The 72,089-nt window shown below is 34.6% G+C and overlaps 3 protein-coding genes and 1 long non-coding RNA gene across 7 annotated transcripts in view; 2 read left to right on the forward strand and 2 right to left on the reverse strand.

The window, feature by feature from the left end:
• LOC145792542 (uncharacterized) overlaps nucleotides 1-3,389 on the reverse strand; it is a 3,961-nt gene extending 572 nt beyond the window's left edge. Inside the window, exons 1-3 of the mRNA XM_082873209.1 lie at nucleotides 3,107-3,389; nucleotides 2,980-3,009; nucleotides 2,640-2,890 (exon numbers count right to left, since the gene is read on the reverse strand). Coding sequence (XP_082729335.1) covers nucleotides 2,640-2,890; nucleotides 2,980-3,009; nucleotides 3,107-3,389 — 564 coding nt within the window. The remainder of the gene's footprint in view (nucleotides 1-2,639; nucleotides 2,891-2,979; nucleotides 3,010-3,106) is intronic.
• Nucleotides 3,390-18,191: 14,802 nt separating this feature from the next.
• LOC114261774 (uncharacterized) lies at nucleotides 18,192-18,714 on the forward strand. The gene is made up of 2 exons (XR_003629103.2): nucleotides 18,192-18,257; nucleotides 18,340-18,714. It is a non-coding gene; the product is annotated as an uncharacterized LOC114261774 (long non-coding RNA).
• A 9,916-nt stretch (nucleotides 18,715-28,630) lies between these two features.
• Nucleotides 28,631-30,181, reverse strand: LOC114261812 (UPF0481 protein At3g47200-like). Its single transcript, XM_028202125.2, has one exon. The coding sequence runs from the start codon at nucleotides 30,158-30,160 to the stop codon at nucleotides 28,871-28,873; it is 1,290 nt and encodes a 429-aa protein (XP_028057926.2). The 5' UTR covers nucleotides 30,161-30,181; the 3' UTR covers nucleotides 28,631-28,870.
• Nucleotides 30,182-41,734: 11,553 nt separating this feature from the next.
• Nucleotides 41,735-47,651, forward strand: LOC114261773 (uncharacterized). 4 transcript variants are annotated; one of them, XM_082875144.1, is made up of 6 exons: nucleotides 41,736-41,953; nucleotides 43,860-44,000; nucleotides 44,925-45,008; nucleotides 45,883-45,970; nucleotides 46,230-46,536; nucleotides 47,222-47,651. In XM_082875144.1, exons 2-6 carry the CDS (start codon nucleotides 43,971-43,973, stop codon nucleotides 47,235-47,237), a joined length of 525 nt encoding a protein of 174 aa, XP_082731270.1. In that variant the 5' UTR covers nucleotides 41,736-41,953; nucleotides 43,860-43,970; the 3' UTR covers nucleotides 47,238-47,651. The 4 variants fall into 4 exon arrangements, with proteins under 4 accessions (XP_082731272.1, XP_082731270.1, XP_082731273.1 ...); XM_082875145.1 differs by lacking the exon at nucleotides 41,736-41,953 and adding an exon at nucleotides 42,365-42,671; XM_082875146.1 differs by lacking the exon at nucleotides 43,860-44,000 and having other exon boundaries at nucleotides 41,735-41,953.
• Nucleotides 47,652-72,089: the final 24,438 nt, after the last annotated feature.

The raw sequence follows: 72,089 nt of genomic DNA on the forward strand, positions 1-72,089 counted from the left end.
GGAAGTCGTGTGTGCCAAGTTTCGTCCTAAATCGACGCGGTTTGGTGATTTTGGGGCATTAACTCTTCGAATTCAAGTTTCTTAAGGAACTAGTTTGCCTAAAGTGAAATCCGGCTCTAACTACCAAACCGGGAACCCGATTCGAGCCCCGTCTTCTCCCACAAGTCTCTCGTGCCTAGGAAGTCGTGTGTGCCAAGTTTCATCCTAAACCGACGCGGTTTGGTGATTTTGGGACATTAACTCTTCGAATTCAAGTTGCTTAAGGAACTAGTTTGCCTAAAGTGAAATCCGGCTCTAACTACTAAACCGGGAACCCGATTCGAGCCCCGTCTTCTCCCACAAGTCTCTCGTGCCTAGGAGGTCGTGTGTGCCAAGTTTCGTGCTAAATTGACGCCGTTTGGTGAATTTGGGGCATTAACTCCTCGAATTCAAGTTTCTTAAGGAACTAGTTTGCCTAAAGTGAAATCCGCCTCTAACTCCCAAACCGGGAACCCGATTCGAGCCCCGTCTTCTCCCACAAGTCTCTCCTGCCTAGGAGGTCGTGTGTGCCAAGTTTCGTGCTAAACCGACGCGGTTTGGTGAATTTGGGGCATTAACTCCTCGAATTCAAGTTTCTTAAGGAACTAATTTACCTAAAGTGAAATCCGGCTCTAACTCCTAAACCGGGAACCTAATTCGAGCCCCGTCTTCTCCCACGAGTCTCTCGTGCCTAGGGGGTCGTGTGTGCCAAGTTTCGTGCTAAACCGACGCCGTTTGGTGAATTTGGGGCCTTAACTCCTCGAATTCAAGTTTCTTAAGGAACTAATTTGCCTAAAGTGAAATCCGGCTCTAACTCCCAAACCGAGATCCCGATTCGAGTCCCGTCTTCTCCCACAAGTCTCTCATGCCTAGGAGGTCGTGTGTGCCAAGTTTCATGCTAAACCGACGCCGTTTGGTGAATTTGGGGCATTAACTCCTCGAATTCAAGTTTCTTAAGGAACTAGTTTGCTTAAAGTGAAATCCGGCTCTAACTCCCAAACCGGGAACCCGATTCGAGCCCCGTCTTCTCCCACAAGTCTCTCGTGCCTAGGAGGTCGTGTGTGCCAAGTTTCGTCCTAAACCGACGTCGTTTGGTGATTTTGGGGCATTAACTCCTCGAATTCAAGTTTCTTAAGGAACTAGTTTGCCTAAAGTGAAATCTGGCTCTAACTCCCAAACCGGGAACCCGATTCGAGCCCCGTCTTCTCCCACAAGTCTCTCGTGCCTAGGTGGTCGTATGTGCCAAGTTTCGTGCTAAATCCGGCTCTAACTAGTCCCGTCTTCTCCCATAAGTCTCTTAACTTAGAATGTAAAGAATGCAAAGATACATTTTAGCTTAGAATGCAAAGATACATTTTATACCTGATCTTCTAGTGGTGGTATATGTAGATTCTTGTCTTCTGCAGATTCCCTAAATGCCCGATGGCCACTCGATGCATCAGGAACCTATGTTAGTCAATGCATAATGTGTTAATCATATTCGAATTTTATACATAATCTTGAGTGAAAATTGAACTATCAAACAATTTAATTTATATGGAACCTGTCTGTTGGGATCCACACTCGCCCCCTGTGACACAAGGGCCATCATCTCAGCTCTCATCTGCTGCAAATGTGTAGAGAACTCTGCTCGCAGCTCCTCCTTCAACTCATCCCTTAACTCTGCACGAACCTGCTGCGTGATCTGATCAATAGTCGATGGCTGGGGTGTTGACTGTGATGGCCCAGTACCATCTTTATACACCGCTCTCTGAGGCACAATTCTCCTGTATGTGCGACAATTTCCATGTCCGTCATGACCTATCAACTCATGGAAAATGGCATTCCTAGCGTCCAAAGTCTGACCATCCTCAGGTAGCATAGAGAGTTGACGATTAAACTCATCCTGTATTGAATAAGACATACAAGTATATGCCAAATTAAGATGGTTGACACACAAAAAATAAACTTTAAATACAATCAAAGGTGTTTGGAAACTATCAAGGTCTGGATAACCTCTAGGTCATCTACTCTACGTGTCATAAGCCAAACATTCATCTTATCAGTAGACTCCCCCTTACTGGTCATCTACATTTTTTTTAGAAATATGAAAATTAGAATCCAAATAATTTGCAAATATACAATGTTTATTTATATACAAAAATAAAACAATAAAATGTAAACCTCATGCCGTATCTGAGAGAAAGTAGTACGCCCTGTGGTATGAGCTATGCCGTGAGCTCGCCGATTTTTAGTGTTCCTACTTGCAATTTTCTATAACAGGTTCAACAAATGTAAGTATGTAAATATGATTTGTATGTTTACATATCATAAATATAACTTAATTGTATACCTCAGCATCGGAAGTACGCCAATACTCCACAAGTTGTTCCCACTGGCTTGGCACAATGTTCATAGGAACATCATCCTTCAGATTAGGATCAGAGCTTCTAGGCTTGAAATACTTAGCCTTAAGCTTGTTCTTGTGATCCTTCCATATGCTGTTGCAGTTTTTCATGCAGATTGGCTTGTACTCCTCTGGACATATATTCAAATTGTCCTATAAAACACAATTTCAAAGTTTAAGGCTAAGTATAACACAAATTTGGAATTCAAACTTGTGGACAAAAATATGCTTTTACCTTCACATCCTTCCAGATAGCGTCAACAATATCATCAGGCACATTGTTCCAGTCAAGAAAAGTAAGAGGAACAATGTTACCATTCCGCACAATAATGCCAAGTTGAGTAGTTAACTTGGCCACGTTATCCCCTATTGGGCAGTAATTTCCATCAAATTGTATGTCCAGCTTTTTACCAGTACCCCACTCTTTAATGCCCTTGGCACATCCTCTACCACGCCTAGTCGAGGTTGATGAAGAACTAACATGACCTGCGATATACAATAATAATAAACAATATGCAATGGTAATAAACAAATGCAAATTTAAATAATGTGAATACAAATCATATTAAGTAAACCTGAGGTGGGCTGTGAAGAAGTCGAAGGGTCTGCAAAATACAATGAGAATAAACAAGTTATATATAATGAGCATAAATAAATGTATGTGTAAATAATTTTCATACAAATCAAAGCAAATTTATATACCTGCGGATGGCTCATAAGCTGATGATGATAGCTGCTGTGGTGCCACTGATGGTGGACGCACCGATGGTAGGCGTGGAGGCTGAGTACATGGTAGCTGCTGTGGTGCCACTGATGGTGGTCGATACGGTGGTACTAATGGCCCCTCAGATGGTGGTGGCACTAATGGCCCCTCCGATGCTGGCCGATGTGATGCCTCCTTTGATGGTGGTGCTACTGATGTCCTGTTATGTAGCACATCAGACATCATGCGCCGGGGATGATCAGGCTTCCTCTTCCTTCTCATAATAATCTGCAAGCAATATAACATTAATTGACATTAGAAACATAGACAATGGTTTGTCATCAACTATAATATGACATTAATTGAACTAATACAATTACAAAGACAAAGTAAATTAAGAAATTGATGATTAACTACAACCTTGGCCTTAATTGAATTACTAATGTTGATTAAATATCAGCCTATTTGAACATCAACTGTTTCCCCTTCTGCGGCTTCCCTCACCCAACCAACTTCTTCATCACGAAGCATTATATTTTCTTCCAATTGTTGGCTCATATATGGCTCGATTTGTGGATCAGTCGAACTCATATCAAATAAACCTCTTTGAGACATCTTCACCACGACTTGCCAGTCTGGTTGTAACGGGTCTGCAACATACCAAACTTGCTCTGCTTGGGACGCCAAGATGAAAGGTTCATAGGTAATTCGATCATCTCGGTACAACAAATGATTGAAGTTCACCAACGTGAAATTGAAGACATCTTCTTTCTTTCCGTGAATGTTGTCAATCCAATCACACTTAAACAACACATGTTTCTTCTCATTGGAATATCGAATCTCAACAATATCTGTCAATTGTCCATAATAGTACACAGACCCTAGACGAGGATTCTTGTCTTTTCGACTAGCATAACTTATGGTGATGCCTTCAAAGCTACACCACAATTTTGTGTGGCTCGACGATCGTCCATGGCCTTTACTCGATACCGAAACCCATTCAGTATATACCCGTTGAACCTCCTTGCCAGGTTATGAGGACCATTTGCCAATAGAATAATCTCTTCAGAAAATATGACATCAGTAGTCCTTCGCAAAGTTTGGACCTATTTAAAACGAAAATGTAAAATTTAAAATGTAGATCGACTTAAGTAACTAGAATCTATAGAGTTAAATACATACATGTTCCTTGAACCAAATGTGAAAAGTTTCAAAATGTTCACGCCGAAGTTGATGATCGTCGACACGAGGCATTTTGAGCTTAAGTACTTCAAGGTGTTTGCTGTGTAGATTGAAATTTTAGCAATACAAAAAATTTTGTTGAAAATTCAATGAAACATAATAAAATATTGAGTGAGTGACTTAACCTACTTTATGAATAGTTGAACCGCGCTTGTATTGAATAAGATGTACCGATGAGCTTGTACCCAAGAAGTATTATCAAGATAAAAGCTTGTGTTTTCACCAATAGCATGACCCAAATTATCAGCACCACTACAGTTCCTCACGGGTCGACTAGATTTGGTTTCCACATCATTGAGATATTGTGCACAAAAATTCATGCATTCTTCCATAAGATATCCTTTAGCAATTGATCCTTCAGGATGAGCTCTATTACGCACGTATTGCTTCAAAGTAAGAAGATACCTCTCAATTGGATACATCTATCGAAACTGAATTGCTCCACCCAATAAGGCTTCATCAGCTAGATGTATAGGCAAGTGCTCCATTATATCAAAAAAACTCGGAGGAAATATTTTCTCTAGATGACAAAGTGTTATAGCGATACAATCTTGAATATATTGCAAATCCGTCGCACGATTCACTTTTGAACACAATTGTCTAAAGAAATTGCTCAATTCAATCAAGGGTTCAATTACATTCTTCGGTAACGATCTTCGAATAGCCAATGGAATAAGTTGTTGCATCAGAATATGACTATCGTGGCTCTTAAGACCCCCAATACTTCTATCATGTGAGCGCACACGACGTGATATATTGGATGAATACCTGTTGGGAACTTTTACTTCCTTCAACACTTTCAAGAACAAATCTTTCTCATCCTTGGTCATCGTGAATTGTGCTGGTGGTAAATAGGCTTTATTCGACCCTCTTAACTGCAAATGTAGGGTTTTTCTAATATTCATATCTTGTAAATCACGCCGAACATTAACACCATCCTTCGATTTTCCTGCAACCCCTAATATTGTCCACAACACATTGTCACAAACATTCTTCTCTATATGCATCACATCGAGGTTGTGTCTTATTAGATTGTGCCCCCAATATGGCAATTCATAAAAGATACTCTTTTTCTTCCAACTGTGGGTGCGATGTCCAGCTTTCTCCTTCAATACCTGTCTCCTATGCCTCTCCATAAGGTCATCCCTCTTGTATTGGGTTAAAATACCCTCAGATTCTAATTGTAGCAACATCTTAGTTCCAGACAGCAATTTTGGTTTGAGTCTGACTTCCCGACTACCATCAAATGATACTTTATCCTTCCGGAATTTATGGCCAGTAGGTAAAAATCTGCGATGACCCAAGTATGATTGTTTCCTACTATGCTTCAACCAACACGATGTAGTTTCCTTATTGCAACAAGGACATGAATATTCGCCTTTAGTGCTCCATCCTGACAAGTTTGTGTATGCAGGAAAATCACTAATTGTCCACAGTAAAGCTGCATGCATTTGAAAAATTTGATTTGTTGATGCATCAAATGTTGACACACCCTCATTCTATAGTTCTTTCAACTCCTCAATCAACGGTTGCATATACACATCAATCTTGTCACCAGGTCCTTTTGGGCCGTCAATAAGCACAGCTAAAATTAGAAATGGTTGCTTCATGCACATCCATGGCGGCAAGTTGTATGGAACGAGCACAACAGGCCAAGTGCTATGAACTATGTTCATCGTTCTGAATGGGTTAAAACCATCGGATGCTAAGCCAAGCCTTACACTTCGGCAATCATTACTAAAGTCAAGATTCCGACGGTCAAAATCTTTCCATGCAAGGGAGTCAGCAGGATGCCTGAAGACACCATCATCAGTTCGTTCCTCTGCATGCCATCTCATTAACTTGGCCGTCTTGGATGACATAAACAACCTCTGCAACCTTGGCTTTAAAGGAAAATACCTCATCTGTTTTGTAGCTATTCGTTTGCCACCTTTGTTAGGACCATTTGAACCACCATCACCATTTGATTTCCATCTAGAACTGTTGCATATGACACATTTATCAAGATTGGCGTTCTCGTTTCGAAACAACATGCAACTGTTGGGACATGCATCCCACGTCTCATACGTGAAGCCCAAATCTGTTGTGACCTTTTGAGCTTTCTAATATGAGTCCGGGAGTTTCACACCCAACAGGAACGCCTCATTCGATAACTCAAGCAACATGTCAACAGACTTGTCTGTCCACTGATTAAGCACCTTCAAATGTAAAAGTCGAACAATGAATGACATGATGTGAACTTCTGACAACCCGAATACAATTCACTTTGTGCATCTTGAAGAAGTTTGAAATACTTTGTAGTCTCTGCATTTGGACCGAGCTGGGGTTCAGATGCATAGGGATCAGGCCCCTGTGGTTCATTACCCTCAACACTTGTACCGGCATGTGGATTTCCCATAGCCCCTTGTATCATTCCAATCATATCATCCCCAATGTCTAAATTAGCTAATGTTTCATTCTCTCGATTACCATGCAGAGATACGTAAGATTCTCCATGATTAATCCAATGTTTGTATTTTTTAAAAAAACCATTCAAAATCAGATGCTCACGTACACCCTCTCGTACAAAATAGTATCGATTCTCGCACTTCCTACACGGACAACTGATCATCGATCCTTCAACCCTATTGGTGTAGGCAAACACAAGGAATTCATCAATCCCATTAATGTATTCGCTCGACATCCTATTTGGCAAATCAATCTAACTCTTATCCATCATCTGTACACATCCACAAAAATATCTCATCAAAGTAATTCTAAATATAATACCTTTAACTCAAACCTATTCAAAAAAAATACTCAAAACTCATCTATTTAAGTTTGTCTAAAAAATACTCAAAACTCATCTATGCTCTTTAACTCAAACCTATTCAAAATTAAATTCTACTCTTTTTTTTTATTACCCAAAATCAAGAGATCCTTTTAGCAAACTCAAAACTTATCTATGCTCCGTCACCCATTGGCAACCCCTCTAACCACCGTCACCAGTCACCACTTTCAACAACTAAGACGAACAAAATTTTCAAATTTTTTAGAAGAAAAACAAAAATGAAAACCAAAATACAATCTTTTTTTTTTTTTTTAAATTCAAATGAAGTAAAAAACAAACAGGTGCAGAGTTATAAAAGAAAACCAGAGGGCAGAGGCTTAAGCCCTCCTGGAGTTTGCAGATATCAAGTTTGAAAACCAAAATATAATCAAATACATATATAGGACTATATAAATTCTCAGAACGACTCATCCCTCTGCAATCAAGATTTCATGGTCAGGTTAACGTGCTTATTTTGCTATAAAAAAACAAACAGACACAGATATTTATTAAATGATATTAAAAAGAAGGTTTAATAAAGGTAAATGAATACAGATATGTTTGGTCTCAGTTTCGGTTTTTCACTATTGTTTGGTCTCAGTCTCGGTTCTTCACCAAGCCATTCAATATGAGACACCACCCAAAGAAACCACAGTGTGAGAGTTGAGATCAAACATAATTGAAAACACACAAAAATAATAAATAAATCAAGCACAAATATACAACAAGATTTATTTAATTTTCTCACATCACTAAAAATATAAGCAAGATTTACACCAAAATTAGTGTAGTTAATGGGGTCTGGAAGGAGTAAACTATAGTCTCAGAGGGGTGTGTTCAATGGAAATTAGGGGTAATATGATAAAAATAAATCATTAAATAACTTATTTGAGTGTTCCCAAACCATGCCTTAATACATATTGAATGCCTCTTTATCAAAATAATTTTAATTGTGAAAGTTGGAGATATTGTTATAAATTTTAAATAAAATTTACAGTATTAAAAAAATAAAATTAGATTATGAGTAATTATAAAGGGCCTCAACTAGATATTTCAAAGTCAATTTTTTATTAAAAAAATAATAATAGTAAATAAATAAATTTACAAATAGAAAAAAAATTTTATATTCATGTATATTTTTTTTATTTTTTTTTGAACAGGTAATACATACATATATATATATATATATATATATACACACAGAGAGAGAGAGAGAGAGAGCATACCTGAGTAGCTATCGTCGTCGAAGCACCACCGCACCACCGCTAGCCCTTCGCCGTTCGTCGCTCGTCGTCGCCGCACCACCGCACCACCGTTAGCCCTTCGCCGTTCGTCGCCCATAGCTCGTTTGGGGATTTTGGGGGAAAGAAATTTTGTTTCAAACAATTTTAGGGATTTCGATCCAACTGAGCGGCAAGATGAAAGGGAAGAGGGGGGGGGGAAAATTTTTTTTTACTTTTTGCGATGGGACGGTTTACACCGTCGCAAATGATACATAATTATTAATAAACCGACGTCGTTTGGTAATCCTTTTTTCGCGACGGTCATTTGCCATCGCAAATTGTCGAATATTTGCGACAACAATCTTATGCCGTCTCAAACATTTTTTTTTTGGCGACGGTTCAACACGCCGTCGCTAATACTTCCGCATTTTAATACTTGCCCGTGCAATTTTATTACCGACGGTTAAATGCCGTCGCTAAAACTATTTTTTGCGACGGTTAATTTTGCCGTCGCAAAAGACCATTTTTTGCGACGGGAAACGCACCGTCGCAAATGCTTCCGTGTTTTTTGCCCTTTTTTCTTGTAGTGTATCATGTTTGTTTGTATGCAGATTGGTGTCCATGATTGCAAGATTGATGATGATGATGGTGAAGGAATATTTCAAATACAAGAAGCTCAATCACCAATACCCCTTGGGTCGATGGCATCAATAGGCCCTTTCTTTTTCAGAATAACAAGACAGAGGACATCTGATGAAATGATTAAACTCTATGTAAGTTACATCTTTTCCCTTTTTGATAAATTACAAATACACCGTTTAAGATTTGCTTAAAATACAAAACACTCTCTATGATTTTAGAAATTATATTTCATCTCCTAAAATTTTTAATTTCATAACAAATGATCCATTTTATTAATAAAATATCAATTCAATTAATAATTTGTAATGATGTTACAAATATATTTTAATTATTAATTCATGTAATTTTATTATTGTATAGGAGGACAGTTATGAATTTTATTTTTTTAATTAATTCTGCTAAATAAAATTTTTTAATAAGGGAATATTTATAATTTTTCAAATTATAAGAAACAATCCGGATTTTAATTAAATCTCAGAATGTGTATTTATAATTTATCGTTTCCTTTTTAACATTATTCACACGGGTTAATTATATTTAACATTCTTTTACTTTTATTAAAATTTTATTTTGCTTTTTTGCTTTTTTTGGTTTAAAGTCGATCTCATTTAATCATTCACGCTGTATTTAATTTATATTTGGGTAGAGATTTGATACTAAAGACAACCTAAGGCACTTAGAAGTGTAGGTTGCACTTGGACTTTGTGGCAATCTCCATTGTAAACGCTTAATAAAGAAAACAAAAAAAGAAAAAAAAAATTAACAGGAAAAGGCACTATGCATGCTTGGTAAAAGGAAAAATATAGTAATATATTCATCTGCACATTTACTTTCATTAATAAATAAATAAATCATTGATAAAAAAAAAGAAAAATACAAAATAAGTTTTACTTTTTTGATAAAATTTTCTTTGAATTCTATTAACACATCACAACATAATGTTAATAGGTTTCGATGAAAATTTCAAAAGTATAATTTATTAAATATTTTTTAATGATAAAATTACTTATATACACACATATCTATATATTTATATATTAAGCAAACGTGAAGTTTTAAGAACAAAATATTCTTGGAGCTTTAAAACTTGAAACAAAATTTCTTAATTTTTATATTTTTTAAAACAATTAAAAAAATATTGATTGGCTAGCCTATTCATTAGTCAATGAAATTTAAAATTTAAACCTAGATTTTATGGTTTGTAAAAAGAGAGTATCACCGCTTTTATTTATCTATATTTATATGAGAGACAGCTTTTTGGTTGGGAATGTTTTTTAAGGTTGCATTGTGCTCAATCATATGCACACCCAGTACAGTTTTTCAAAGAAAGAAGTCCTCTTCATCATCAGCCATGATTGCGAACACAACAACCAGGGAAGAGAAGGCGAAGGAGCAATCGGAGGAGTCTATGAGAAAAGTCATGTACTTGCACTGTTGGGTTCCCAGCTAATCAATCATCAACCCAACAACTTGACTTGGGCAAAAAAAAACAAAAACAACTTTGAATGTACCAAAACAGACATTGAAATGTAAATGTGGAATATAAATTGTGATCTATATTATGTCTGAGAAGTATTGTCTCTTCTTTAGCAATTAGTTTGGCATATTATTGCTGTTATTGTAGGAAAATATTTTCGGAAAATCAATTTAATACAAATAAATAATAAAAATAAAACACAAGAAATTCTTTATTGAAATTCTATATATTTAATATAGATTGTGACCGAGGTCAGCATATGCATTGAATTGATTTTTCAAAAATATTTTCCTACATTTATGGTAAATGATTGTTACGGTTGATCACCTCTTATGTTTTTATTTATTTATTTATCAAGTCAAAGACCAAAAAAAAAAAAAAAGAAGAAGAAGAAAATGAGAGTAAATGATAGAAGCAATGAAGCTAAATTTTACTTTTCCTTTAATGGCTCTTACCCCTCTTTCTCAATTCAGATGGGTTTAACCAAATTAAGGGTTGTCTATACCCATTCCAAATTAAACGAATTGCCCAAGTCCAACCTTTAATTCAAATTTGTTTGCGCAAGCATGACCTGACCTTAATAAATTAAATTTGGATTTTCAATAATTGAAGTTAAAGCTTTTTTTTGAATAATTTTTTAACATTAGCCTAGTTAACATATTTTTGACAAAATTATAACAAGTATCAAAATAAATAATATCTATTTTTTTTTAATAAGTCTTTCAAAATAAGTTTATTTTTTGTGATTCGTGACTTCAAGAGTTTTCAAAACTTTCAAATCTCAAATTTCATCTACCAGGTCAAGCTCTTATATCGAGCAGTGTTATTGTAATAATATACAGAATAACAAGATATACATGTACACATGTCAATCTAATGGTACAGATAATTTTGACATAAAAAATATTATAAAATGATTTAAAAGTACATTTTAATATATATATATATATATATACTGTGATTGAGAGGAGGCCCTAAGGCCAAAACAGTACATTTTAAGAGTGCGAAGGGTGTTACTTTATTGAAATGACATTTATAAATTAGCCATAATGAAAGACAAAATAACATAATTAAATGTGCATATAATAAGAAATGTGTATTATAAAATTTTATTTTAAGACAATTTTTATTAGAGTATTGTTATTTAAAACAAAATATTAGATTTAATTTTTAAGTATAATGATATAATGATTAATAATAATACTATTTGTATCAATTAATATACTAATTAATATATTAACAGATGATATGACATAATTTTAGAAGTTTTGAATATTTGTAATTTGTATAATAGGTGTGGTCAGTAGTAATGGCATAATAGTAGTTGGTACACTAGTATGTACATTAATTAATACATGTAGCACCACCGAATAATTAATTAGAATATTAAAAGTAACATTCTTTTTTATATATATAATTTAATAATTAACTAATCATATTACTCACATATCATTAAATTAAAAAAAATGCGAGATATTGGGGTGATTTAGGAAGTTGGTTAAAAGCTGACTTTTTAATTTTTTTAAAATTTATTTATCTTTTTGTGTGTAAAAAATATAAAATGTGATATAACTAAAAATAAGTTAAAAGCTAAAAACTAACTTTTTACTAGCTTTCCAAATTGCCCCATTATAACTTGTCGTTTGGTAAAAAAGTTTTTAAGTGACTTTTTTTAACTTCAAACTAAAAAATTTGTATCTATTTATAGGGATGTAAAAAAAATCAAAAAAAATTGATAAACCGATTGAACCGGATCAAATCGACTATATTTGATCTGTTTTTTAACAAGAATCGATCAATGCAGTTTTTAAATTTGATTTTTTTTCAATTTTCGGTTAGGTATCAGTTTAAGCACATTGTGCGTCGATCTAAACCGAAACCTACCGTTTCAACATATATCGTATTTATAATATATATATATATATATATGTATATATAATTTAATAATATAATGATATTAATAAATATAATAAACTATTAACCTTAATTAATTAACCTTATCATTTTATAACTTAAATTTGTAAATTCTTATTATATATAATCTTAACTTTAACTCACTATTCTTGAAACTTTCGTATTTTTTAACTTTTTTTATTTTATTTTTGTTAATTTATGAATTAAAAAATATGTATTAAATGGATGAATTGAATATGTTTGAAATGGTAAAAAAATAATTAATTTAATATTTTTATATAGATTAATGATTATAGTTAAAAGCCACTCAAATTTAAAAAATGCTAAATTAATTAAATCACACCAAGCCAAACTATTTCAATCTGTTCAATATATACGATTGAGTAATGCTAGAGACCCAAAAATTCTACCAAAAGTTTTACCAAATGTCTTACATGGGTGTGGGAAATTTGAAAGGAACGCTGCATTTTGGATTTTTTCATTTTCGTTCGGGATAGGAAAATATTTGTGGGAAATTTGAATAGACAAGAATAATAAGTTTGCTAATTGAGAACAAATAAGAAATCAACACTCAAAAATTATCCTTCTTCTTTAATTGGAAATGGTGTGTTTTAGGTGTTCAAAGAGGATTGTTACATCTTCAACTTTAAAAAACAGTCTTAAAGGCAATGGAACTGTTATAATATAAGAAGAAGTCAGAGCATTTAACATGCTCTTGTGATTCTCTTGGTTTTCACAAGCTTTTTTCCAACCTTTATATATTTGGGAAATTATATAATAGATTTTAAATACCCATTACGAATAAGGACATTGCCAGCATGTCCAAGGATAGAACTTTGTGTTGTGATTTTGTTATTACCAACCTCAACACCAACCCCAAGAATGAGATGCACATCTAATGGTAGCCCTAAGGTTATGCATTGTGGCAAAGGCAGACATGTCTGAGGTTGGTTTGTGTTAACCAGCCAATTGTTGAACCAATTTGGTTGCTTATTTTAGGCTATTTTAATTTTCTTTGTCTGTATCATCTGCTATTCTTATCTTTTATTGTTCTTTTTTCGCCATTCTTTTGTAGTTCATATATTCTGTTATGCACTTATTTTCTTTGGAAAATATTATGCTTCCCTCAAGATTCTTTAAGGTTTCTTCTGCATGTTTGGTTGTGAAATCATTAGAAAGCCCAACTGATATATCTCAAATGGTGTTAGATGTGGCCTGATCTGATTGCTAAGAGCAAGGAAGGTGGGGCAGATGTCATCCAAACTTATACATTGTGTTGGAGAAAATACCAGAAACTAAACAATATTATTGATAAATGATGCAAAGAAAATGAGATACAAATAGATCAGGCTGAGGCACGGATATCTCGTTTTCTTTAAGGAGATCAAGCCCACTGCGGTAGGAAGAATCCAAATACCGATGCAGCAGTCACAATACTATGACTTGTCCCCTCCAGGATACAACAGCCCGACCACTTGTCGTATGGTTCAGGCCAACTCTGCACAAGATGGTGAACCCAAAGCTCCACTAATAAAACACCCTTCTTTGCTAGTAATCTCTCTTGTATAGAAAATAGCTTATCTCTATAGATAGAAAAGAGTAGACTATATATATAGGCTATAAGGACCTTACAGTTACACCAAAAATAATGACCATTAACCAAGTTCATAAATTCTATTAAACCTCTATTTATGACCAAGAGGTTACCAAAGTAATAAAACCCCATTAATGAAAAAGATAAACCAATAAATAAATATAAGATATTAAAATGGTCCAACAATCCCCCACTCATTTTAATATCAACAAGGATAAAAGAGATTACCAAACAAAGATAGACTAGTATGCATCATGAAGGTGTGCTCTGCATTGAACCTTCATTAGTGAAACAGTAACCTCTACTCCAGAGTCAGTAGTGGTCTCAGACTTGAACTATGACTGCTTAGGGGAAATAAAGTATTACTGCTCACACATAATAGTCCAGGTGTTGACATGAGCTTTAATAGCCAGCACATTACGGCCTTGTGCTAATCCCAGTTTCATGAGCATATTTGAGAATAAGCCTTGTTCTCATAGAAAGCGGCCCCACTTTCATGCTCACATAGGTGAAATCTGTCAAGGATGTTCCTGTAATTTACACACCCCACTCAACAAGAGCTACAGAATTTCATTAAGAGTATAAAAACTCAACCCTCCAACATTACAGGACAAATGCACTTACATCATAGGGATGGATAACAAAATATTAAAGAGTGCATTTTTACAACCACCATATGATTCGTTCTTCCCATTGAACCTAGTTACAAGATCTCTGGTCCCTAGGTTGGGTATCCTCATACATGGTTTTTGATTTTATAGGCTTCAAACCCATCCCCCTCGATGTATTCCAGACCCTATCTCTCGCCAAGGCCTTAGTTAACGGATCCGCAAGATTATCACAAGATCTTACATAATTCACAGTTATGATGCCATTACTCAAAAAGGATCTCACATTACTGTGTTTCCTTCTAATAGGTCTGGATTTACCATTATAAAAATGATTGTTCACTCTACCAATAGCAGCAGTGCTATCACAACGAATTAACACAGGAGGAATTGGTTTTTCCCAAAAAGGAATTTCATGTAACAAATCTCTCAACCAATTCGCTTCCTCACATGCTGAAGCTAACGCTATAAGCTCAGCTTCCATTGTAGAATTAGCAATTATCGTCTGTTTTTTAGACTTCCAACATATAGCACCACCACCCAAGGTAAAAATAAAACCCGAGGTAGAGAGAGAATCACCTGACAAAGTGTTCCAATCGGCATCACTATATCCCTCAAGTACCGCAGGATACTTGTTATAAAACAAACCATAATTTTTTTGTTCCAAATAAATATCTCATAATTCTTCCCATGGCTAGCCAATGATCTCGACTTGGTTTGCTAGTAAACCTGCTAAGTACTCCAACAGCATATGCAATGTCAGGTCTAGTACAGTCAATAGCATATCTCAAACTACCAATCATACTAGCATATTCCTTTTGATTAATCACTTCTTTTTCATTTGTTACAACAGATAAGTGTATGCTTGCATCAAAAGGAGTAGCAACATGTTTACAGTCTAGAAAATTATATTTCTTTAACATTTTCTCAACATAATGCGACTGATCAAGAAAAATGCCATCCTCAGTCTTGGTAACTTTAATTCCCAAAATAAAATTAGCTTCACCAAGATCTTTCATATCAAAGTGGCTATTAAGCATATTTTTAGTCTCATTTATAATATGCAAATTAGAGCCAAAGATAAGTAGATCATCCACATATAGACTAATAATCACATGTGCATTCTCACAAGTTTTATAATATATGCACTTATCACATTCATTAGTCTTATAGCCATTCTCAAGCATGCAGGAATCAAATTTCTCATGCCACTGTTTAGGAGCTTGTTTTAAACCATAAAGGGATTTAGTTAGCTTACACACTTTGCTTTCTTGGCCAGGCTCCACAAAGCCTTCAGGTTGGTCCATGTAAATCTCCTCATCTAGATCTCCATTTAAAAATGTTGTTTTTACATCCATTTGATGAATTTTTAAATCATGAATTGCAGCCACTGCAATCAACAGTCTAATGGATGTTACTCTAGTAACCGGAGAAAAAGTATCAAAGAAATCAAGATCAACTTGTTGCTTAAAACCTTTAGCGACAAGCCTCGCTTTATATTTATCTATAGTTCCATCCGGTTTAAGTTTTTTACGAAGGACCCATTTACATCCAATAGTTTTACAACCTGGAGGTAAATCCACTAACTTCCATGTTTTATTTGAAAGTAGTGAGTCTATCTCATCATTTACAGCCTCTCTCCAGAAAATAGCATCAGGTGATAATAAAGCTTCTTGTACCGTATGAGGAATTTCTTCCACATTGTAAAGATAATAGTCAGGGCCAAAATCTTTTTCAACTCTAGCTCGTTTACTTCTTCTTGGTTGAATTTGAAAATTTTCTTTTTCTTGAAAAACTTGAGAAGGAGTAGAAGAGCTAGGCATAGATAAAATATTTTCAGATATTATTTGACCCCCACTATTTCTAGATTTGAAAGGAAATTTATTTTCATGAAAAATAGCATCACCTGATTCAAAAATAATATTATTTTCCATATCAAAAAATCTATAAGCTGTACTATGCAACGCATACCCAAGAAAAGCACAAGTGGTAGCTCGTTCACCCAATTTAGGTCGTTTAGGATCTGCAAGCCTCACAAAAGCTAAACAACCCCAAACCCTCAAATAACCTAAATTTGGTTTATGCCCTCGCCACAACTCATAAGGGACAATTTTAGTCTTTTTGTGTGGCACTCTATTTATCACATGGCAAGCTGTCAAAATAGCCTCACCCCAAAAATTTGAGGGAGTACCTGAATCAATAAGCATAGCATTCGTCAAGTCAATTAACGTTCTATTTTTTCTTTCAGCTACGCCATTTGATGAAGGTGAATATAGTGGAGTAGTCTCATGAATAATTCCCAATGACTGAACAAAAGAGTTGAATCCTAGAGATTCATACTCCCGGCCTCTATCACTTCTAATTCTTTTAATCTTTTTACCGAATTGATTTTCCACTTCAAGAAGGAATTCTTTAAATTTCTCAAAAGCATCACTTTTATTTTTTAATAAATATACGTTTGTATATTTTGAAAAATCATCAATAAAAGTGATAAAATATCGGTTACCACCCCGAGTTAAAATTCCTTCAAACTCACACAAATCAGTATGAAATAATTCTAGCAATTCGGTATTTTTTTCAATACTTTTATGAGGCCTCTTGGTAATTTTTGCTTTACTGCAAACTTCACATTTCTCAAAATTTTTTGTCACTTTAGGAATTAATTCTAAACTACTCATGATTCCCACATATTTACTATTTATATGACACAAGCGAGCATGCCATAAATTAATAGAAGACAAAGTGTAAGTGGTGTCATAGTAATAATCATAAAATTAATCAGCAAGTAAATTTAAGAGATAAAGGCGACGTTTATACTTATCTGTATTATAGGAAGCCACTTTTGCTTCATGTGCCTCATAGTCTTCATCATTCATCTCCTCGGTTGGGATTTTGTTCGGATTCTTTTCTGTAAGAACATATGCAACTTTCAAAAGGCTAAGGTAAAAAAAGAACTTTTCCTTTCCACCTCTTAAAATGAACTCTTTTGAACTTGAAAGGTTTGTTGAGATCTCCAATTCCATCATTGGTTTTTTTTGGTACTTGTTCCATGTTTGATCTCCTTAAAATTGTTGGAGAAAATACCAGAAACTAAACAATATTATTGATAAATGATGCAAAGAAAATGAGATACAAATAGATCAGGCTGAGGCACGGATATCTCGTTTTCTTTAAGGAGATCAAGCCCACTGCGGTAGGAAGAATCCAAATACCGATGCAGCAGTCACAATACTATGACTTGTCCCCTCCAGGATACAACAGCCCGACCACTTGTCGTATGGTTCAGGCCAACTCTGCACAAGATGGTGAACCCAAAGCTCCACTAATAAAACACCCTTCTTTGCTAGTAATCTCTCTTGTATAGAAAATAGCTTATCTCTATAGATAGAAAAGAGTAGACTATATATATAGGCTATAAGGACCTTACAGTTACACCAAAAATAATGACCATTAACCAAGTTCATAAATTCTATTAAACCTCTATTTATGACCAAGAGGTTACCAAAGTAATAAAACCCCATTAATGAAAAAGATAAACCAATAAATAAATATAAGATATTAAAATGGTCCAACACATTGTGGAATGGACATGAACCAGTCAGAGAACAAGTGCGGTAATTGTTTTTGCCATCCTATCTGAGGTAATAGCCTTGCATGGTTGAGTTCAACAAGTTAGATTTGTTTTACTAAATGATTTCTCTTATTTTTGACTTGTCTGCTCAGTATAATTTTGAAGGGAGATGTGATCTCATCAAGTTTGTGAAGCTAGTGGGATCCAGTGGACTTTATCTTCACCTTCGAATAGGTCCTTACGTCCGTGCCGTGTGGAATTTTGGGTCTCACCTTCTTTCTCATTCTAATTATACCAGTTCATTATTTTTTTCTTCTTAGATTTACATTTTAAACCATGAAATCCTTTTCATTTTCTTACAATTCAACAAATTGTTGTCTGACCAAGAAAGTTCAGCATCTTTAACTAATGATTGCAATAATTGTTAAGGTACTTAGAAGATGGTCTATCGCTATTATGTGTGTTATGTTGTGACAATAGTCTGGTTCGGATGTGAAAAAGCAATATACTCTGTTTAATGGTGCCAATTACTTGTGCCTCTTGACCTTAATTCTTTCTTTGTACAAATAAGTTGAGCCAAGCACCATACCAAGCCTCATCCCTGTAATTTAGGATTTGTATCACTTGGTTCTTCACTTTTTAATTGTGATATATTTGATCATATATTTTGAGTCTTATTCCAAATAATGGCAATTGAAGACACCATTGTTCCGTTTCAAACGTCAATTTGATAAAATATAAACTAGTTTAACAAAAACAAATGTCAAAATTATTTTTAAATTTTTAAAAATTATTTCTATCCACCAAAGATAAAATTATATAAAAATAATAAATCTTTTACATTTTTTATTTTTTTATTTTTTTTACCAAATTAATTTTTAGGATGTGTTTGGATGATGATCATGCAATGGGTGGTTAATTTTGTTGATATTTTTTATGATTATCATATAATAGATGGTTGTATTTGTTGTTAACAGATACATTTTGAATGATTATCATATAATGAATGGTTATTAGGTTTTTAATATGTAATCAATATGTTTAATATATGATATAACTTTAATTTTAGATTTTTTGATTTAATGATTGGTTTAATAGTAATATTAAAGTTGTCGGCATGTTTAACTTTTGAAAAAATTGAAACTAATTTAACGAAAATAAATATAAAAAAAAATATTTTAACCAAGAAAATTTCAACATTATTCGTTAAAAAAAAGGTCATTACATTTTAAATAACATACAAGTTAACTAACACAAAATAAGTTATATGACAACTTTGCCCTTGAAATGGATTGTTTGCAAAAAAAAAAAAAATCTTTGATTATCTTTATTTGAAATAAGATTCAAAATTTAAGGTCAAATATATTACAATTAAAAAATCAAAAACCAAAGTGACACAAGTCTCAAATTATAGGGACTGATAGCATAATTCTTTTTTATTTCCGAAATGTTTGAAGGAAATATTGAAAATTTATAGAAATTTTAAAAGGAAAATTATAAATTGATAAAAAGATAAAGAGTCTTGGGTTATAAATTTAATCAAAAATGTTTTGAAGCTCTAATTTGTGAGTTCTAATAGCTCTAATGTGTTTGTGGGACTCATTTGATGTGATGTTTTGGCATTTTTTTTTTTTTTTTTTAGTTTCCACCGTGCGAGAGCTCAATTAGAGCTCTAGTTTTAAAGGGATGAGTCATTGTTGAAATTTAATTTTAATAAGGTATAATAGGGCTTACTCAGTTTTTAATTAAAAAACAAGAAGGCCAAATGTAAATTTATTATCACATTTTCATGGTCCATAATTTTATGGGTAATTAAAAGATTTGCTTAAAATATTCTGTGATTTTGAAAAGTACATTTCATCTCTTGAGATTTTTAATTTCATAACAAATCACTTATTTTATTTAATAAATTATCAAGTCAATTAATAATTTTTAATGATGTTAGAAATATTTTTTAATTAATAATTCATGTAATTTTATTATTATATAAGAGAACAGTTATGAATTTTATTTTTTTAATTAATTCTATTAAATTAAAAATTCTGACAATGAGATATTTATAATTTTTCAAATCACATGAGACAATTTATATTTTAAGCAAATCTCAAGGAATGTATTTGTAATTTACCCTAATTTTATCCAAACTTATATGAGGAAGAGAAACATTTTTAATGGAGCTTAATAAATTATCAAGTCAATTAATAGTTTTAATGATATTAGAAATATTTTTTAATTAATAATTGTCATGCCCCAACATTTTAATTAATCGGAAATATTACCAAAGTTTGTAATTTAGGTCCAGTTTTTTTTTTTTTTTTAAAAATATCTATTACCCTTGGGTGATAGAAACATAATAATACATGTTCTCTCTCTCATTGAAAACAACAATGTAATAATACATGCCAAGCTTCTGCTGCCAAGCTACAAATAAATAATTACAAATCACATGATACGTTTTTCCTTTCTTTAACATCTATGCTAAAATTATACATAAAAGGTACATGGAATCCATACTCTTCAATTAATGAATCCGAAATTCTCTTCCTGAAAAAGAATAAAACAACGAGGGGTAAGCACTAATGCCCAGTAGGAATCTCATAGTTCTACAACAATGGCTAGCTCATCGATAGAAATGATCATGCATGCAGAGTAATACCATATAGTAGGGTGACATTTTGTAAGTTCAAAATATTATACGAAAAGTATCTTTTCTTAAAATTTCACTTGAACATTTAAGAAAACTCCCTGCCATAATTGTAGTCTCTCATCATTAGGAAACCATAAATTCTTTTTGAAAACAAGTACACTTAAGGAAAAATATCATTTTAAATTTATTAACTCAATTCCAAATTATTCCTCATTTCGTTTCCATTTTAATATTCCACATTTCATGTCCATTTCCAATTACCATACTCCATGACATCAAAATCCAAAGGATTAGAGTTCAAACATAACACAAGAATCACAAACCCTTTTTAATTCAATTTCCCAATTACTTATAAAACAAAACTCATAATCTTCCCTTTTGTCACAAGCAATCTATTGAGTTCATCATTACTTGCCTCTAATCCAATTATCCACATGATGCAAATTTCAATCCTTAATTCATTTTCCTTCAGTTCATTTTCAGTTCATTTATTTTTCTCAATTCATGAGTCAATTTCATAATTTTACAACAACAAAACCGAGACTACAACTGAATTATTTTCATTTTATACAACATATATACATAAACACTTCAAACTTTCATTTCACGGATATTTCATCCACGGGAGACTGTCAAATGGGACTTATGTAAACGTAGGCTATACAAGCACTACAATTGCCATTTTACGAATATTTCGTCCGCAGGATCAGCACTCATGTATAAATTTCGGGACTTTCACCCAGGACACTCCGGCCAACTTAGTTATAATGGAGTCCATCCCCTTTCTCCTCCCAAACAAACATACATATACAATGTATTTAATCACATAATTACACATGGAGTACATCTTCTTTCTCCTCCCAAACAATGTCCATACATATGCAATGCACTTAAAAGATAATCAAATATGAAGCACATCCCCTTTTCACTTCCAAACAAACATACATATACAATGTATACAACCACGGTCATATTCAATGACAACCATCAAAGATTTAGTTTCAATTTACCTAATCCACATGCAATTTCTACAACAATCAAAGCTGTCATCCATTCGATAGCCCAATACAATTATCTCTAATCAGATATTCAATCTCAACATATAGTTTATTCAAAACTTTCAAAAGAATAAGTTAACACATAATCAATTCTACCATTCATATTAATACCCCCTCAATTTCACATTTCCAATGCCAAATCCAATTTTTGTATAAAATAGTAGTTTGACTCAATTAGGGCAATCCCTCCCCCCCCCCCTTTTCCCAAATATTACTCAAGTGACAAAATCATCAAATTAGACATAGTTCATCATCATTTTCAAACCCTACAAACATCAATTTCATCTACACCCAAAACCCCTCTTTGTACTATATGCTTCAAACCCTAGGTTTGTTTAAAACATTTCCAAATCCCACCATTGTTACACGAAGGACAATAACTAAGCTAAATATCATATAAAAGTGTAGAAAGATCCCTACTATTAATAATTCATTTTAGTTTCATATAATAACATGATTTACAATTAATGTCCATAATAAAAGTTCAAGCACTAATTTTTACAAAATTTTCAAACACTTCCAAAATTCAATTAAACTTGTATACATATGTGACACCCCAAATTTTTGGAACATCAAGGGGAATTAAATAAACAAAATGACTTAATAAACTAAAAAGTTGACATCTTAATAGGGTAATCCAACTCTCGTACATAACCAAATGTCCAAATAACAATAGATAAAAACTTAAAATTTTCCAAATACAGCATCAAATGAAATTACAAAGTCCTTAATAGCTATTATATAAAATAATATAATTTATTCGGCTCTACTCGGGGTTTCAGGTCAGCCAAGGCTCTACGTTAGCGTCGACTCCATTTCAGCTTCAATTATTTTCTCGCCAAGACCTGGCATAAAACGCCAGGGCAACAAAAATATATGCCATGAGTTTTGCAACATAGTAAGAAAACATAACCAACCTACCATTCTTTTTAAGAGAAAAATAATGAGATTATAAACATGAGATAACAATATAATTGTAAGCATAAATTACAACCATTAAAATAATTTTAATAAATTAGGTGACACTCGAAATCTCACCAAAGAGATTTAACTTACCAACCACTAAGCATGGCAACGGTTAATTTGAAACCCTCCCTTGGTCAAATATTCAAGTGTTACCAACCGTAACTACCAGGGATGCCCACGTCCGGAGTGATATACCCAAGTAGTGGCATCCGTGGTCTGCCCCAAGGAAACGGTCTGCCAGGGGTACGTAACCTCCTTGTGTGCCACCGGCACATCCACCCTTATTCCAAAACCAAATACCGAAAAGGGTTCAAATAAGTCCCGTGCCATCTTAGAGTTTCACAACACAATTTACGGGAGAATTCTCAAAACCAGGGCTCACCCTGAACAACCGGTATTAACCGTCAATCCCTTGATTTCATACACTCTTTAAAATCAGGACTCACCCTGAACAACCGGTATTAACCGTCAACCCTTAATTTCGTACACTCTTTAAAACCAAGACTCACTCTGAACAACTGGTATTAACCGTCAATTGTTAACTTTGTATATGTCGTTAATCATTTCAATTAATTTTGATATTACTCACAAATAATTCCAAATTTTAATCACAATTGATGTTATACCAACTCATTAAAATTCCCAACATAAAATATTACACATGTCACACAATAATAAATAAATGTACAGCATTTAAATAAACAATTTATTTAAACCATGGTATGAAATAATAATTTAGATACAGAGAAAATAAACCAAAGTCACACACGTGCATGGATCTTTAATTTACAAGATTAGACTACCACAATATTAAATAAACCACAATACACCCATACATGGATTACTAATTTACTATATTTGATGAATTGGACCAACACAATAACTGATTTTTATCTGAATAAATAATTGAAGTCATGATCTTAAACCTGTCTAGAAATTTTCAGGTTATACCTTAGGTAATAAAAATTATAAATAAATTATTTATACAGTTTTAAAATTCGTGAAAATGTACAGAATATTCAATAAATATGTTTGGGTCATTTTTCAGAAATAAATTCCCAAAAATAAGTTATAAATAATTCTGTAAAATTCCCAGAAATTTTATGACACAGATTTATCATATTTTCTTAAATTAATTCCATACTTAAATTTATAAATCAGATCCACAATCTAAAAATTTAGTATGAAATTAGACTTCTCAAATTTCATATTTTAGTTAGAAATTACCAGATTTGGCTTAATATAGAATTTTTAATAAGCTTTTAAACATATACTAAAATCTGTCTTACAGTAGCAGATTTAATTATAAATTTGTATAAATTCGTACCAAGCTCAATAATTGTTAAGAAAATTCCTGGATGAACTAGACATCATTCTCAACAACTTTATAGAAAAATCATTTCAAAATTTTGAGCATAAAATTGTCTAAAAATTCGTACAAGTTTCTGGCAGATTGAAGAGTTATATAATCAAACCAAATAAAATCTTTAATCATCTCTTTAATGACACAAACTACATATGCAAGTCCAAATCCAAGATTATATCATGATTTTAAGGCTACTAATAAAGAAATGACCTTCAAATATTTAACATACCAATCACAAATTTACATACAACTATAAACAAAATTTTATCTAAAGTTTTAGCTATGTTAACATATGAACACAACTCTAAAAATTTAACAATTAAAAAGAATGAGACGGCTATGAGAGTTTTCTTACTATGTTAGGTTGTTAACGATTTATCGTCCGAATTTGATTTATGATTCTGATCGTAAGATATGATCGTCCTGGCTCCATGATCGTCTTGCTGAAATTTCACATCAATGGGACGCGATCTCACCGTTAATCTGCCATTGGATTCTCTTAGAACTATTAGTTGTTGATCATCATCTTAGACTCCGAATTTGCAAGATCTAACCCCAAAAATGGATTCTACACGTCGAAAAACCTAAGGGTGGTCATCCCTAAAGTCATAGGACCACTCGATTAACCTAAAGGTACTAGGGTGCACCGTAGCACCATGGACCGAGAAACACTGGATAAAATTTAAGCTCATCTTCTCCAACAGCCGTAGCATGCACGAACAGAAGACCCAGAATTTTAGTTTCAATGTCACTAGTTCAAATGCTTGTATCTTCTTCATCGTAACTCCGTTTTATCTTATTTTTCTGTCACTGGATTCAACTCACGACCTAGTTTTTGGTTCACTACTCACACGCCTCGTTCCGTCTCTTTTTGCATGCCGTCGAATCTCCAAAATTTGACGAAAAATATGATTATTTTCCTACCGTCTCAGACATTTTTTTCGAACCATATTTCGGACCCCATAACTTTCTTAATTCTTAACGGTTTTACTTCATTCTTTCGCCAATCTTTTTAACTTACTTCGTACTTCATCTTACATGGCCTATTTGTCTCACTTCTTTCCAGAATGGATGGTTTTGGCATGCCGAAAGTAAGCCGAAAACCAACTTTTGAACTTCAAAATAAATTTCTGTAACTTTGTTTCTTTCTCCTCCATCTTCTTTCTTCTTCTCTTTCTTCACCTACAACACTTTGTGGATGGTGGTTGTAGATAATAATAGAAATAGGTGATGGTGGTGGTGGCGGTCCGACGGTGCGCCAATGGTGGTGAAGTTTGCGGGTTGGCGATAGTGTGGGTTAAAGCCGTGGTTATGGAGGTCGGGAGGAGGAGTAAGAATAGAGATAAGGAAGAAGAAATAGTTTTGAGAATGAGAGGTGTAGAGAAAGGGAGATGAAACGGATAGAGAGAAAGCTATGAAATTGGAAGAGAAGCAAAATGAGGAAGAGTAAAAGATGATCAATAAAAAAAAAAAAAAAAAAAAGAAATTGAACACAGCATGTTCACCACGTTTCTTTTGTTATAGGAAATGATTGCACGTGGAAGGTGGGATATGAGAAAACATAGGAAGCAAGCCCATGGGTTCTGATTGGATTTTAGTGCAGAAAGTATTAGGTTTCAGTGTAATTTGATTACAAAAAAAATATAGAGAAAAATATAATAAAAATATCATACGGCTCAGAAATTAATATTGAGTAATGATATAAAGTCAAAAATATTTTATTTTATTTTATTTTGAATAAATTTTCAGTATAAAAATATACAGAATATTAAATTCAAAATATTATGAATAATTATTTAAGAAAATTAAAAATATATATATTATTTTTATTATATAAAAATACGGGGTTTGACCACATATAATTCAACCATTCAATTTCATGATTCTACTTTCAATTTAGGCAAAATCATTAATTATCATCATGCATCAACTTAGGGTTTTCAAGGAAAATCAAGACTTTCAAGAAAAATTAAAACTTCTCACACCACTACTTTTTATTCCAATTTTCCCTTTGATTAAACACCTAAGGTTCATAATTCACAATTTTAACCTAACAATTGAACCCCAACACTTCAAACCCTAAGCCCCCAAATCTCATAATGTAACACTATATGCTCAACAATGTAGATTTTGTATTTATATACTCAAAATACCACAAATCTATCTATTAATGCAAGTATTGAAGAAGAACTAGGACCCCTACCTCAAGAATCAAGCAAAAGAGCAAAGCTTTGATGAGATTCCTTGACAAATCCAAACTTCAATCGGTTGAAAAGTGAGATCTTCAAGCATTCTTTAATTTTTGGTAAGAGATCTTGGCCAAAACTTTAGGGAATGGAAGGTATTTGGGCCAAAATCTCTAGGGTTTTCAGACCTAGGGTGAGAGGAAGGAAGAGAGAAAAGAAAAGTGGAGAGAATGATCTAGCAAATCATTTTTTAAGTTGCTGAATTCGCGCAGTCCACTTGAGCGTACCTGCTTCCAACACAAATACTAAAACTTCAAACGGGCATAACTCTCTAATCCGAACTCTGTTTTAGGTCGTTCTTGTGTCCAAATCGAAGCCCCAAAAACAAGTTTTCCAATGGTTCTAGCCTCACACCCAAATTCAAAGTATGGAAAAAGAAAAGGGAAAAAGAGTAACGACTATTCATAAGAAAATTATCTGAATTAAAGTTTTTGGTCCAATCTTACTTTATCATCATGGTACCACTTCGATCAATGTCCCAAAATAAAATAAGGAGACTCCAAATACACTAATAAAAATGTCAAGGGCAATCTCACTTTTTATTCTCGAGCGGCACTTTCTGCTCTCGAGCGGTCTGCCTGCAAACACATGAGATACTGGAACAACAATTCTTCGCTCGAGCGCCACTTCTTGCGCTCGAGCGGTCACTTGGACAGACTTTCACAATAATTAAGGTAATTTTATTATTGTATAGGCAAGCGTTAATTTTGTTAACTAAAAAATTCTACAAGGGGATATTTGTAATTTTTCAAATCACAGAGACAATTTGTGTTTTAACAGAGCCCCTAAGATTTGAGATGTATGTGTTGACGTTCGTGAGATTTCCCAAGGTTTGAGATGTATGTTTAGCCTTTGTAAGATTTGAATCTGCGACTTCTGAGTGATAAATTCTTTGGTTGTTTTCTCCTTTCAATAAGCTAAATCCCTTGGGATTTACAAATTGAGTATTTTTATTTTTATTTTTTTTGTTGAACATTACAAATCAAGTATGATCATAACAGTATTGAACACTTTAATTTTTTTTCACTTTATATTTTAGTTAAAAAATTAGAAAAAACACTGAAAATAGATATTTCCCAAACTAGCCGTAAATATATGAATTTGTAATGGTACAAGTGTAAACCAATTTTATACCCACTTCCATTCCTTTCGATCCTCTTTTCTCTTTAACCAAACAATCATCCAATCTGGTTCCAAGACACTTATCTTTCATGCTAAACATTGCGTATAGGGCTACCCGCACCACAAACCAAATAGATTTTCTTCTTTTTACCTTTTCATTTTCCTCCTCTTCTCTTGTTCCATTTGTGAGCCTTTTTTCTTTTCTTATTCTTTTTCTTATCTTTTTGCTTTTGCTTTTCAACATCAAAACCTGACATTTTAGGGATTATATTTATTGACAGAGATTTTCTTAAGATATATTTTTATTTTTAAAAGGAAGAAAAGTGTATTAAAAAAGTACAATTTTTTTTTTTTTAGTAAAAAACATATTGGGAACCATTAGTGCAAAACAATGTAATCACATTTTTTATACACATTAATATACATCATGTGTGCTCCCTTTAATTATGACACAGCATAATAATTTTATTATGACGTAACACTGGATCATTATTTTGATTTATGATTCATTAAATTATTGAAATTATAGCATAATATGATTAGATGATGACTTTAAATACATCACATTGTAAGTAAAAATATTTCACGTCATATTCAAAGAGAGTGCACACTACAAATTTTTCACAAATAAAATTAAGTACATTAGTATCTAAAAATTAAATGTTGTGTTATATTGAAATGAGTGAACACTATTAAATTTACGCCCAGACATAAGTACATTAGAATCTAAAAATCATTTAGTGTTATTTTGCTTTTAAAAAAGGGGTGTCAGCTATAAAGTGTCTATGCCTTTCTATTTAATTAATTTAATTTGGACATTTTCTTTTTCATTTATTTATCAAAATAAGCCCCCCTTCTTTTTAGATGGTAAAATAGTGTTATAAAAGCAAATTGGCATCAGCCACACAACCAAAGAAACCAACGTGGGTGGAACATCCTCCATCAAAATAAGCCTTTAAAACAGACAAAAGTTGAACCCAATAATGATACACTGTTACAAAAATATGGAGGTGTTTTCAAAGCATTAACTTTGTTTCTTCTTCTGGCAATCCACATTCCATAAGCCATGGCATTTTCTTACCTATAACAAGTAAAACATGCAATGCAAATGCATAAATGAATTTGTAACCATCTCCATCTTCACCTCACCCTTCATAATTTTTATTATTTTTCCTTTTACATGTTTTTACAGAGAAAAGCAATACAAGAGGGAAACAAATAAAGACAGAAGACAGCAAAAAAGCTAAAGCAGATTTGAGAAATAAAGATACACAACAATTATTTACGAGGAAAAACGGTAAATGCGGTTTCTGTAAAAATGAGTAGTAGTAGTACCAAAGCAGCTAGAATCGAAATAAATGCCCATGGGCTATTTAAATAGTTCCGGTTCAACTTCGCCATCCATCGATTTCTACGTTTGCTGCAATGTATGTTCACCCGGTTGAAGATATCAGCATACTGGAAATGGCTGCTAGGCCCTGTTACTGCGTCACTGATCTTGTTAAATATCGTGGAAACCACTTCATTGTCGCCTAACCAATTATCAATGATTCCACGGCGAGAGAGTATTTCAACATCTTTCGGAGAGTCGATGAGGCAATCCATGAATCTCACATAATTGGTGATATAAGTGGGTTGATTATCTGGACAATATTGCTCGTACGCAATAAGGTTTCTGAAGAATGACTCAGTCCTGTCTTCAATGGTTAAAGGTGGAATCTTCATTGCCCCATTTTCAAATTTGATAGCAAATAAGCTAGCTCCTTCAATCTTCACTAGTTTGACTCCAGCTTCTCGAAGCTCTATGGTATTAGGAATGAAACGCCAATTTCCTTTTTTATTTGAGCCATCTCCATTGGGAACAATCCCTGCAAATGAAGGAAGCCAATTATTGTGAATCAACCCAAGTAAATGCCTGATTTGGAAGTGTGAGTTTCCATCAACACGCTCTCTATAACCGGGACCTGGTAAAAGATCACGAAAAAAACACAAGGCAAGATAAATGAGCCTGTTATGTTGGTTTGGAACCTCGATCATGTCAAATAACTTGCAGAGTATAAAAAATGGCAACTGGTTTTCAAATAGCATTAAATCTCGCTGCAAGCTACTAACAATCCAATCCATTTGAAAAATAGAATCATTCTTGTCTCTCAAGAATGCCATCTCAAACTTCCGCATCAATTCAATGATAAAGCAACCGTCCAATAGCATCATTTCAATCATTTCATTTGCACTAAGGCTTATCGATTCAGTATAACATCTACGTGCTTCTTGTTCTAGCAATATAATAGCAGTGACGTATCTATCTGCACTACTCTCATTTTTTCTTTCAAAAAGTAATTGCAAATAGCGCAACTTATGCTCCTCCATCATCTGTAGGCTATGTTTACCGCGGTGGTAAGGACCTATTGCAATAGTCTCTGGTTCATAGGCCTTCTCATTTACCCCACGTAGTTGTTTATGTACTCTAAATATACAACACTCCGATGGTGAAGGTGAGATTTGAGTGAGCTTGTCATCAATACCGATAGTAATAGAAACAGAATCTGCTTCAACACTGGGTTGCATGTTTACTTAAAAAGCAATAGCGATACCCTGTTCCAAACAAATCACAAAGAACTTGTTCAAATTGAATTCAATGCCCAAAAATAAAATGCGATTATATGATGCCTGCTTAAGGTGGTCAATGTCCCCACCAACTCTTAGATTCCTATGAATCAAGAATTAGATATTTTGATATATAACTGAACTTTAACTCATCTAAAATTGAAATGGGAAAACACCTAAAGGACCATTTCATCAGGGGCATTACTTTCATTAATGCTAAATGAGGCCTTGGGAAAATAGAAAAACTGAGAGAGAGAGAGAGAGAGAGAGAGAGAGAGAGAGAGAGAGAGAGAGAGAGAGAGAGAGAGAGAGAGAGAGAGAGAGGAGAAAAGAGACTTATTTCTTATAAATGTCATACTGATTAGGTAATAGTATTATGAATGTAAAACAAAACAAAAGAAACTTTTAGTCAATTTGTTCCATGATCTTGTTGAAGGTCACCCCATGTGAAAGGGGTGATCCTCATGTCAACAAAGGAAGACAACCAACCAAGTCAAGCTTGGTGGCCACCAATCATAGCAAAGGTCAAGAATGGAGGCTACCCAAGTCAAGAATGAAGGCTCTCCCACCTACTCCTTTGTGTATAAATAGAGACGGGAGGGAGAGGATGAGATACAGATCAGAAATTAGAGAGTGAGAGCTGTGAGTTGAGTGAGTTTCATCTCCTCCTCTGTATTTTGTATTTTGCTCCATTTTAGTGAAAACTTCTCATTTCTGTCCGTGGATGTAGGCATTGGGCCGAACCACGTAAATATTGTGTTCCCTGTGTGTGTGAGATATATTTCTGGGTGTGTTTGATCCTAACAAGTGGTATCAGAGCCGGTGTTGTGCGTTTTGCGGACAAACAGAGTGTTGTTCCGAAACTGCCCAGAAATCGTATTGCTCGAAATCAGATTTTGAGCATACCAGGAGCAAGGGCTCGACGAGAGGAGTCCAGAAACATAAAACAGACACCCAACAGAGGCCAAACGCGCTCTCACGCGCCCCTAGAAGTTGGCGCGTGAATCCCAGTCGCGTCACGCGCCGCACGCGCTTTCAGAGGTAGAAGACGCGTGAGTTCACGCGCATGCACGCGCCTCACGCGCTTTCAGAGGTAGACGACGCGTGATCTCACGCGTGACACGCGCCGCACGCGCGCGCATCAAGCCGCTCGAGCAGGAGCCGCGTTGACCGAGCCGGAGCCGCTGACCGAGCCGCTGACTGAGCCGATGACGCCAGCCTGACGTCAGCATAACTGGAGGAGTAATCTGGTGCTTCGCAGGCGCACCAGATTCTGCCGATCTGCACCGTTAAAATTGTTTTGGCTTGATCTAAGCCATTTGGAGTCCGTTTTTGGTGATCCAATAGTGGTTTCTGACTATTTGGAGTATTCCGGACACATCCGTACGGTCAGATTTTGCAAATAAGTTTTTCAAAAATTCGCATTTTTTATTTTGGCAATCCGAAGTGTTTTTCCGGCTAATTTGAGCAGTCCGGACTTCACAGCAAAGCCTGTTTTTCAAACAGAGATTACTTTCTGGATGATGGAGGAATCCACATCAGCTTCAGGGCCGATGATTCGGTTGAACGCTTCTAATTATGCGATATGGAAGCCGCGGATGGAGGACGTCCTGTATTGTAGAGATTTGTTTGACCCTATAGCGCTAAAGGAGGTCAAACCAGATGGAGACAAGGATGTGGACTGGATAAAAACCAACCGGAAGACTGTCGGTCAAATCAGACAGTGGATTGACCACAGTGTGTTCCACCATGTTGCTCAAGAGACAGACGCCTATGCCCTATGGATGAAATTGGAGGGCATGTACCAGTCCAAGACCGCACGGAACAAAGCCTTGATAATGAGAAGGCTTATAAACTTGAAGCTGAAGAATGGTGTGTCTGTTGCTGAACACACCAGTGAATTCCACAGCCTTGTGAACCAGCTTGCATCAATCAAAATGGAGTTGGAGGATGAGATGCAAGCATTATTATTATTCAGTTCCTTACCAGATAGCTGGGAGACGTTGGTGGTTTCTCTCAGTAATTCTGCACCCGAAGGGAAGCTGACCATGGGAATGGTCACAGACGCCTTATTCAACGAGGAGGCAAGGAAGAAAGAGATGGAAGGAGAGCAGTCCCATGCCCTTGTCACAGAAAGTAGAGGCAGAGATAGAGAAAGGGGCAGAGGTAGAGGAAGAAGTAAAAGCAGAGGGCGTTCACAGTTCAGACAGGACAACACGAGGAGGTGTTTTTACTGTGATCAAGAGGATCACGTAATAAGAGATTGCCCAGAGAAAAAGGCGGACAGACAAGCCAAAGAGAAGGCTAAGGGACACGGAGGTCCCTCAACTACAGCAGTTGCAGTGCATTCCTCTGACGATGAAGAGGTGTTACTTACAATCTCGTCAGAGTTGGAGACACCCGGCTGGATTTTGGATTCAGGGTGTACGTTCCACATATGTGCGGATAAGAAGCTTTTCTCCACTTATCGAAGAGTCAGCGGTAGCACTATCCGGATGGCCAACAACACAGTGAATAGAGTTGTCGGCATAGGGACAGTGCGATTCCTTACTAAGGATGGAAGAAAAGTAATTTTATCTGAGGTCCGACATGTGCCAGGAGTACGGAGGAATCTAATCTCCCTGAGTATGCTAGATCTAAAAGGAAATTGTTTCTCATCTAGTGGCGGGGTTCTTCATGTACGCAGAGGTGATAGAGAAATGTTGCAAGGCAAATTGTGCAACAAACTGTATAGACTGGAAGGAGAAGCTTTGACAAAGATGAGTGTTGTCAAATGCCAGTCAAAGGGTACAAAGAGAGAACATACGCAACCAAAGCGTATGATTGAGCAAGGCTTTCATCAGGAATGGCGAAAACGGTGCACGGGAACGCAAGGAGGCAGTTCAAAGGTGCACAGATCTGAGCCAGTGAAGCCAATCTTGAAGAAAGTTCAGAGCAAAGAAACCAAGTCTGTAGAAACTATGCCAGTGAAGAAGAGAGTTTCTTTTGCTCCCGTGTTAAAGACATTTTGCAACCTCTCAAAAGATGCAAGGGAGGGATGCAATTTCAAGTCGCAAAGTGAGCTTTGCAATGCACTCCAATAAGGGGGTGCAAGCACTATGCACGGAGTTGCATAGTGGTAACTTGTACAGACCGGTGGAAGGTGCCTTGGCAGAAGGGCTAACTGTCAAACATCAGAACGGACGTACAAGTGAGACAGAACCGAACATCAGGGATTGCAGTACAGACAACGGGCGTATGAGATCGCTGGGAAGTTGTTCTGAAGTGCAGAAAGCAAAGGCTGGTTGTTCAGAAATAAGCTCCGAGCAAGGAAAATTGAAGATGATTGATGTGTCAAACTCTGAAGTTTTCTAGTTGCTCCCGTGTTTCATCATGCAAGAAGCTGCACGGTAATGCAAGGGTATCCCGAGCAGGGGGTGCAGGGCATCCAATCAGGGGGTGCTTGATACCTTGGCAGCAGGTTTTGTTGTGGATCACCTCACATGGGCTGAGGGGGTGATTGTTGAAGGTCACCCCATGTGAAAGGGGTGATCCTCATGCCAACAAAGGAAGACAACCAACCAAGTCAAGCTTGGTGGCCACCAACCATAGCAAAGGTCAAGAATGGAGGCTACCCAAGTCAAGAATGAAGGCTCTCCCACCTACTCCTTTGTGTATAAATAGAGACGGGAGGGAGAGGATGAGATACAGATCAGAAATTAGAGAGTGAGAGCTGTGAGTTGAGTGAGTTTCATCTCCTCCTCTGTATTTTGTATTTTGCTCCATTTTAGTGAAAACTTCTCATTTCTGTCCGTGGATGTAGGCATTGGGCCGAACCACGTAAATATTGTGTTCCCTGTGTGTGTGAGATATATTTCTGGGTGTGTTTGATCCTAACAGATCTATCATGATTTCCACTAGTTATGTGGAGAACTCTTTCAACTTTGGATAATAACATTTGGGAATGAAGACAACAGTTAATGCAACTATTAATGTAATTATTCCAACTATATTGAGTATCAAACATGTAACGATCGATCAAATTCGTGGATGTTCCTATGAAGAAACACTTGTGATGTTTGAACTCATGCCTTATTGAGCATGTTATCCCATATTTAAACAAATGTTAGTTACAATATGGGTTCCAATGAAGCAAAAACTTTTTGATGGAATGTTCATATTATATATAATATCTTCACTCTCAATAGTTACATACAAAACATAGAAAAGCAAGAATGTTTCTTTTCATCATTCTTCTTAAAATGTAATGACTTTGGTAGAATACTCAAAGTTTGAGACTTTCTAATTTTACGTTCAGCAATTTAAACTTTCCATTCAAAAAACCAAGCTAATTTAATTACACACCATTTTAGTACAGAACAATTAAAGTCCATATACAAGTTACTTGTCGTACATTGTTGGTGAAATCTCACAATATTCTACAGCATTATCTTTCCATTAGAACAAGAGATATCTGAGTGGGTAAAATTGTTGCCATTCTCAAGAATGTTTATGAGACAAACCATCATTTAATACTCGATCCATTAGCATTGAAGTGGGAAAGGTTGTTAAAATCGGGATCCTACATTGTATCGTTGGAGGTGTTTACAGGATCGGATCGTAGAATCGGATCGAGGATCGTAAGATCCTACTGAAAAAGGTAAATTATGTAATAATTTAATTTAAATAAACATTTCTTAAAAAATATATACGAAACAAGACTATATTCTACTAAAAAGAAGTGAAGATATTATGAAAAATATAATTCTCCATGTAAAATGTAAATATAATATTATACAATAGAAAACTTAATAGCAAAAATTTTGCATTTGATTAAAAAAGAAGGTGAAGAAGAAGAATTCTATAACATAATACTTTGTAATCTACAATATGCATAAAAAGTGAAAAAACAATATTTAACAAAATTGGATATGAAAATAAATTGAGAAGTCAAATCAGCCGCTTAACCGAATAATAAGATTTGTCATTAGCATTCCTAGTGGAGCGGGTTCAAGTCACGAAAATTGCCTCTCCAAAAATTGGGGTAAAGTTGCAATCATGTTATCCTTCTTATACACCCCACCCCACTAAAACTAAGTTTTTTATTCCGACTACTTAGTTTTCTTAAATTGGTATTATATTAAATATTTGTTTCGTAGTTTGTTTATTTGATTCAATGCAATTTTTTTTTTTTAATATTCATTTGGACCACAAAAATTGATATTTAGACAACAAACATAAAATTTACAATAAAATATATTATACAATACAAAACAAGGCTTACAAATTGGATCGAATTCAGATTGGGACTCCACAATCCTATAAGATCCCATTATCAAGATCGAATGATCCTACCCATAAGGGATTTTTTATACGATCTGGATCGATTGTGCCCAAATGGATCGTAAGATCTGGGTTGGGATTCTGATAATCATAAGGTTATCCTTTTTTAGACTCTTCAAAATTGTTAAATGAAAACAATACTCTGCTCAAGCTTGATTAGAAAAATTGGTGAGATATAAAATGAAGATTGAGGTTTACTAGTTTATTGCATCAATGATCTCATGCAAGATTCTACTCGAGCCCATAAAAAACCAAGCTCTAATAGCTTGATTTCTTGGTTAGTCTCATACAATTATCTCCCTCTCAAATCGAGTTTAAGCTGAGTTGAATAAAACAAGCATCAAAATATGGTTGAACTATTCAATAAGGGATATTTTATATCTTTAATCCCATTTAGCTACAATTTCTCTTACACAATCAGATTTAAAGGGCAATCCACCATGGTTCACAAATTTTGGAATTGAAGTCAAGTTTCTCCTCCCTCCATATATTTATTTCCCATCAAAATTGACAGACAGACTAGATAACACTTTCAGATACAAGACCTGTGTAAATTCAAGAATTTTCCCAAAAATTATCTACTACTTTCACCCTGAGTTGCTGCATTCACAAGAGAAAAAATTGATGAGAAAGACTCCTAGAATAAAAGGGATAAATAGAATTTTAAATATAAATCTTATGATAATTCCACATCCTCATAACTTTTTTTATACATCCAGACATTTGATTCAAAACCAACCACTACTAATAATTTCCTCTCTTGCAGTTTATTACAATAGAATTCAACATTGTTAATTTATTACTTATAAAAAAAAGAAAAAAAAAAGAGTGAGTTTACAAGTCAGCTTGAGGATGATAACTTACTAGATAGAATAGAAGGTCCTTGATTGCGTATCAGTAGGATCGCTCCAGGAAAAATGAAAAAATAAAATATCCAAACCCTGTTTTTGATCGGAGAAATGAAAAGTCATTGCAGGTCGAGAATAATGAATAGTAACATTCCTTGGATTTAGGGGTGAGCATGGTTTGGATTGCATCGGATTGGATTGGGATAAAATTAGGACCAATTCGTTATTTATGGTTCTTGAAAAATTAGAACCAATCCAATCCGTTTAAATCATGGAACCAATCCGAATCAATCCATTTAAACACGGATTGGATCGATTTAGGACCACGGATTCACATAATTAAATAACAAAAAAATATATATAATACTTTAATTTCATAAAAACATAAATATAGCGTTATATTAATTCCACAATAGCAACATGTCTTTCTATAATAGCAACATACTATTCTAGAATTTAAACAACAATAAGAAAAATGGTTTCATCATAAGTATTTAGACCATTACAAATTAAAACTAAAAACTAACAAACAAAAGTAATAAAAGAAGATATTAGCCCTGTTTGGTAAAACTGTAGGAAAGTGCTTATAGCTTATGCCTAAACAGCTTATAGCTTATAACTATGAACATAAGCTGATTTCTGACTTATTCTTAAAGCATCTCCTGCCCCACTCAAAGAATAAGCTGATTTCTGACTTCCAAAAAGGTATAAGCTATAAGCTATAAGCTAAACCAAACACATCAAAATAGCTTAAATTAAGCTGAAAGCTGAAATAAGCTGATTATAATTTCTGCCAAACAGGCACATTATGTGGGTTTATGTTTGAGTTTAGGTTTTATATGGAATAAGAGGTGATACTATAGGAGATGATGTATAATAAAAATATAGACTATTTATACACGGTCCGGATCGGTTCCAATCCGGAACCATGGAGTTCAGTCCGGAACCAATCCGTGGACTACGGATTTTTAATTCTTTAATCCGGAACCGAACCACGGATTCAAAAAATCAATCCAAACCTACCGGATTGGACTGGACTGGACTAGACTGGATCGGATTACGGATTTCACGGATTTCTTGTTTAGCCCTACTTGGATTTGATATGAATGAGGAAAGAGTTGGGAAGTACTTAGTGCCGTTTTGGGAACAAAATAAAAAGTCACGTTTTTGGACAAAATGTCCAAAAATGCAAGTGCCAAAAACGCAACAAAATTGGTTTGGGAAGGGCCAAAAACGCAAGTGTAAAATTACAAATTAGGGCCTATGATAAAAAAAATAAATCTCTTATGTTGGGTAAAGGTATGTTAGTCATTTTAATTTGATTTGACACCATAAACAAATATTAAACTAAAAAGTAAAAAGTCAACTTTTTGCCAACTTCCCAAATCACTTTTCAAAAAGCTAAAAAGCTTGGTAAAAAATCAAAAGTCAACTTTTTACCAACTTCTCAAAACACCATAGTCAAGTCAAGGAAAGAAGATGAAGAAAACGATGCGAAATTGCGACAGATTTTCTAGGAACCCCCCTCCCCCTTTTTTTCTTTTCTTTTTTTTTTTTTTCAATTGTCCCAATTAAGAAATATACTTTTTTTGTATATATTTTAAGAGAATTTTTTTAATTCCACTCATATTAAGATTTTATAAGATAAAAGATATATAATATTTTTATAATAATTAAGATTCCTTAACATTTTCATAGAAAAAATTCAACTCGGATAAATTTGCCCGACTCAGAGAAATTTCATCTCCGACACTTTCAAAATTTCTCTAATATAATCACAAAGAAATTTCATCAAAGGACCTTAACTAGTAAAAAAATATCTTGAATCTCTCCTATTATTCAAAATTAGAGAGAGATACTTCACTAATTTTTTCTATATTTTAACTAGCGGAAAAATAAAGAATATGTTCAACTTGTTTTCTGTCAATTTTTTCAATTGAATTTTTTTAAAATTAGGTTTTTTATTTTTTGTATTTTTTTCACTGTATTTTTTTAATTTTTTCTTCTAATTTTTAGATTTACTTAATATAAATACAATTAAATTGTTTTAAATTTTTCGATATAATATTTAATATTTTTCAAATTTTTTTGGGTGCCCTTGCCCCTCACTGACACCCCCTAAATCCATAATTGATAATTGACACATCCCTTGAAAGGGGTGTGTATAATAGCATTTTCCTACGTATTAGATATTTTTTGAAAAATATTATATAATTTTTTAATAAAGTTACATTAATTTGTAATTTAGAAATAAAATTAATGTTAGATAATTTGTGACCCAAAAATATTTTAATAAAAAAATATGTAATATCGTCACCCAAAAAAAAAAAAACATTTCCACATAATTTTATTTTTGAATCATAAATTATAATAACTCTACCTCAAGATTAAAGTTTATTTTGGAAAGTAGGTTAAAAGTTGGTTTTTTATTTTTATTTTTATTTTCTTAAATATGTAAAAAAAAAATAGAGAAGTGATGTGACAAAAAAAGCCAAAAAATAAAAAATTAGCTTTTAGCCGAATTTCCAAAATAGACCTAAGTAACAGTTTTGTAAACATACTTATTGTTATGAGTATCTTGTTATAAAATAAAATGTCTAAATTGAGCGAGATCATTTTATATAAATTTGTTGTGTATATATAATTTTCGGATTATTTTTTGTCATTTTCTTCTCATATGTGCGAAATCCTACAATGCAAGAGAGTAGACTACCAAGTTATTACTCCTTTTGTCTCAATAGTTCGTCTTTTTTTCAATATTCGTGTTCTTTAATTATTTTAATAACTACTATATTTTTTATTAAAAGAATTCATTTTTTTTTCTATAAATTAAAAAATATTAACTAGTTTTTATAGATAAAATTTTCAAAATGTTAAAAAATTAATTAAAGATATAGATAATTTCTTAGAATATCTGTAAAATTGAAAATGCATAAACAATTTGGGACCAAGTATAGTTTTTTTTAAATAAAAAGGGTTTTAAATAATAATTAGGGTTTGAGATATGGGTGTAAGTATTTAATAAATATATATAGAGAAAATTTTGTGGAAAATATCATTTAAGTGGAATATAGAAAAATAATAATAGCATATTAATTAAAATTTTTAGAACATTAAAAAATAATTTTATAAGTTTATTCATGAAATTGTTTGTCTTTTTTTTTTTTTTTTTTTTTTACAAGTTAGCCCTAACATGTTATTTTCCCAAAATTCTATGGTACACACTTCTTTGGAGTGTGTATCATATGCATTCTTTTTGATATTAGTTATAACCAATTAGAGTGTTAGCTATAAGATGTTAGCTATGACCTATTAGAGAGTTAGTTATGACATTATTTTGTTATGATTCAAAAGTTCTTATACTTTGGCACCGTTTGGGAAGAAGTTGGTTGGGCTTTTTTGGCTATTTTAGCCACAAAAAACAAAATAGGCTATTTTAGCCATAACAAACAAAACATTACATCCAACCTATAATCATTACACTCTTTCCTCACAAAAAAAGTCAAAAAAGCTAAAAAGCCAAAAAGCCCTTCCCAAACCAAGCTTTTTAGCCCAGGCTAAAATAGCCAAAAAAGCCAAAAAGCTAAAAAGCCAACCCACTTTCCAAACGGAGGCTTTATGGTATTTGGTAATAACTCATTTTTTTAATTATAACTCTTATATGATTGAGTTATAACATTTGTAGTGATCAACTTAAAAAATGACATAGCTTGTATATGGTGCATACTTTTTTTAAGGTTAACCAGACTGAGTGATTAACTTTTAATTAGGTAAATTATACTGAGATTTTGATAAAGGGCAGTCAACCCCAGAATTTTAGCAATATTACACTCACATCCCTTCCAGTAATAAATATATTAACGGTATTAAGTTAATAATTCAATTATTATTTTACTCCTAGATTTTTATTTTTCAAAAGTGCGCTTTGTGTCAAAATTAATTAAATTGATTAAAAAATCTCTCAAAAACAGGTTTGGGGTAAACAAATTGGGAGAAATTGCAAATCAATGGAATAATAATAGAATATTTGCAATTTATGGTGATGCAAATATCCTGTGTGCTTGGTGTAAGTCCTTCTATCTGGTGTAATTCTTTCTTGTGTGTCAAAGTTGCACCCAAAGAAATTTCATCTATAGTACAATAATTTTCCCACTATCCCACTGATTTCAAATTTTCCCAACAAATTATTTTTATCTCATCTTTAACTCGTTTTTTTAATTTCAAATTTGTTCAATATAATTAGTATAATGGCAAAATTGGAATTTTATAAAACAAAATAGTTGTTCTGTTAAAAATTGATAGTATTCTAATAGAGTAGAATAAAGGAAAAATTAATGAAACATTTCTGTAACTTTTGGTAGTACAAGAGGTCCAATATATTTTTTTTTATTAGTTAAGATCTCTCAATAATATGAAATTTCTTTTTGAAAAGTTAAAATTTCTCTGTGAAGACAAATTTCTCCGTGAAAATGTTAAAAGATCACAACTACTATAAAAAATATTGCATGCCCTTTACCTTATAAAATCTTAACATCAGGACCTTAAACTAAAAATCTCTAGAATAAAATGTTATATAATTTAAAATTTAAATGAAATTGATATAATTATATAAAAATTATAAGAAGTATTATAATTAATTGAGTAATGTTCCAATGTACAATGTACATCGTATGCAATTCTATCTCAAAATTATGTAAGTGTTCACGAATTTACATAAAGAATTTTACAAAAATGCATAAATTAAAAACAAATTTGATTAAGTTCATTTTTATGAATAAACTTGCACATATTTAACTTACAAAATTTTGTGATGGTGTTACACGAAATTTTTTTTCTTCTAAATATATAATTATAATTTCTTCAATAACCCCACTTGTTTTTCCTTCAGCATGATCTCCCTTCTATCTTTTTGTCTTTTCAGTCGGGCCAGTGATGTTAACATCCAATTATCATAAACTTCGGTGAAGTTTCTTTTTATTTTCCTTGGATAACCCCACTCTGTCTTTCAAACACACTATTAATTTTTCAATAAAATATGACAACGATTATATTCTATATCATAAATTGGTTATTATCTCTTATGTCTTATGTCATTATAATATAAGTTTTTAATCTGTATTTTTTTAGTAATTTTTTAATATTTTAATTAATTTTTTTAAAATTTTATATATTTTTTTAAATATATTTAGATTAAATGGATTTAACAAATAAAAAAAAACACAAATTAAAACTCAAAAAACTGTTTTTAAAATTCCCAATCAAACGATTTTTTTTTTTAAAGGGGCCAAGTTCTGTTAAAGTCCACTTAGGTCAAGATTCATACTAAAAAGAAATGCATATATACCCCACCACACAATTCTTTTGAGGAGCCAGCAAGTCTTGTTAACCTTAGTTCTTAGAAACTTCAGTGAAATTTCTCACTACTTTGCTTTCAATGAAAAAGCACTCTTCCCCCCCCCCCCCCCCAAATTATGAAACCAGCTCCTCCTACCAAGTGGTTTTCTCTCATTGCCATTTTGTATTATTGATCTCTTCAGAATTTTAAAAGAAAAGAAGGAAAAGCATGGAAGACGACAAGAACTCTGTAAGTAAATGTTTTAGGAGAATTCTCTAATATATCTCTCTTATCATATGTATCTTTAGTTATGTTATTTTTTTTTAATTTTAATCAATTTTCGTCTTTAATTATGATATTATTTTGAAATATTTAGTTATGTCTCGTAGTGATTGATGATGATTTTTTTTTTAATTTTTTAAATTATAATTTAAAAAATATAAAATTTTGCCATTTCTTCTTTAGTTATAATATACCATAGTCTTTTCAAATGTTTTAGGATTATTGATACATGTACACAGAATTAAATTATAAAAAAACAATAAGGGAATTTACAAATTAGGGGGCATCAGAGAATTATGTACAAAAAAATAATAACAAATATTATAAATAATTAAAATCATAAATTTTTCATGTTTTTGCTTTCACCCGTTGGGATCGGCTGGGGTGTAAACTCCTGCAGTACACGAGAAACAAATCCGAACGGCAGAAACTCCGGCGAATGAAAATCTTCTCTCTTCCACTCATCCCACCTACCCATCTCACACACTGTAGATAGAAAAAGAGAAAAGGGGTCCATTGAAAACAAAACAAAAAAAAGTGATACAGACAGTCAACAGAGAGTGAGAGAGAGAGATGGGCGAGGAGGTTGAGAAATTAGAGAGAGTGAGAGTGAGGCATGTAGAAGAGGAGGTCCTCCAATGGATAGCCGAGAAACCAGATCACCACTTCAGTTTCCCATTTCGAGGTGATTTTGGTCCCCCCAAGTCTGCATTTTAAATTTTTTTTTTTGCAATCTCAATCAAGTGGGTCTTGCGTTTTTTTTGCTGTGCTTTGTTTGATATTGATTTGTGCTCTGTTTGGTGAATCTGAAAGTTGTTGGTACTAGGTTTCATTCAATTTGGTGAAAAATTGTTGAATTTTGTTGATTAATTGGTCCCCAAAAGCCTGCAATATTTTACTTTGCGAGAGCTCCGGTGACGTGGCTGTCTCTTCCGCCGACGGCGTCTTCTCTCTCTCTCCCATCTTCCTCTTCATTTTCATGGAATACTCTTCGTCTCACTCTCTTTCGCGTCTGGTTATTTTTTTTTCAACAATGATTCATCCCACTAAAAATATCACCACTAATAGCACTAATGCATTAAAAAAGTTAAAAAAATAAAAATAAAATACAACTCCAAGACCAAAACATCACATCATTAATGGCGGGACCCACTGCCACCTAATTAGTGGGAGCACTAATTAGTGCTCCCAAGCATTTTTCTTTTTTTTTTTCGGGAAATCACTAGACAGTGGGACAGGACAGAGAAAAATTAGAGCAATGATACCTCTAATTTTGGGGCTCGAGCTCTAATGTGGCAAGAAATAAAAAACAAATAAAAATAAATAAAATTAAGACTAAAATATCGCATTATAATTAGAGTTGTCAATTATTTTTAAAAAAATTATTACAAATACATACAGTGATAAATAATTTTAATTATTAATATTTATAATATATATTTGTAATTAAAATTTACTCACACCACTGTGGTGTAGTTTTCTTCTCTTGTGTTTTTTTGGCCTGCATTTCACAAGCTGTACAGATTCTCCAGGTTTTTCATCCCAGAGAATCCGAACACATTTTCCCCGCCCACAGCACCAAGAGGGGAAGGGAAAAAGCCCCTCCAATGAAATCATAAAAGGGTGAAAATGTAATTTACTAATGAAATCAATGGTCAAAATGGTTGATTTATTTTTAATTGACTATTTTACTATTAATTTTTGTCTAATTTTATAATAGTGTTATTAAATTAAACTAAATTGATAAATTATAAAAAAATTAAAAGATAAAATTAATATAATTAAAATTACATAAATCAAATTAATATAAAAAAATAAATAAATTATAAGGACCATATGTATAATTTTATTTATTTATTTATTTTTGTTACAGGAAAATCCTCTCTACTCTCCCGCAGGTCCAAGGCAGTGCCCCTTGTAGAGATTACCAGAGTGTCCTGTTAACCGTTCCGAACGAGGAGACTATAATTTGAGAACTTGCCCCATGTGCAGGGCCGGCCCTGCCCTAAGGGAGGTAAGACTTGTGCCTTAGGCCCCATATTTTGGCCCAAAAATAGGGCCCCCAAATTTAAAAAATTGTTATAGGTTCAACTCTTTTTTTTTTTTTTTTTGGTTTTAAGATCAATTTAAAGGGCCCCAAATGTTTTATTGGGCTCATGTATAATTTAGCCCATATTTATTTATAAATGTGTTTGGCACATATTTATTAAAATGAAAATATATAAATAAATAAATAAAAAACAATAGGGCCCCTAAATTTGGTAAAACATATAAACATATATAACATAGGGCCCCTAAATTTGGCCCAAAAATAGGGCCCCTAAATTTGGTAAAATATTATAGGCTCAATGTTTTTTTTTTTTTGGTTTTAGGATCAATTTAAAGGGTCCCAAAATATTTTTTTGGGTCCATGTATGATTTACTCCATATTTATTTATAAGTGTAGTTTGGTCCATATTTATTAAAATGAAAATACATATTAAAAAAAAAGTGTTTGGACTCAAGAAAAATAATACATACTATACGGGCCCTATTTTTTTTATTTTTTATTTTTACCTTCTTTATCTATTAGATTTTAGTGGAATAAATAATTTTGCTCAAATTTTTTTACCTAGGTCTTTATCAATTTTAATTGAATAATTTTTTCCTAATTTTTTTGTTCTAATTTTGTTTTATTAAATTGTTTTATTTATAATTTTAATGATTATATGTGTAAGTAAATTTTTTTATGATTACAAAAAAATAAAAAAATTATAACTTATCGTTTTATTCATAAATTTTTTTCAATATAAAAGGGCTCCCATTTCCAAAATTCGTCTTAGACCCCGACGAACTCAGGGCCGGCCCTGCCCATGTGGTATAATTTTATCTTATCCTTTGTTTCTAACTTCAAAACAAAAGCAAAAAAATTGTATATCATTTTTGGTTTTGCGTGCAGGAACTGCAAGGAGGCAGACTCCCTTGTATCGCCCCTTCATTTTTCAGAAAAGCTAGACAGAGGACATCTTTTGAAATGTTTTGTGTAAGTTACATATATATATATATATATATTAATGTAAATTATAATTTTAACTTTATAAGTTTAACTCAAAATTTACTTTAATTTTTATTATTTCAAATTGAATATTGGTCTTTATTTTTTAAGTCAAGTTTTAGTTTGATCATTTCATGCAAATTGAAGATTAAAATTAATTATTTTGAGACACTTGTCAATCTCGTAAAGTGTACACGTAGAAATATATAATAGAAATTTGGGCGAAATGATTAAATTAGAAGTGAACTTAAAATGTTGAGATTAAATTGTTCACAATGAAATAATAGAGATCAAAGTAAAATTTAAGTCAAATTATATGAGTAAAATGTGTAATTTACCTTTTCTTTTTATATTATTCACATGGGTTAGTTACATTTAATATGCTATTATTTTATTGAAAATTTATTTTAATCTTTCCAGTTTAATTGTAAGACATCCTTTACACATTTAAGTCAAGGTAAAATATTACTGTTCTATTCATTTGATGTTGACGAGGATTACGGAAATTAACATGTACATGCAACATTTTTCAAGAAAAATAAAGCTGAAAGTAGAGTAATAATATACAATCAAAAAATTCTTACAAAATTTTTATTAGTAATGAAGTGGTTAAATATAAATCATTCATTTTACCAAAATGGTATTGTGTTTTTTATATGAATTTTATGTGTAAATAACATTTTCCATGAAAGTATAGTGTGATAATCAACATTGTGAACGCTTGAAAAAAAATAAATAAATAAAAAGAAAAAGAAAGAAGGCACTATGCATGCTTGATAAAAACTACCATAGAAGCAAATTGAAGTGCAAATGATAGAAGAAATTAATCTAAATTTTTACTTTTCCTTTATTATTTTTTTAGGTTGGGGCTACAATCTCAAGCCAATCTGTGCCTGGCCAAAACATTGTTCTTGTAAGACCAAGAACTTTAGGTCAAACAAATCCTAAAGGTACATGCTATACATATATTATCTAATATTTCAATTTCTTACTCATTTTGCTCCCTAAAGTTTAAACCATTTACATTTTCTTAATACTAATTGTATTTTTTTTTGGACACCTGCTATGTATAGGATTGTGAATAAACCACAATTGGATTGCTTGGATAACTTGTTGACCTTACATTTGTATTTGATGTTCTTGTAATTGGCATATATCAGTTTTAGTTTTACTTTCCATATAACTTTTAAGTCCTTTTTTGCAAATTAGAACACAATGGTCTAGTTCCAATGGAAGGTGATGAGGAGATTTTTGAAGAAGAGGCAGTTTGCAAATTTTGTTTTGACATTTTGAAAGAAGAAAATATACTCAAGACGGAATGTAAATGTGGTAACGCCCTCATCCATGAAGAATGTGCAGCTAACTGGTCAAGAACGAGGGGTAACAACTACTGTGATTCTTGTGAACAAGAGGTTCAGATTTTTCCTGTTGCTTTGGTTAGATGGCTGAGTAGTTCTACTCAAATGGTTGATAGAGAAGAGAGCAATAAATGGATCTTGTTTTCATGGTTGATGAGGTAAATCCAATTTTGCTAGTTATCAATATATATGTAGATCAAATTGACAATAAAAGTGATACAAAGTGCAATAGAAGTAGTAGGAGTTGAGGTTGATAAATTGATTATGACATATAATTTAACTTCTTTTCAGGTTATGTTGGGATCATAGATTTGGGTAGGAATTTCACCCATGTCATGATTTGTTGCAAACTACACCTCATTCTTTAACTAGTTATCATAGTTTGAACTTTGTGTGCGTGCCTTGTATTATGTGGGACTGTACAATTATTGCTTTTCTCTATATGTTTTTGGATTAGGTTGTGGAATCTAGAATGGGTTGTCTTTTAACAATTGAGTGAGACTAGAATTCATTGGTTGGTCGATAAATAGCAACTTTGGAAAATTATCTCTTGCAGTACACAACATGTGTAGAATCATTTAAATCTGTGTACATTTTTCTCTATGGTGTGTGGAGATGTGCTTCCATTCACATTTGTGGAGTGGGATGTAAAAATCCCAACACTTCCTTGTCTATTTCAAAGTTGTATCAACTTGAGTCATAGGCCTCAATTTGTAAGGGCCAACTTCAAATCACTATGTTCTAATAGTTGTTTATAGATTTGCATTCCTTTATTTCTTTCCATGATTCATTTTACCAAGCTTTTGTTACATGTTCTGACATACATTTTTGCATTCTTGGTAGGATTTGGAAGGCTTGAATTTCTCAATATCTTTCGTCTTCTCGGAGCAATTTCTGCAGTAGCATCTCCTAACATAAAAGGAGCAACTGATGAAGGCCATAATTTGATTTCTATCTTTAATTTGATGAGTTTTCTTAGTATATTATGTTTTATGTGATGTGGCTATTTTTGACAGTATTAACTAGGGCCTTTGGCCTAGTGATCTTGTGGTGTGAGATTGTCGGTTCATTTCTTATGGAGAGGAGTTTGATATCTTTTACGAAATTAATTTATCTCCCATTGTGATAATTGTAAGTTTGAGCTATTTCTTATAGTGGTTTTTAAACTTGGTAATTGTTTGCTTTCTAGTTCTTGTTGGACTTCAACTGTCCAATTTAATGTAATGCTTGTATTTGTAATTAATATATATATTTTGAGAGTATTGATTTCTTAGCCCTTTGATCTGATTTGACTAATAATTTTAAGAATTTTATGATTTCCCATTTTATTTTTCGAAACATGTAATATTATTGGCAAGCACACCATGAATAGTATGTTGGAAAAACTAGATGATCAAAGAGAGAGGGGAAGGGACATGGGTGTTGAGAAACAACTACTCTGTTTGGTTGTGAATTCAAAATGTAATTCCACATGTGTATTTCAGTATGATGTTTGGTTGTGTGTTTGGAATCAACTTTCCAAACTTCTGCAGAGAGCTCTGTATTACAGCCGCAATTTTTGTTCAAATTTTGGCCAGGGGAAGACCACGCGGATGTCCTTAGGGACTACCGCCCGGACGTCCATGGGGACATCCACCTGGATGTCCTCTGCTGTACAGGAATTTTTTTTTTTTTTTTTTTTTTTTTTTTTTTTGCAATTGATTTATATAATTGGAAAAAAAAATTTCTGAATTTTTTTTAATTTTTAATGTGCTTTAAAATAATTTTGAGTTGTATATTTAGTTATGAGTTGTAAATTTTTGTATCACATATCAAATATCACATCAACAATTCCCCACTCAAATCAAACATCTTTTCCAAAACTATTTTCAAAACTCTTTACCAAACAAATTTTCTACACTCAAATCATAATTTTACAACACACAAATTTAAAATACAATTCATACTCTCAAATCACATTTACAAAACACAACCAAACGCAACCAACAATTTTATGATGATTTGTCAACACAATATTAGGCCTTGTTTGGCATAAATTAAAAAATTCAAAAAGTTATTATCCTATTTAAGTCACATCATCTTATTTAAGTCACATCACTTCTCTATATCACTTCAAATCCAAACCATACCCAACTCATATTTCATAAAAAGTCAAAAAATATACTTATTTAAATCATTCCGAACAACTCCTTAATGTAATAGTTTCATAATTCATGTATATTTTAAAATATTATGCTAACAAATGTCAAATGGCAAGATAAGATTGGAAAAATAAACAGTCAATTGTACCATTACATAGTATTCTCAATCAATAAAAAATGATAACAAATCCTTTATCTCCTAGTTGTCTAATAAAGATGAATCAATATGTTTTACAGATAAAATTTTACTACTTCCTGCGTCCCAAAATATTAGTCCTTTATTCCATTGTTCATTGTCTCAAAATATTAGACCATTTTCAAAAATCAAGTACAAAAATAATATAAGTTACTTTTGGTAGAATTTTCTAAATATGATTTGAGAATAAAGTTGTATTTTGAATTTATGAGTTTTGGAATTATGAATTGAGTATGAAAATTTTGTTTGGTGAAAGAGTTTTGAATTGAGTGGAAAATTTTTGATGTGACATATAATATTTGATATCAAAACTTACAACTCATAACCAAAAACACAACTCAAAATTTTTTAAAAATTTGAAAAATATTTTTTATTGAATATATAAAAATTAACATGTGTTAATTGCAAAAAATAAAAAATAAAAAGTATAAAAAAAAATTTGCACTGTTCCGGTCAACCGGACGGACGACTGGTTAGCATAAATTCTCCCACCTTCGACCACGTTTTCAAAACTAAGTGTGAAATTAATTTTTGAAAATCCTAAACAAACATTGCTCAAATCAAGTGTTCCAGAGCTCCACCAAACAGAGCCATAAATTTTCTATTTTGCACTTCTTTTAAATTCATTAACAACATAAAAAGTACATTTATGACATTGATATTCTCCAAAAAAAATGTACTATAAAAGAATAATTTTGAAAAATCAATTTTTTTAAAATGCAATAATTGTACTATCAAAAAAAGTTGGTTTAAAACACTACATTAAAAAATGTTATACTCCATGGTATTCCCAATAATTACCCTTAAAATGATAGGGGGAGCAGCTTGCCTGCGGGGGCCCACCATAGGTCTGGTTTTAATAATTTGAACCGTTCAATGTATAGAACTCGTCGATTACTATATGCCCGTAAAAAATCAAGTTGATCGGATATCGATAGTTATGTAATCAAATCAGTTTTGTATAAAAAAAATGGACGGTGAATAAATTAATGGTTGACAAAAAATTGATCTGATGATATAGCTATCGATATCCGATCAACGTGATTTTTATAGGCATAGTACTCGATGAGTTCTACATATTGAACGGTTCAGATTATCAAAATGGGATCTGTGGTGGGACTTCACGGACCGAACAGTACCATCCAGTCTGATCTCGAACTGGAGGCAAGTTGCTTCCAATGATAGGATATGTTAGTGGTTAGGGAAGCCTTGGAATAAAATAAAATTTTAATTTTTAATTTTATCAATTTATATTTTAATTTATTTTCAATCTAAATTATTTTTATTTTCATTAAGTAAAATTAACAAAAAAAAATATTTTAGTCATAAAACTCATTGTAGGTATACAAAAAATGTCTAAAATACTCATTTCCAATGAGTTTAGTGACTAAAATATATATTTTCAATAATGATACTTAACAAAAATAACCAAATTGTTTAGATTAAAAAAATCAAAATATTAATTTTTAAATAAATAAAATTAAAAATTAAAGATTCATTTTGTTACAAGATTTAAATCTTGAGTTGTTTTGTTAAATTCTATGGAGGGCGATGACATCATAATTGAGGGAGACCGATTGGTTGGGGGATTTGTGGAGGGATTTGGAAAGGGAAAGGGAAAAGTTGTGTGAAATTAGGTGAAATATATGCATGTTTTATTCACATTTCACCTATTTTTTCCATTTCCCTTTCTAAATCCCTCTCCAAATCCCCCAACCAAACACAACGGAAATTTCTATTAGTAGGGAAAAAAAATTATATTTTCATGATGCTACAATTCTACTATGTGTATAGTACAAATACATTCTTGTATTTAGTGCAATTCTTCCTGTATGTGAGAATTGTACCAAAAAAAAAAAAAAAATCATTTGTAGTACAATTTTCTTTTCACTGCTCCATGTATTTCCAATTTCCCAATTATTAATTGGAGATAGTTGTCCAATATGGCCTTATGCATGAATTCAATTTTGTTAGATTCTATTCATTTTTAATTTATTCATAAAAAATTATATTAATTCAATAATTGTAATTACATAGTTTTGTTATATTTATCTTTAAAAAAATTAATTAATTATTTTTAAAATTATGTTTTTTCTATTATTTGAAAACAAGTTTATAAAACTTTGTAACTATAATTATCAAATAAATATATATTTTTAATAAATAATTTATACACAAATATTTACATTATAAATTAATTGAATTATCAAAATACAATGCGTGATGAATTCACAAATCCAAACGAATAGCCTGATCATTTTAATGGATTGAACAAGTCTTAAACTTATGGGAAAATGTTACAAGGTACACAGTTTAAAAAAAAATAAAAAAAATAAAAAAAAAAGGAGAAATAACTTATCAGTGATGATTAGAAGAAAAAAATTACTAAAATGTGACAAATATTGTACATACTAATAATTAAAATTATAATTTTTTTATTAATGTATAAATTTTTTCTTTGACACCACTGTACGCTAATTATTCCTAAAGAAAATGTAATACTAGGATACTAAATTTTTTACTAAATAAATGATCAAATGTCTCACATAAATGTGGGATCCATACTTTTGTGAATCTCACACCACCCATATGAGACATTTAATTATTTGTTAATAAAAAATTTGCTGCCGGTAACAGTTTTAAAAAAAAATAACATGCGTACGACAGTCTCAATCATTTTTTTTTCCTCAGTGGGCCCAGCGTTGTTAACATCCAAATATCATCGTCTGTGGTTGAGTTCCTTTATTTTCCTTTCCACAGAAAAGGTTGTTTTTAATAGAGAATGATTTGTCTTCGGTTAAAATTTTTGATTAGTAGAGTTGTTAAATGGAATGCTCTTATCAATAAGAGTTTTTTTAAAAATTTAATTGGGTGATATTTTCATAAACTCTTATCAATATGAGTCTTTCATTTAATGATTTTTGTCCGATTAGAGACTTCAACTGTCTAATCTAATTCAACTTTAACCTGGAAACAAACTAAATCCTTTTTTATATTATCAAAATCACTCTTTTGATCAATCTACAAATACAAAATTCTTAACGCTTATTCTTTTTCAGGTCAGTTTAGGTTCCGTTTGAATAGATATATTTCAAATGAAATTTTCTTAAGTTAAATTTTATAAAAATTTAAGAGAATTGATTATTATTGATAATTACAAAATTGGAGGAAAAGTTAAGTAGAATAAGAAAATAATTATTTTTTCCCATTAAAGTATTTATAATATATAAAATTACAATTAGACAATTATATATATAAGTTCAACAAAAGATATCTATAATGGAGTAGCAACCACTAGCCTAACAAATATACGTCTTTATATAAGGAAAATAGTCTTTCTAATGACAAGACTTGTCGAAGCTCTAAACCTTCAAATTAAATTTTTTGATTTTTAAATAATAAAAACATTCTATTGGTTAAACTCTTATTTAATCATAACAATAAAACTCTAATTATTCCATAAATTACGATTTTTAAAAGGAAAGTATACTCAATTATTTCAAAATTTAAATTTTTATGCTACTATATATGGAAACAATTTACTAAAATCTAATTATTTTTTATTTTAAAAAAAGTCCATTGGTTAACTCTAATTTAACCAAAACAATTAAACTCTAATTATTCTATAAATTACGACTTCTAAAAGGAAAGTAGGCTCAATTATTTTAAAATTTGAATTTGTGTGCCACTAATATGGAAGCAATTCACTAAAATCTAATTATAATCATAAAAAAACTCTAATTATTCCATATTTTATGATTTTTAAATATATATATATATATATATATATATATATATAGATATATATTTTTTGAGATTATTTCATTTTTATTTTCTATACTTTGTCACGATTTTCAATGACCCCCTCAGACTACTCTTATTTTCACGCGTACTCCTATACTATTTAAATTACTATCAATTTTGCTTCTGTCGTTAGATTTGAAACGGAAAAAGTTAAAAAAAATTACATTTTAGCCCCAAATTTCAAAAGAAAGATGCAGACCCACCCAACAAACCACCGTCAGCAACCACTACTTTAAGCCCTTCTATCTCCTTCGTCATAACTCTATTTCACCTCATTTTTACGTTGTTAGATTCAATTCACGGTTTAATTTTCATATCACATCTCATATGTCTCGTTCTTTCTCTTTTTGCATGCTAGTGGACCTCTAAAAGTTGATAAAAAAAATAAGACTTTTCTTCTTATTTTTTACTTTTCTTCGAGCCATCTTTCGGACTTCATATCTTTCTCGATTCTTGACGGTTCTACTTCATTCTTTTGCCATTCTCTTCAACTCACTTCCTACTTCATCGTACACTATATCACTTTCTCACTTCTTCGTGTAATGGGCAGTTTTGGTATGCCGAAATTTGTCCGAAAACTAATTTCAAAAATTTCAAAACATTCATCTTTTGTTTATTTCTTCTCCATGTTCTTCATTCTTCTTCTTCTTCTTCTTCTTCTTCTTCTTCTTCTTCTTCTTCACTTATAAGATGATGTGGAACATGGTTCTAGGTGGTAACGAAACTGGTGATGGTGGTGGTGGCAGTCTGGCGATGGCGGTCCGCGATCACTACAAGTGCTAGAGGGAACGATACTAACATGACTTATGGAGATCTGTATGAGCTGATGAGCCACGTCCTTGAATTTGAGTACACCTCCATCTTTACACCTTGATAGAAATTGTGTCGCTTCCTCTTTTGTCATCAAAATTTTAACCCTAATCCCTTCTCTCTCCTCAACACCGCGACCATAACTACTCTGTCTCTCAAATATTTTCCCATCTCCTTCTATTTTCGCTTCACCCTTGGCTATTTTCTTGAGTTTTATTAGTGATGACTTCTTGTCCAGCACATCTCTATACATGTAGTTAAACACTGCATCAAAGCTAATATTTATATGAGTGAAGTAAGAGTACAAAAAGCTCAACATTTTTAGGGGGGGAGAGAAAGAGAGAGAGAGATGATGATGATGATGATGAAGCGTGAATGCTGAGGATTGTTTTGTATATATGTAGATAAGCTGAGTGGGAACTGTTGCATAGAGCGCAAGGCATGGATACTGTATGTGTTAATTTCTGACCACACTGCCAACTTAGTATTCAACTAGAGAGCACTGGCAGAATAAATGGCGCCTGAATGACCTGCAATAGAAAGAAGAGATTTCAGCGGTGGTTCATCCACCCGGGGGCACTCCAATGATCAAGCCAGTTATCTTTCAAAGATAAAAAAGGTGCTAAATTCACTATTCAGAGCATACAAAGCGTACCTTAGACCCATGGGGGTGTCTCTCTTTTATAGCCAACACAATCCTAGTCCCAATAGAAGCCTAGCTTCAATGGACTTAGGATTACTGCTAATCTTGGACTCCCTAGTAGGATTAGGATAAACTCTCTAAGAGTCTTATCTTTATCCAAACTGAAGTCCTCTCTCATTCTAGGACTCTTGTCCCTTATTCGCTTATCCCGGATTCCGATTTCTTCGTAGATAACCTCAGCCTAGCCGAGATCATCTCAGCGTCATAACCAGGACACGTGGCACCTCGGCTGGCATTTCGGTGATACCTCGGCCACGTGTTGTCATTCAAAAATTATGTCCCCACAAACACTATTCATTGGTTTCACATAATTGAGTCTATTTTATTTTTTTGTTTTTAATAAAAAAATTTTAATATTTTTTTTAAAAATATTTTGTACACTAAAAAGTATAATATATATAGAATTTGTTTTATAAAAAATCATCAAATATAAAAAATATTAAAAAATATAAAAATTCAGTACATTTTCATATTATTGTGTATTTATTGAATTTTTTAAAATATTTTTTATAAATATTTTATTTTTAAGTGTATTTAAATTATGTGTATCTAGAAAATAAAAAATTTATTTAAAATATTAAAAAATAATTAAAAATAAAAAATAAAAAATTCAATCTTTAAAAAATCAATTAAAATCAAAGATGGTGATTTTGTCTCTATATTCTGAGGCACTACCTATCATGTATTTATTATTAACTCAAGTGGAATGTGAATGTGAAAAGTCTAGCCACCTGTCAAACATAAATGACCCAGTCTCCAAGGAAAATTAAACAATTTCTATCATCGCCATCGTCGGACCGCCACCACCACCATCACCAGTTTCGTTACCATCTTGAACCATGTTCCATATCATGTTATAAGTGAAGAAGAAGAAGAAGAAGAATGAGGAACATGGAGAAGAAATAAACAAAAGATGAATGTTTTGAAATTTTTGAAATTAGTTTTCAGACAACTTTCGACATAGCAAAACTGCCCATTACACGAAGAAGTGAGAAAGTGATGTAGTGTAGGGCGAAGTAGGAAGTGAGGTGAAGAGAATGATGAAAGAATGAAGTAGAACCGTAAAAAATCGAGAAAGATATGAAGTCCGAAAGATGGCTCGAAGAAAAGTCAAAAACGAGAAAAAAGTCTTTTATTTTTATTATCAATTTTTGGAGCTCCGATAGCATGCAAAAAGAGGAAGAACGAGACATGTGAAATGTGATATAAAAACTAGATCGTGAATTGAATCCAACAACGTAAAAATGAGGCGAAATAGAGTTATGACAAATGAGATAGAAGGGCTTGAAGTGGTGGTTGCTGGTGGTGGTTTGCTAGGTGGGTCTGCATCTTTCTTTTGAAATTTAGGGCCAAAATGTAATTTTTTTAACCTTTTCCGTTTCAAATCTGATGGCAGGGCAAAATTGATAGTAACTTAAATAGTATAGGGGTACGCGTGTGAAGAGAAAGAGAGAAGCAACTGAAAATATATTATTTCATCAAATGAATCAACTCATATTTACAAGCAAATCTCTAGTTATATAGACACCATAGCATAACCGTCTTAACAATCTAACAAATAGTTTTTAAGAGGGTTTTCTAACATACACTAAGCTTTGACTAATATGCACTAGACTACTCTTAACCTACACACACTGTAGAGTTATGGTGCAACTGTTGCTGCTTAGACTTAGACACAGACAACATGTCCTTGTGCTGCTGCTGCATGGCAGACTTAGACCTCTCTTCATTATTACTGTTGAGAAGCATGGCATTAGTACTAAAGCTGGCACTTGAGCTTGAGTTGCACTTTTCATCAGCCCCCGTCAAGCTGAAAGTGGTAAGATCTACTAGAAGCTTGGATTTGAGAAAAAGAAAGCGGCTAACAGGGAGAGCTTTAGTGAACACATCAGCAATCTGATCTGAAGAAACAACATGCCGAATGAGAAGTTGTTTAGCAGACACCTTTTCTCTAACAAAATGATAATGTATTTTGATATGTTTGGTCCTGGCATGAAAAACAGGATTAGAGGCCAAGGATAAGGCAGACAGATTATCACACCCAAGTACAAGAATAGAAGAAGTGAGATGCACATCATGCAGCAACATTTGAAGGAGAACTGGAAATATTTGTTGGATGAGAAGATGAGAAGATGAGAAGGAATTGGGAGAAGAAGCTGAAACAGAAGAAGGCTGGATAGGAACCTGAGAAGGAGACAAATAAGAAGTAGTACCCCAAAAGAATGTCTTAATGGTAGATTTGGCAAAAAGAAAAGGAGGTGAAGAAGAATCAGTGCAAGCAAAAAGAAAAGAACATTCATCAAACACAACATGTCAAGAGATGTAGATTCTACCAAAAAGAGGATCTAAACATCTATATCCCTTGTAGCTTAACCAATAAAGACACAAGCCTTGGATCTTGGTTGCAATTTGTGAGAAGTATAAGGTCGCAACCATGGATAACATCTACAGCCAAAAACTTTGAGAAAACCATAGTCTGGAATCATCTGAAACAACACCTCATAGGGACAGAGATTACCCAATGTATGATAAGGCATTCTATTTATCAGATAGATAGCAGTAGTAAGGGCCTCAAACCATAATTTCAGAGGCACTGATGATTGATCAAGTAGTGTGATGGTTGTCTCAATAATATGTCTATGCTTTCTCTCAGTAACTCCATTTTGAGATAGAGTATGAGGGCAACTAAGCTGATGAACAATGCCAGAAGTTTTGAGAAGAGCCTCAAATTGACCACTAGTATATTCTCCTTCCCCATCAGTTCTTAAAATTTTAAGAGAGATTGAAAACTGATTTTCAGCATAGGATTTAAATTCGAAGACCTTAGAATATACTTCACTTTTATAAGGCAGAGGATAAAGCCAGGAAAAATGACTAAAATCATCAATAAAAACAACATAGTAAGTGAAAGAAGCATGCACTGGAGTGAAAGGCCCCAAACATCTGAGTGAATCAAAGTGAAAGGAGCATGAGTTTTATTAGTCGAAAGTACAAAAAGGAGTCTATGACTCTTAGACACACAGCAAGAATGACAAAAAGTATTACAATCTTGATGACTAAGAGACAAACCACTTTTATTTGCAATAGTATGAAACACAGCAGAAGAAGGATGCCCTAGTCTCTTATGCCAAACAGTAGCAAGAGAACTAGTACCAGAAAAAGCTTTAGGAGAAAATGAAAAAGGAAACTGGTAGAGGCCATTTTGATGATGTCCTCTACATAGCACCTTGTTTGTGAGCTTGTCCTGAATCACAAAGGACTCATTGTCAAAAGTAATGCTACAATTATTATCAAAAGTAAGTTGATGAACAGATAACAAATTGGATGATATTTGTGGAACATGAACAAGATTGTTAAGCCTAAATTGAAAAGAAGAAGAGGACAATGTACCAGTGCCAGAGTTATGAATTGGAAGAGTATTTCCATCACCAATCATTACTTGATCATGTCCTTGGTAAGGTTGATAAAGATGAAGATTGTTCAAATCATTTGTGAAGTGAGAAATTGCAGCAGAATCAACATACCATGGAGCTGAAATGGACTGCATAGTGGTGGACAAAGCAGGAAAAGGAGCATGTGCAGAAAAGGCTCTAGGAGTAAAAGAAGCCATTTGTGAAGGTCCCATGGTGTAAGAGGGAAATATAGGTTGAAATGAAGTATTCAGTCGATGTCTACACTCTAAAGCAGAGTGATTTCCTTTTCCACAAATTTGACAGATCAAGCCATAGCTCTGAGGTCTTTCTCCTCTTCTGCCTCTTTGATTATTGTACCTACCACCACTTCTATACTGGCCTTGAGATCGATTACCTCCTCTATTTTGAAAAGAGGAATTATAAGAGGAAGATTGACCAAAATACTGTTGACTATGATGAGATGGAATAGATGATGCAGCTGAAGCATTGTCTGTGATTGGATGAGAATTAGTAGTAGCATAGAAAGCCACAGTGAGATTAGAAGTGCCATGCTTGTGACTATTTTTAACATGTATAGCTTCAAAACACAAGAGAGAACAGAGTTCATCCATTGTAAGCACCTCTAATTTGGGTCGAATGGTGGTTATGAAGGCATTGTATTCCTCAGGTAAGCCATTGAGTACCAGAAGAATGAGATCTTCATCACAGATTGGAGAAGGTGCCAAAGCAAGTTGTTCAACAAGATCTTTGATTTCTTGAAGATAGGTTTCCATAGGTTTGGATTTCTTTGAAGTAGTGCTCAAACGATTCTTGATTTGATGAATATGAGTGCGAGAAAGTGATGTGAATCTTTTCTCAAGAGCAGACCAAACATCACAGTAATTCTTCAGATGAAGAATGGAAGAAAAAATAGAAGGAGTAAGAGTTGCAATTATGCAACTGAGAAGATAAGAATCAGTCAACTTCCATTGCAGAAACTCAGGATTGGAAATTGTGTTACTATCAGAATCAAGAGTTGTAGTAGATGGACATACAGTAAATCCATCAAGATAACCAAACAACTCTGTAGCTTTAAAGAAATTTTGGATTTGACTTCTCCAAATTGAATAATTTGAAGCTTCAAGTTTAACTGTAATCAAATAGTTAAGATTGGATACAAGAAGAAGAACATTTGTAGGCAATGATTGCTTCTCAGTTTGAAACACCATTGTTGCTCATGAGAGCTCTATAGCTCTGATACCATGACGAGAAAGAGAGAAACAACTGAAAAGATATTATTTCAACAAATGAATCAACTCACATTTACAACAACAAATCTCTAGTTATATAGACACCATAGCATAACCGTCTTAACAATCTAACAAATAGTTGTTAAGAGGGTTTTCTAACATACACTAAACTTTAACTAATATGCACTAGACTACTCTTGACCTACACACACTGTAGAGGTATGGTGCAACTGTTGCTGCTTAGACTTAGACACAGACAACATGTCCTTGTGCTGCTGCTGCATGGCAGACTTAGACCTCTCTTCATTATCACTGTTGAGAAGCATGGCATTAGCACTGGAGCTGGCACTTGAGCTGGCACTTGAGCTTGAGTTGCACCTGTCAAATAAGAGTAGTCTAGGGGGTCATTGAAAATCATGACAAAGTATAGGGGTAAAAATGAAATAATCTCTATTTTTTTTTTCTATTTCAAGATTTAAAATTATGTGTCATTAAATATAATAAACAATTCAACAGAATTTAAAATTTATAAAAACCTTTCAAATGGTCACATTATCTATGCTATAACTAATATAGAAATCTTTTTCAAAATGTATAATACTACTCTTTTCAAAATTCAATATAGTAAGCTTTTAAAATTACACTTTTTATTTATTTCCAAACTCACATACTAATTTTCTTTATTAATTTTTATTTATTATTAAAAAAATTTTTAAAATCTATTGGGTAACACTTTCTCAACAATAAAAATATAACTATTTAATGATTTATGAAATTTAAAAGGAAAGTATACTAACCTATTTCAAAATTTAAAAGTGTGCCATACAACTACTAAACAAAATCTAATTTTCTTATAATTTATGACTTTTAAAAAAGAAAGAAGACTAAATCAATTTGAAAAATTTTAAATTGTGTATCAAAAATTATGATAAGTAATTCACATCTGCCATAAATCTTCTATCTTGCACTTATTGGATTCGAGTCAAATTAGAGTCGGTGTTCATCAGGTATTGTAACTGTTAGTGATGGAGCAATTGTGAAGAATTCAATTGATAAATTTTTTCATTGTAAGTTTATGTTTTTTTTATAAAGATCAATTTCTAATCTTTAGCCTCCCACATCCTTATTTCTATAATGCATCTAACAATTATGTTAATTTCTAAAAATTTATTGCATGCTTATTTAATCTAAGTGTATTTTACAAAAATAAATCTCTAATCTCTTCGGTTGAGATTCAACGGTTTAAAATCTATATTTATCAAGTACGTAAATATGGATGACAAGTGCTATTGAGAAAAAAGTGCATATTTATTAACAAAATTTCATTGTAAGTTTCTTCTTCTTTTGGATGATGCATATGGTTATAATATTACTTATGCTTTTATGTTTTGTAATTTCCATGATTTCATATTTCAAAATTTTTATAAGGTTTGCTTTTAATTTTCAGATTCTATAGTTAGTGCACTCTTTCTTAAATAATGTTATACTTATTATATTTTTATATTATATTTTATTGTGTGACTAAGTTTATTTGGTTGTAATTTTAAATTATAATTTATTTGATATTTTTATAACTTATTTGGCTAAAAAATAGAGGTTTTTTAAACTACAATTTGTAACTTTAAAAAAAAAAAAAAAACTTATTTGAAATCCTTAAATATATATGAATATAAGAGTCTCATATCTTTCGTCTTAGTAATAACTTTTGCGGCATTATGTATATTTACACAATAAAAATGTTATATAGATTATCAAAAGTTACATTGCACCAAATAAATTTACAACTTATTTTAAGTTAATAATTTGAAATTTTACTTATAATTTATAACCATTTTATGGGTCATACCAAACATTAAACAAAATTTAAAAAATACAAGGTGCATTTAGATTATGGCCTAAGTTACATAAGCTTAATAATGGCCATGAACATAGTGCACTAACATGTGGATAGTTTTTCTAAATAAATATTCATCAAAATTTTGAATGAGAAAATTTTGTTTAAAAAATAGGTTGATGATTAAATTTAAAGCATATTTGATAAAACTTAATTATTGATTTTGTAATGCTAAAAGTTTTGATAAAGTATAAAATTTTTAAATTACATAAATTTATTCATAAATTTTAAATGTGAAAAATGCTTGGAGTATTTGAAAATATTAAATTTATTCATAAATATTAAATTTTCAAATGCTAGAAGAACTATTTTTTTAAGTATAAAGTTTTTTTTTTAATAAAAATGGTTTATTAATAAAGTTATTTCATACATATTTATAGTGTATCATGTCTATTTTATTTTTATTTTTTTATTAAGTTTGTGGTTAACTCTTAAAAATTTATAAAATTCTTATTTGAAATGTGGATTATGCATAAATTTATTAACAAATGAGAAAAAAAAATATTAAATTCGCACATAGTACATGCATTAATTTTTATTTGAACCATGCTAACTATATGCTAAGTAATCATTCTAGTTCAAGTTACCTACTGAATAAATATTGAGATTTAGCTACTACCCATTAAATACACAACAACAAAACTTAAGCCTATGGGCTAGAGTTAAATTGTTTTATATACATATTCAGTTTAATTTATTTGTTTAGTATATTAGTTCTAAATTTTTTTAATATAAAAAAATTAAAAAATATAAAAAATCAAAAATTAAAAATGATCTATATGAAGTTCTGAGAGGGAGAATTATGAGCCGGGTATGGGCCGAGTTAGAGGCCGAGCAAATTGGAGGCCCAATGGTGCGTTGGGCCGCGATAACTTTGGATTTGCCTGAAGTTGGGGCTACTCAGAGATGGACCGAGCCACTTGGATCTGCGCAGGTGATAACCGCGCAACTTGCGTTGCTCGGTCAAAGGCGCGCACCGTTAGCCCAGTCGAGAAGATGCGCACCGTTAGCTCGGTCGACAGCCGAGAAGATCCAGCCCGGCTGCTGAGCTCCCAGTAGAGTGGGCTGGCAGTCGGGTTAGGTGATGTTCAGCAAGATTTGTGCTGACAGATGGGATAGCAGAACCACGTGTCGAGAGATCACTGGGAGTAGATTTGGGGCACAGAAGGTATATAAGCAAGTCTGTGCCCCCCATGCTGAAAAGACGAACATTTGGTAAAAAAAATACTTACACTCAACTCAGTCCTCTCTCTCTCTCTCTCTATCCCTGTGTATGTGTCTAACTTGATCGTCGGAGGGGTTTTCCGGCCACACACTGCCGGGTAGCTCACTGTTGTTGTGCACGCAGGTGATCGGACAGAAACGGAGCTTGGAAGAAAGGAGTGCGGGCTTGCCTGAATATTTACTCCCCGCACAATTGGCGCCGTCTGTGGGAAGCTTGCAGACAAAACCTTGTCTTCCAGGCTCGTTTGATCATCGTCCATGGCGAACAATGAAGATATTTCGCTGTCCGCCGTCGACGGAGTTACCGCGGAGTCGGGCAGACGGAGAGAAAGGCATCCCACCATTGTTCCTCTGATGGCGGACCTGGAGACTTCTCCAGAAGGACATTCAAGAGATGCGCGGGATAAACGTGAAAGAAGTTATGGTCATTCACGGAGCCCAGACGGTCATCGGCGGCGGAGAGAATCACATGCCCGACGTCTGGAACACAAGTTAAGGGACCAGGACGCCGTCATCCGGCGAATGGCGGCGGAGATGGAGGAGCTGAAGCGTCATGTTAAAGGGAAGGGTGTAGCTGGAGTGGGCGACCACAGTGAGCGCACCCAGCCACGCCGTTCAAGCAGTCAGAGCCAGCGGCGTACACCGTCCATCTCAATCACCAGAAGTTGCAAGGTTGGAGATTCTGACGCGTATGAAGAGAAATCCAGCGCGCAAGATAGTACCTACTGACCCTCACGTCCGGCGACGATGTCGAGGTATTCTTACTCTGCTCATTCAGAGGATTTGCGGGCAGTTTTGAAGGAACGGGCTCGCCGGCGGGAGGCTCAAAGGGTGCCGGCGTTCCAGCGGCTATCCTATGGGGTTCACGCCAGCGAGGAGGTTGGAATGCCTTTACCCCGCCCAACCGCGCCTCTCCTTGTAGATACAGACTTGGCAAGGCTGAGTGCTACTCCATTCTTCGTGGATATTGAGACCGCACCGCTTCCGGCGGGCTTCCACCAGCCAAAGTTCACGCTCTATGACGGAAAAACCGACCCGTATATGCATGTAAGTCATTTCTGACAGGTCATGGCTGGACATAGGCGTAATGATGCTCTTATGTGCTTGATCTTCCCGTCGAGTTTGGGCGAGCTGGGTTTGAAATGGTTCGAGAGGCTGCCGGAGGGGAGCATTGAAAGGTGGCAGCAGTTGGCTGAAGCCTTTGTGACGCGCTTCAAAACCAACACCAAAACACCAAAGGGCGTTGATCACCTCCTGAGTGTCAAGATGGAACCGAGTGACACATTGAAGGCATACAACTCCAGATATTGGGAGACCTTCAACGAGATTTTGGGTTGCCCGACCAACCTTGCAATCACACAATACAAGCTCCCAGTCGGACATAGACTGCGGGACTCGCTTACCATGCACCAGCCGACATCCATGGACCAGCTAATGCAGCGCATCAATGAGCACATCCGAGTGGAGGATGATGCGTCAGCATCTACCTGTAGACGCGCCCGCGGAGGGAACCTCGCTACAGTTCGGACTCTCGATTTGTGTCACGGTTCTTAATCTGAACCAAAGAGTCCAAATCTGGCAAATCGTTTGAGAAAATAGATTTTTTTTGAAAAAGTAGTGCCAAACATGGACTGCTTTGCCAGATACAGAGTCGCCACCTAAATATTTTTAAAATGGGGAAATTTAGGAAACCCTGACTCGGTGCCGAAGGCCACATGTCCGTCATCACCGGAGTTGTCTCGGCTCGGGAGCTTGGGTACGATCGGGGAAGGTCAGCAATGAGCACCCCCTCTCGCCCGATCCGAAGATCGGCCTCTACTAACCGTGATATCCAATTTTGAAAACGTTATGTGTTCTTAATCCGGTTATTAGCCTAGAATTACTATGTTGTGCGCGCAGCAAACAAGTATAGACCAAATCACCCAAATTGGAACAAAACATTTCATGTTTGTTTTGAAAATGGTTTGCTACTCGCAAGTAGGCTAAAATGCAGATTTTGCCACCCTCAAGTGGGCTTTTAGAGAAGATGATTTTTGCCACTATCTAGTGGGCTTAAAACTCACAGCTTTAATGCATTATTCCAATTTACGTAATTCAACCTCCATCCACAGGCATTCAAACAATTTATAACACATAAGCATCTAGCCACATGTTAAGCATACTGTCATGGCAACACTCACACGCATGCAGGATGCTAAAGCATAAACACTTACATCGTACTCCGTGCCAAAATAATAAGCTAGTTAGCAAACATGCATGTCCTAGTTCATGTTAAAAATGGCTAATGCATCACATGCAAAAATGCAATCTAGGCAGGCTCGGCTAACCCTAAACATGGCATATGAAATGCGATCAACTATCACGTATTCAATTTTTTGAATTGAAGTACAAATGCAGTTAGCGTGATGTACCGAGCCTAATGCATGCAATACAAACGGATGCACACATGCATAGCATAAGGTATGCTAATTTAGACGTGCCCTAATCTACCATCATAAGCAGGTAAATAAAAGGGAGAAAGAAGTGGGGGTTGGAAGACATGCACACACACACCCACACTTATTACATCTTTACCCTCACTCGGAGGGATCAAATAAATATTACAGTCCCAAAATAATAAATGAATAAAATTATTACAAGATTTTTAATTTAATTTAAAAGAAAAGATGGCAAAGGAAAGAAGAGGGCAGCCGCAGCCTCTGCCTCGGGATGCGCGAATGGTGCATGCTCGAATCCGTCTCGCCCGAAAAACCCGTACTGTACTCCTGCCGCCTCTGTTTGTACTGCCTTGTCTTTCTGAAAATTGTCAAAGTACTGGAGCAAGTTCCTTGCATCCTGCAGAGCACCACCGGCCGGACAGAATTACCGCCGACACTTCACAATTCCCATCGGCACTTTTTGGATTCATCGGCACTCCATATATTGCCGGTCGGCACTAAATTCTGCCGGTCGGCAGAAACTTCCTGCAGAAGACAATTTGACAGCAAACAGAGAACAGGCAGTGCATGACATGGAGTTTTCGGGCACATGTAAGCATGGTCATACTTTCTATCATGTTTTGAACTCAAAGAAGCATGACCTTCAATCTTTGAGCCATCAATGGTCCATGATGACTCAAGGGATCAAATTTGCCATTTAATGTAAAGATGTGTGCAACAAACACAATGAACTCCGAAACCTTATCATGGCGAAGTCAAAGGCCTCGGGGACCGAAAGTTAAGACGCGTTACATCACTTGTGGTATGAACGCCCGTCAACTCTCACACTTGGTTTGACACCCCAAACCAAGTAATTCAATGCATATTATGCAAAACATGGCTCAAAATGCAACATGATATCAACGTGCAAGGTATGCCAAGAATCATGCAACTAGTATGGCAAGCGTGCAATGTTAGACATACAAGACACAAATGTGATGTAAACACGGACACTTTGAGCAATAGAATTATCATGCTACAACAACATATGAAGCAACCATGCATCAATCATGAAGCAATCATGCAAAGATGGCTTAAAATGGCAAGGGGGCAGACCCTCACCCTCCTCAAAACAGTGGCCAAAAGTGTCCGATAGATAGACCAATATTCATGCCAACATGCAAGCCAAAAGTCCTATGGTTAAGGCACAAAAAGGGAAACATTTCACACTCATCAACATGACCACACATGGCATGATTAAAACAAGTAAAAACAGAATTTTTACATGCAAAATGGGACCCCAAAACCTCCTAATATGACAGCTAAAGTACCTCCCATGAAACAAATGCACTAAGGGCCACTCCTAGGCATAAGAGGACACACCCTCAAGGCATGAAAGAGGTCATGCATGCACACATACAAACATGATTCTTGGGCTAAAATGTGGCCCTTGATGATGTTAAAATCATGAGGGTAATCACAAACATGCATGCTAGAAGCCAACATGCTCAAAGCTTTCAAGCCAAAATACAAAGCAACCCTAACAAACATGTCAAGCATGATCAAAAGGATAACCAACAAACTTTAAGCATGGAAAAACAATACTAAAAGCTTCATGGAACTAAGCCAACATACACAAGAATCATGGCCTAATCATGAGGTGTATTTCTAAGCAAAATGGAGCAATACAAAGCAAGTATTATAAGCATACAAGGAGGCACAAATCCGGCCAAAAACAGAGGTTACATATGACCTAAAATACCTAAAAAAAATCTGAAATGAGGCCAAGGATCATCAAGCACACATGCTACCCTTTTGAGCCCAAAAAAAGTATGGAAACAAACCATGAAGGGAGAGGGGTGTCCCTCCCCTATGCAAGACTTCAAACCATTTTTTTTGACACTAAAATACACTGATTTTCAGTGGTCAAAGGATCAAAACACTGAAGTGGACAAAACCTTATGAAAGAGGCACCAAAATGGATCAAACAAGGCTTAGAAGGGGGAGTTTGCACCCAAACCACAAAATGACCTTAATGAAAGTGCTAGAGCAGGAAAATACAAGCCCTTTTTATGTTATACACAAGAGCTAAAACAGCAAGCTAGATAGGTAAAAAACTATTGCAAGTTTGGGGAATATAAATCAAAATGCTCACCCTTGAAGAACCTTTGAAGAACAAATGGTCTAGCCTCCTTCTTTGGATCAAAACCAGTCCAAAAACTCAAGAAACAACCCCCCAAGTCCCTCAATCTCGGAGTAAGGTGTAATGGTGTGTGTAATGGTGCAAAAGTAAGGTAAAAACCACCTTTTGAGCTAAGAAACACACACAAAGGAGGAGAGAGAGGGAGGTATAGAGATAATATGTATCTATATCTCAAAGGTCTGGTTTTTGGTTGCAAGAAGCTAACCTAGATCAAAGAGGAAGACTCTCCTCTTATAAGACTCCCTCTTGCAAAGCTTATTCAACAAGCTTGCTTAGAGGGAGATCCCTCCATACACGTGTATGGAGGGGGGAAGAGTTGGTGCCAGCTATCACAGCTGGCACAAAATATCTCCATAAAGTGGATGAACAGTGGTCGGCTGCCCAAAAATGCCATTTCGGCAAAAAACAGTGCCGACCGGCAACAAATTATGCCGACCGGCAATAAAGTGTGCCGACCGGCAAACAAAAGTGCCGATGGAAGAAAAAGGCCATCCGGTGGCCTCCAGCCACTGCCGGTGGTGTGTGGGGATGCATCATAAGGAATTCCCTGCCCTTCCAAGGCAAAACACAAGTGTTCGGTGTGAAACCAGACACTAAACGGTCAAGTTCGGAGATCCTGAGGCAGGGCGCGCGAGCCAAAACCTCCGGGAACTCTAAACGAACACGACATGGATAATCACCGAGTGTTCAAACGGTGACGTCCAAGTCTTGAGGACGGTCAAAAATGGGGTGTCTACAGTTGCCCCTCTTTGACAGAACTCGAAAGTCATAACAATGACGGGAGTGAATGTCAAAGCCCAGAGACGACCCATTTTTGACAAGGCCGAAGACTTAGACAAACATGCAAGACAAACAAGATATGCGCCCGAAGGCAGGGGCCAAATGCAAGACAATGCACAGAGCCGAGCATAACTTATGATCATGCAAATAAAGCTGTAATGAAGCAAACATGCGACAGTTTTAAGCTAGCATATACCAAACTAAACTACAATGCAGAAAGGATGTAAGAGAATTATGTAATTCTCAATACGTCTCACTCGGAGGATACAATACCTGTCTGGTTCGTCTGGTTGCACCAGCCTCGAATGAACTGTACATACAATATCGTGCCTGAAAAGAAAACAAACTTAACAGGTACAATATTGTTAGCAACATGCATGACAATGCAAGAATAGTGGTGTACTCGAAATGCGTGACAACGCAAAGCAAGTAGGGAGTATAACAATGCTGTGAAAATACGAATATGTGAGTGAAACATGCGGTCTTACGCTGGTATTGAAATTAAACATGCGGTCTACGCAATCAAAACATGTGGTCTACGCAGGTATTGAAATTAAACATGCGGTCTACGCAATCAAAACATGCGGTCTACGCAGGTAATGAAGTTAAACATGCGGTCTACGCAATCAAAGTATGCGGTCTACGCAGGTAATGAAATTAAATATGCGGTCTACGCAATCAAAACATGCGGTCTACGCAGGTAAGGAAATTAAACATGCGGTCTACGCAATCAAAACATGCGGTCTACGCAGGTATTGAAATTAAACATGCGGTCTACGCAATCAAAACATGCGGTCTACGCAGGTAATGAAGTTGAACATGCTGTCTACGCAATCAAAATATGCGGTCTACGCAGGTAATGAAATTAAATATGCGGTCTACGCAATCAAAACATGCGGTCTACGCAGGTAAGGAAATTAAACATGCGGTCTACGCAATCAAAACATGCGGTCTACGCAGGTAATGTAATTAAACATGCGGTCCACGCAATCAAAACATGCGGTCTACGCAGGTAATGGAATTAAACATGCGGTCTACGTGATCAAAACATGCGGTCTACGCAGGTAATGGAATTAAACATGCGGTCCACGCAATCAAAACATGCGGTCTACGTAGGTAATGGAATTAAACATGCGGTCTACGCGATCAAAACATGCGGTCTATGCAGGTAATGGAATTAAACATGCGGTCTACGCGATCAAAACATGCGGTCTACGCAGGTAATTAATGAACATGCGGTCTACGCAATCAAAACATGCGGTCTACGCAGGTAATGGAATTAAACATGCGGTCTACGCGATCAAAACATGCGGTCTACGCAGGTATTGAAATCAAACATGCGGTCTACGCAAGTAAAGAATGGATGTACCATTACATAGCATAATTGAAACAATTTGCGGAGTTCACAAAGCATGAAAAGGATACGGGGCGGGACATTCTTCGCACGTATCGAGCGTTGCTCGCAGAAGTTGTGGCCTGAGGTCAACTCAAAGGTTCACGTTTCAAAGGTGTGATTTCCTGTATTGTGAGGGCGTCCAACGACGTGGCTGACCCGAACAAAGATGCGGAAGGTGCGTTAACCGCAAGGGGAGTTTCACCGGTATCAATTCTGATACTTGGCTACCCTGCCATTCTACGCTTTATTTTCCTTTTTACTAGTAGCTTAAGCACATTGCACTGCCTTAGGCAGGTTTTATTCTTTTCAAAAGTTGCACATTTTGCAAAACACGTGATGGGAATGAAACAAATCATTTTATTTAAAAGATGTTGCAATTGTAGATCTTCCATGCATCGCATCGCAGGGTATCGCACCGCAAATGTGAACGAAATTAAACTCATTTTGGAAATTTGCCATCGTAATAATCAGGTAGTGAACCGACTTACAACTCGATAAGCAAAACAAGGACATGACACAACCAAACAAGTGTGAATACAACTCGATAAACAAATCCGGAGCTCCAAGAGAGCGAGATACAACTTGATAAGCAAATATTCAAAACTCAGCAAGTAGACAGGCGTGGCTTCGCAAGAGTCGATCGCCGGGGAGGGGTTGGAGGTGGTTAAGTTCCCCAATCCTTAGCATAAACAGCTCAAGAAAAGCAGAAGGAAGTCCACCGGCATGGTGTAGGGACCACCGGCTGCAAGGAATGGCTACCGGCCATGTGTCTGTTTTGTCGGCAAAATAAAATGACCGGTCGGCAGAGTTTTTGGCCGGCCGGCACTAAATGAGGGGGACCACCAGAATGTTGACACCTGTCCCCCCACTCAACCTTATCTCCTACAAAAGATCCCAGCTTCGTAGTTTTTCTCATTTCCACACTGATTTGCTCCAATGGAAGAGTTTCTTGCTCAAAATCTCACAGCTTGGATTGCTAGCTTGGATGGCTCGAAAAAAGTGAATTTCCAGGGTTTTGGCATAAATGCACTATTCACCTTGGGTTGTACCCCCTTGCACTTCCCGTTTCTTCATGCCGCGGCAAGGTTTTGGAATCCGGTGACACATGTCTTTAGCTTCGCCGGGCAAGAGATATGTCCTACCTTCGAAGACTTCCGAGCCTTAATGGAGTCCGAGCGCGATGAGGAACTCCTGCCCCAACTTAATTTTGGTCATGTCCGATCCTTAGGGCGAATGTGTGGACTCAGCATACGTGACGCTTGGTCCCTGATTTGTGACGGGATGCTGGACATTCCGAGTTTGGCTAATCGATTTTCTGATGCTGGTGATCGCAACAACCATCACTGGCAAGGCTTCCGGCGACATGCCCTCTGCTTGTGCATGCTGTCCCATTTCCTGTTCGTCTCAGGGTCTGGAGGGGCTAGTATCCGGTTGATTGAGGTTGCCCAAGGCTTGAAGGAGGGTAAGAGCTGTATTGCCATGGCTCTAGCCGAGACGCTAATGGGCTTAGACGCCTTTTATCGTCATGAGACGTCTAGATTGGCGGGGAGTCCACTACTACTACAGGTAATGTTTCCCACCCAATCTCCCATTTATGTATTGCTCACATCACTCGGCCCTCGAGCTCGGTCTTTTCTCACAAAAACCCCATTCTCACTCTTCTCTCCTCGTACATCTCTCTATTCTTTAATCTCTCATTTTTCAATCCCTCCCCAGGTGTGGCTGATGGATAAACTGCAGGTTGTGGACTCCTGCCCCGCATATTCAGCTCGCGGCTACTTCTTCCGGCGTCGTCTAGTCAATGCCTTGGATGAGGGATGGTGGTTTGCTTGGATGTGCCACTTGTCCGCAGACCGTATTGCTTGGCGGTGCCCTTGGCTGAACCTTCCGGCAATGAGTTACAATATGCCTGGGCAGACTGGGATTCAATTGGTTGGTCTCACTCACTGTATATTCTATTTCCCATTTCGGATTCGATGCCAATTTGGCCATGATCAGACCTGCCCGCTAGAGGGGATAGAGTATCCTGCTGTATTCCCAGCCCGGGGCGCGCAACTTGCTTGGCAGGCCACTGCATGGAGGATGCGAGAACTCCTGGCCCCCGCTCCTACTTTTAGTTGCACTTTGTCTGACGAGTGCATAGATTGGCTCAATGAAGAAGCACAGATCGGGCCCAGCTTGGCATCAGAGGCTTCGACCAGCTCCGGGAGGGGGCGCAGGAACACCTGACTTGACTATGCCCCAGATTTATTGCTTTATTAGTACTTTCAAGTTTTCTTTTATGAATGTAATAAAAAAGCAACTTCAATTGTATGTAAGAGCAGGAGAACTCTGTTTTGAAATCAAAGAAATTGAAAGTTGTGGCACTGAAAATTTTCCACCTTGGTCCGAAAATGGTCAAAGTTGTAAAAAGATCATTTGAACAAAGTCAGCTCATATTAAAACTTTTCAAAGATATTTTTTATGCGGATCAGAACTGGACACGCCTGAGATCTGTCACTCGAGATGCAAAACCCCAGATTCCTGCAACTGGAAAGTTGCCCCTAATCTGAAGAGCGCCGCAGCACTGCATATCAACGGAAAGTTGCCCCCAGTCTGAGTGGCACTGCACTGGAGATTCCGACGGACGCTGATGGACAAAGATGACTGAGATGATCAAATGGACAAAGTTGATCGGGGAAGTGTTATGGCTGAACTTCAGGATGAAGCTGCCTACGTATCCCAAACATGGGAATCAAGCCTTACGTAGTTCCGGGTTAGGTTCGCTCGAGTATTTTCACTCTCCTTTTGCGCTCTAACTTTTGCCAAGGCCGCCCTTTGCGGGTTTTCAGCCTTGCGAGCTCAGTTTTTATATTTTCTAATTTTTTGTGCTCTAGCTTTTGCCTAGGTCGCCCTTTCGGGTTTTCGGCCTAGCGAGCCTCTCAAGGATAGTATTTCTTCAACTTATCCATGTTGATCGGTTGAGAGAATTCTAAACCATCTAAGTCCATCAGAACCACAGCTCCACCTGACCAGATAGCTTTGATGATGTAGGGACCAGTCCAATTGGGTCTGAACTTGCCCCTCGGGTCGTGGATGGGTGCTCGGTTGTCTTTGAGTACCAAATCTCCTTCCTTTAGATTTCTGGACTTAACCTTCTTGTTAAAAGCCCGAGCAATCCTGCGCTGATAACTTTGAACGTGGTACAGTGCTTTCAGCCTTCTTTCGTCAAAGAGCATAAGTTCCTCGAATCTGCTCTGCTGCCAATCTGCCTCAGCTATCTGACACTCGGCCAATACCCGTAAAGACGGAACTTCAATCTCAATAGGTAGAACAGCCTCCATTCCATAAACTAACGAATACGGAGTTGCTCCGGTAGAAGTTCTAATTGAAGTCCTATAGCCCCACAGAGCAAACGGCAACTTATCTGGCCAATCTCGATAGGTCTCCACCATTTTCCGCAGTATATGCTTGATGTTCTTGTTGGCGGCCTCAACTGCTCCGTTAGTTTGCGGCCGGTAC

The sequence above is a fragment of the Camellia sinensis genome, chromosome 6 (genome assembly GCF_055761805.1).
Source record: "Camellia sinensis isolate YWXY chromosome 6, ASM5576180v1, whole genome shotgun sequence".
Classification (NCBI taxonomy): Eukaryota; Viridiplantae; Streptophyta; class Magnoliopsida; order Ericales; family Theaceae; genus Camellia; species Camellia sinensis.

Excerpts from the sequence above, each read along its gene's own strand:
- LOC114261812 (XM_028202125.2), bottom strand. The coding sequence starts at position 30,160 with ATGCAACCCAGTGTTGAAGCAGATTCTGTTTCTATTACTATCGGTATT.
- LOC114261773 (XM_082875144.1), top strand. The coding sequence starts at position 43,971 with ATGTGCAGGGCCGGCCCTGCCCTAAGGGAG. Across the intron at positions 45,009-45,882 it reads CATCTTTTGAAATGTTTTGT|GTTGGGGCTACAATCTCAAG; the intron begins GTAAGTTACATA and ends TTATTTTTTTAG. Across the intron at positions 45,971-46,229 it reads AGGTCAAACAAATCCTAAAG|AACACAATGGTCTAGTTCCA; the intron begins GTACATGCTATA and ends TTTGCAAATTAG.